At 42.8% G+C, this 72,089-nt stretch overlaps 1 protein-coding gene and 1 pseudogene across 1 annotated transcript; one reads left to right on the top strand and one right to left on the bottom strand.

Annotated features, from left to right (window-relative positions):
• Positions 1-23,284: 23,284 nt before the first annotated feature.
• Positions 23,285-26,424, top strand: LOC136393481 (protein S100-A15A-like). Its single transcript, XM_066366109.1, has 2 exons — positions 23,285-23,606; positions 25,527-26,424. Exons 1-2 carry the CDS (start codon positions 23,457-23,459, stop codon positions 25,701-25,703), a joined length of 327 nt encoding a protein of 108 aa, XP_066222206.1. The 5' UTR covers positions 23,285-23,456; the 3' UTR covers positions 25,704-26,424.
• Positions 26,425-55,145: 28,721 nt separating this feature from the next.
• Positions 55,146-56,225, bottom strand: LOC136393480 (cytosolic 5'-nucleotidase 3A-like; annotated as a pseudogene).
• Positions 56,226-72,089: the final 15,864 nt, after the last annotated feature.

The following is a 72,089-nucleotide window of genomic DNA, read 5'->3' as shown; positions in this document are numbered from 1 at the left end:
GCAGCCCAGCTTTCCAATTCCCAGTAATGTCCGCATTTCACCAGCACCAGACCGCTCTGGTTCACTCATTTTATTAATTCTCACCCACACTAAAAGCCTCCTGGGAAGGATACGTGGAAACCTGGAGTGGGGGTTGCCTTCGGGCAGGGAAACTGTGACTTCATGCTTACTTGAGCTCTGACGTAGCTTTTGAAATTTGAACATGTCAAAGTACTTAAAAGTACTTTTTAATTTTTACATTTAAGTTTTCCATTGTTCGGTCTCGGCCTATTTCAGAGCCTGACCTATTTATATTCCTCAGCTTCTGGAATCTCGACATCATCGATCTGTTACAAGGCCCTCTCTTACTTGATTTCTCACTAATTTTTCTTTAATCTCCATTATCATTCAGTTTCCAAGAAAAATAAGCAATAGCTGTTTTCCATTTATTTTTATTCACTCTCACAATGTAAATAATTTTTTTGTCTGTGTTCTGTCTATGTACTTCATGTGATATAGATCATACACAAAAGAACAAAGAACCACAACGTGCAGTCCGATGAATTGTCTCCAACCCCGTGAGCCTCTGGGGACCAGTGAATCAACATGGCCGGCACCCTGGTGAGCCTCTGGGGACCAGTGAATCAACATGGCCGGCACCCCTCCAGGCACTGCCCCCTCTACTCTGTGGAACCACCTTCTGAACTTTTATGATAAGGCTGTCTTTATTTTTTTATTTTGCCACCTAAACATACATTCTGAACACTGCCGTTTTCAAATTTTACCTGGCAGAAAAGATAATCTGTAGGTTCTTCTTGGTCTGCTTTCTTTTGCTCAGTATTAAATTTGTAAGCAATCTTCATGCAATACAGTGTTTGTTTATTGTTGTATAGCATTGCTTTGTCTAGAAGGAACATATTTTCTGTAATTCCTTTTCGAATACCACTTGCTCTTTGTTTTTGTTTTTTTGTTTTTTGTTGTTTTTTTTTTCTTCCTTTAGGTTGGTTTTCCAGCTCAGGTGACCAGAGGTTTGACCTCTTACCTCATGTCCCTCTGGTGGTGTGACACCCTGTCTGGTGAGGTATGTGGAAAGGGCCCAAAGTAGGCCCTACTTGTGTAAGTCCCGGGTGTTTACGGAATGTGAAGGGGATGTGCTTCAGAACACGAAGCCCTGGTCCTAGGGACCAACTTCAGAGCAGCCCTGCTTGCTGTCAAAGACATCAGTCTTTGCAACTGTTGTGACTAACAGCCAAGCCTCACCCCAGTATGTCTTTTATCACTCACCACCACCAGGAGGGCTACAGGAATCTTCTAAACACTCAGCCAAAGTCTGCGTTGACACCTTGGGCTACACATCCAGGTCAATCACCTGGAACCATCTCTCAAGTGGTTACTATTTACCCTGAGATGCTCTTTTACTTATCCCAATTGATCCTGGGCCCTGTTTTTTGCTTTTAGAGCTGGGAACTGGACCACTTGTTCAATTGACAACATTTGAAGAGAACCCACTGGGCACCACTCACTGTGCTTTATGATGAACATATGATAGAAATATCTTATTAAATATTTGTCTCCTCTCAATGCTCATATTTAAGAACCAAGAACAGCCTGACCAGGCAGTGGCACAGTGGATAGAGCGAGCAAGACATATATGAGAAAGCAATCAATGAACAACTAAGGCGCCACGACGAAGAATTGATGCTTCTCATCTCTCTCCCTTCCTGTCTGTCTGTCCCTATCAGTCCCTGCCTCTGAAACAAGGACAGAAAAGAATAAAATAGAAACTCTGGATGTTTGAGACATACAATGACTCACTGATAACCAAAGAGTAGAGGAGCAATGTTCCAAGGAGGGAGATGGACGGAGATAGAACCCTAGAGGTGACATTTGAATAGACATCTAGTGCCCATCAAGCAACCAAGCAAGAAAGGGTTTCCAGACCGTGACATGTGAGCTAACCTATAGCAGAGAAACCCATCACATCATGGGGACAGAAACAGGTTCGATTTTTATTTTAAATGTGGGGAGCAAAGAAACTTGGAAAGAAAAGCTTTGGAATAGGCACCCACTATGTCCAACCCAATAAGCAAACCCGTTCCTGAACTAACAGAGCCCAGCTTTGCTTGAGAATTAGCATGCCCAGTGCCAGCATGTGTGTTGAGCCTGGTCAAAGGAACTCTATAGGTCCTGTCTCTACTTTTCCTGTGTCCCTTGCAACCAATACGCATCATGTGTCCCGTAACACTCTGCCAGTTGAAACTCCGCTTATCTGATGGAAGGAGACAGGTAGCGCTGGCCCTGCCAAGCCTCAAACAATGCCTACTGAACACGGACAGTCATCGAAAGTGTCCCTACACTTAATGTTACTGTCAAACCCTGCATGTCACATGAACCACCTGCAACTCCTAAACATAAGTAACCGCACTCATCTGGCTTCTGTCTATCTTCTCTCTCTCATTTGTTTCATGGAAGTGGTTGGGTTTTGGTTTTTTGTCCCACCGGCATGAGGGCTCTATACCCAGCCTTAATATGAGAGTGTCGTTTCTCTCTTTAACCCGAGCTGAGCAGAAACAAGCACCAGGATGTGCTCAGGCAGTGTGAAGAGAACACAAAAGCAAATGCAAAAGATGCCAATCAGGGAGAAGTGACTTGACCAGCCCCTGTGGAACCTCATCGAAGACATAGCCTCAGAGCTAGAACATGGAGCAGAGCAATGGTGCTCAGGCCTCTGCCAACTTCTCACCCTCTAGAAGGAGAATGAACACAGGTGACCCTTAATCCCTGTATGAGGCGGACACCCTCTGCAAAGCTTGGCCTTGAGATCAAGAGCCTCCCTGTGGTGGATGAGCCCTGCCCCACTACCTTATGGTGTTGGAGACACCTGAGAGAGATGGTGTCGGAGCACACCTGCTCCATGAGGGATGTTTTAGACGGTGAGATTCCCAAGGTGAAGAAAAGCACAAGGAGCTGAAGGCAGGGTGGTACATTCTGTAATGCTTTATTGCTGCTTCATCTCTGCTGCTTCTGATGCTCCTATTGCTGCTGTTGCTACTTCTGCTTCTGATGCTCCCCCCATCCTCAGTGTTTAAGTCTCAAGTCTCCTAAATTCTAATATCTCCTATCTCTTGTCTCCTCTGCCTAGCAGTGCTGGTGTGGGTAAATATGGGGCTTAGGGACAATAGCGGAAGGGAGCCGGTATCCCATCAACAATTACATCAGAGTGGTGATGTCAACGTGCTGTGTTAGCTAGCCTGTGTCCTACCAGGCAGTCTTCCAGGGGCCACACATAGAAGCGCCTGGGAACCAAGGCTAATCAACCCAAATATGTGGGGGAGCTGGCACCTTGGTAAGTTGCCCAGAACAGACAGTGATTCGTCATCAGACACAAATGAGGACAAGCTAGTGGATGGGAGTTTTGACAGTGATAAGGAGTTGTATGAATTTTATGATGAATAAAACTTGAGTTTAATAACTTTATGTAATACATTTTCTTTCAAATTTCAGACCCCAAAATTAAGGTGTGTCTTATACCTGGTTGCGTCTTATATATGGGGAAATAGGGTAAAACGTGGCCAGATAGCTCTTTGGTTGGAGAGGCATTCTGATACACAAATACTGTGGGTTTGATCCCTGGTTAAGACACATACAGGAACAGTTCAATGTTCTTGTCTCTCTGTCTCTCTCCCTGCCTCTCTCTAAAAAAAAATAAAATTAACAAATTTAAAAAAAGAAGAATGTAGCAAAGCAATCAAAAACTTCACTTCAGATTAGTAATTTACTATGAAATTGAGGAGAGTGAGAAAGAAAAATGAAACTCTGAATGAAAAGTAGAAATCCTTTTATCCAATGATATTGAAACAAAGGGAAGGAAAAGACTGAAGTTTATAAGGCCCTGGTCATGAACCTTGTGAAATTCACGTTAGAGCAGCAATGAGATATTCCCTGATACTTAGTGACATACATATATTCTCTATCACCAGACATTAGTTTTCTGGGAAAGTATTCCACATATCTACAGGGGAACGCGCTCAAGGATGTCTCTCATGCTGTGTTTATGGTGCCGCGAAGTGGAAAACACAGGGGTGTGGGTCAAACACATCAGCTGTTTTAGGACGTTCATGTCTTCTCCATGTTGTTCCCTTTGCTCTCTTCCCACCTGCAAAAGTGAGCTTTCACTTCAAAACACCATTTGAAAGCCACCCGTTCTGTTAGGTTCTATGAATCTCCTAAATGGTTTTTATTTCTTCTCACTGGATCCCATAACAGTTTTTCATCACTATTTTTCAACTCCAACATTGTTCTGATCCTATTTAGGTATTCTACCCACAACTGGGCAAGGAATTCCCTGAGGACCCGGACAAGACTTGACATGATGGCCCGAATCCTGACACTTGACAAACTCTCATTCACTGGTTGAATGAAAAAGTAAATTATAAGAAAATGTGATTAGAAATAAACATCTTGACTCAGGGTCAGGAGTTCTGACTTCCAAACCCACCCCAGCACAACTCTCTGTGTGATCGGGGAAAAGACTCATTTCTTTATATCTTGGTTTTCCAGAGCACCAAATAGGAATTAAGAATCATTCTCCAGAGGATACTCAACATGATCTCACTAGATAACATCTGTAAATGTGGTCATCAATTGTAATGAGGTGATATTATTTATGAGATATATAAAGATGAGAAAATAAATGGAAGACAGTAGCAATTTTGAGTGCTGGAACGACACGCCTTATGGTGTTGGAGACACCTGAGAGAGCTGAGATGTAGAAGAGCCTCGGGAACCACGTCACATCAACTCTCTCCCTCTTCAAGTTCATTTCGGCAGTTATGAAAAGATCACAATATCTAGTTATCCTCTCTTTCCAGCGGAAGCGACATGTCGCTGTGAACGGGCCACCAACTTTTCCTGTCACAATTCAGGTTAGCTGAAAGAAGGGTAGTGAGCATAAGTAGACACCAAACCATATGATTCCAATTTAATGAGGGCCCTAGTGTTGTAAAATTCATGGAGAGAAAGTGGAACTGTGGTTGCCAGGGGCTGGGAGGAGCAAGCAAGGAGCAGTTATTGTCCAACAGATGTAGTTTCAGTTTACAAGATGAAATGTTTTAGACATGGATGGGGCTTACGGTTACACAACAACATGAATGCACCTAATGCAACAAACTGTACACATTAAAATATAGATAGTAAAGATGGTAAATTTCAAGTAATGTGATTTATGACAATTTTGAAAACTGAAAAGGAAAAAAATAAATCCTGATAGGCTTAACCCAGGCAGTGGAGAGTTGACTAGAGAGACAAGCAATAGGACTCTTTCATAAAATTACAGCCACAGGGCAAGAGGAAGACAGATCACTCCACTAACCAGTGTTCTGTATGCCAGAGCACCTGTCTCTGTGTGAACGGTACCCCGGGTGATACCGCCATCTGTATTTTTCTTAAAAGAGGACTCAAATCATCACCAGATGTCAAGGGTACAATGTGATGGAAGGTCATCCAACATGCCCCTGCATGGACATGGATAGATGCCTGAAGAGGAAAAGCAGTACAGATGGTTGAGGTCACCCAATGAGTGTCATTTCTCTTGGGGGCTTTGGGCTTGCAACCTTTGATTGATGTGGGGATTTGCTTGTCACTACAAAGAGAAGATTTACTAAATTGGATCCAGCTTTTCTGCATGTTCTAGTGGGGTCATTGGTCTGCTACAAAAATCTACACTAGCCTGACCTGTGGTGGCGCAGTGGATAAAGCGTCGACCTGGAAATGCTGAGGTCGCCGGTTCGAAACCCTGAGCTTACCCAGTCAAGGCACATATGGGAGTTGATGCTTCCAGCCCCTCCCCCCTTCTCTCTCTCTCTCCTCTCTAAAAATGAATAAATAAAATTTAAAAAAAAATCTACACTACTCAGAGCCTGCCTGCTGGCAGAAATGCAGAGTTGTAGGAACTCTGCTGTTGGTGAGAACGTATTAGCCCAACTAAGAACACATATAACCTGGACCCCAAATAATATGCTCTGGTATACAGACTCCAGGAAATTTTCACACTGATCAGTAAGGGAACATATGTAATTACGTTCGCAATTGTCGATCTCCTCATCATTTCTGGTGCTGGGGATTTGGAGGGGACATGGCGTGAAGGGTTTGCTGTTGTGGAGGAGATAAACCCAGTGTCGTGGCTGCACATGACACAGTAAAAGCAGCACTGAGGGAATAACCCTAAATGCACATGGATGTGAGGGGCAGTTGCTCTATAAAATGTTAAAGTTACACTTTGATTGCATGAGATAAGGGTTCACATACTCCGATACGTGATTTCCAAGAACCTGATTGGTTCACTTGAACAGCATTAATTTAGTTTTTAATAGCTCAGTATGACAATGGGTATTTGTATTTTGAGAAGTAAAAATGAAGCAAGAAATTAAAGACTTCACATCAGACTCGATAATTGACTATGAAGTTAAGGAAAATGGATAAAAGAAAGCAAGCTCTGAATAAAAAGTAACAATTCTTTTATCCAATAATAGTAAGACAAAGAAAAGGAAAGGACTGAAACTTGCAATGCCCTCCTCATAAACCTTGTGGAATTCAAGTTAGAGCAGCAATGAGATATTCCCTGACACTTAGTGACATACATGTATTCTCTATGACCCAACAATCCTTTCCTGGGCAAGACTGCCAAGGACGTATTTAACAGATTCCCAAGGAGACATGCTGAGGGATGTCGGTCCTGCTGTTTTTATGGTGCCACAGAGTGGAAAACACTTGGGTGTGGATCAAATACATCAGCTCTTTGAGGACATTTCGCTCTTCTCCATGTCGTTCCTTTTGCTCTCTTCCACATGCAAAATTGAGCTAACCATCAGGACACCGTTTGAATGCCATCTGTTCTGTTAGGCTCTTCAAATCTCCCAAATGGTTTTTCTTGCTTCTCACTATATGCCATTACTGTTTTATCATCACTATTTTCAACCCCCACAACATTGTTATCATGTTTATGTATTCTACCCACGACTGGGCAAGGAATTGCCTGAGGACCAGGAAAGAACTTGACATCATGGCCCCAATCTCGGCAGATGAAAAACTCTCACTCATTGGTTGAATAGGAAAATAAGTTACCTGCCCTGGCCAGTTGGCTAAATGGATAGAGCTTCCAACCGGTGTGCAGATGTCCCAGGTTCAATCCCCGGTCAGCGTACACATGGGAAGCGACCCTCTGCTTCTCTTTCCCTCCTCTTCCGCTTCTCTCTCTCTTCCCCTCCCACAGCCACTTGGCTTCATTGATTAGAGCATCAGTCCCAGATGGGGATTGCCGGGTGGATCCTGGTGGGGTGCATGTGGGAGTCGGCTTCTCTATCTCCCTCTATTCAAAAAAATAAAAATAAAATTAATAAAATAATAATGATCAATGACAAAAGAATGATCCTATGTCATTCCTTATGGCTGAGTGGTATTCCATGGCATATATGTACCACATCTTCTTTATCCAATCATCCATTGAAGGGCTTTGGGGTTGTTTCTATGTCTTGGCCACCGTGAACAATGCTGCAATGAACATGGGGCTGCATGTGTCTTTACGAACCAATGTTTTTGAGTTTTGGAGTTATATACCCAATAGAGGGATTGCTGGGTCATATGGTAGTTCTTAATTTTTTGAGGAACCACCATACTTTCTTCCATAATGGTTGTACTACTTTACATTCCCACCAACAGTGAATGAGGGTTGCTTTTTCTCCACAGTCTCTCCAGCACTTGTTACCTGTCTTATTGATAATAGCTAATCTAACAGGTGTGAGGTGGTACCTCATTGCAGTTTTGATTTGCATTTCTCTAATAGCTAGTGAAGATGAGCATCTTTTCATATATCTATTGGACATTTGTATTTCTTCTTGGGAGAAGAGTCTGTTCATGTCCTCTTCCCATTTTTTTATTGGATTGTTTGCTTGTTTGTTGTTGGGTTTTGTGAGTTCTTTATATATTTTGGATATTAGCCCCTTATCTGAGCTGTTGTTCAAAAATATCATCTCCCATTTAGTTGGCTGTTGGTTGGTTTTGTTGTCCATTTCTCTTGCTGAGCAAAAGCTTCTTAGTCTGATGTAGTCCCATTTATTTGTCTTTGCCTTCACTTCCCTTGCCTTTGGAGTCAAATTCATAAAATGTTCTCTATGACCACGGTCCATGAGTTTAGTACCTATGTTTTCTTCTATATATTTTATTGTTTCAGATTTTATATTTAAGTCTTTGATCCATTTAGAATAAATTTTGGTACAAGGAGACAAACCGTAGTCAAGTTTCATTCTTTTGCATGTGGCTTTCCAGTTTTCCCAGTACGATTTATTAAAGAGGCTTTCTTTTCTCCATTGTGTGTTTTTGGCTTCTTTATCAAAGATGTGGTTTTATTTCTGGGCTCTCTATTCTATTCCATTGGTCTGAGTGTCTATTTTTCTGCCAATACCATGCAATTTTGATTAGCATGGCTCTGTGGTATAATTAGAAGTCAGGTATTGTAATGCCCCAGCTTTATTTTTTTTCCTTAGGATTGCTTTGGCTATTCGGGGTTTTTTATGGTTTCAAATAAACCTGATGATTTTTTGTTCCCTTTCTTTAAAAAATGACATTGGAATTTTGATTGAAATTGCATTAAATTTGTATATTGCTTTGGGCAGTATGGTCATTTTAACTATATTTATTCTTCCTATCCAAGAACAAGGAATATTTTTCCATTTCATTGTGTCTTTTTCAATTGTCTTTAACAAGGTCCTTTCCATTCTTTGTTATGTTTATTTCTAGGTATTTTATTTTTTTGTTGTTGCAATCATAAAAGGGATTGGTTTTTTTTAGTTCATTTTCTGAAGTTTCATTGTTGGCTTATAAGAAAATTATTGACTTCTGTATGTTAATTTTGTATCCTGCTACCTTACTGTATTGGTTTATTGTTTCTAATAGTCTTTCTGTGGAGTCTTTGGGGTTTTCTATATACAGGATCATATCATCTGAATAAGTGAAACCTTAACTTCTTTTTTCCCAATATGAATGCCTTTTATTTTTTTCTCTTGTCTGATTGTTCTGGCTAGAACTTCCAGCACTATGTTGAATAGGAGTGGAGAGAGTGGGCAACCTTGTCTTGTTCCTGATTTTAGAGGGAAAGTTTTCAGTTTTTTGCCATTTAATATGATGTTAGCTGATGGTTTGTCATAAATGGCCATTACTATGTTGAGATATTTCCTTCTACATCCATTTTGTTGAGTGTTTTAAACATAAAATGAGGCTGTATTTTATTGAATGGCTTTTCTGCATCTATTGATAGGATCATATGGTTTTTGTTCTTGGTTTTGTTGATATGATGTATTACATTAATTGTTTACTTATGTTGAACCATTCTTGTGATTCTGGGATGAATCCCACTTGATCATGGTAAATTACTTTTTAAATGTGTTATTGTATTCAGTTTGCTAGTATTTTGTTTAGGATTTCTGCATCTGTATTCATTAGAGATATTGGTCTGTAGTTTTCTTTTGTTGTGTTGTCCTTGCCAGGTTTTGGTATGAGGGTTATGTTGGCCTCATAAAATGTGTTTGGAAGTGTTCCTTCTTCTTTAATTTTTTAGAAGACTTTGAGTAGGATAGAAACCAAATCTTTGAGTGTTTGATAGAATTCACTAGTATAGCCTTCTGGCCATGGACTTTGATTTTTTGGGGGGAGTTTTGATAGTCAGTTCTATTTCCTCCCTGCTTATGGGTCTGTTTAGGGACTCAGTCTAGGAAGATGGTTTTGTTCTAGAAATTTACCCATTTCTTCTAGATTGTTAAATTTGGTGGCATATAGTTTTTCATAGTATTCTACAATAATCCTTTGTATAACTATGATATCTGTAGTAATTTCTCCTCTTTCATTTTGGATTTTGTTTACATGAGTCCTTTCTCTTTTTTCCTTAGTGAGTCTTGCCAAGGGTTTTTCAATTTTGTTGATCTTTTCAAAAAACCAGCTCCTTGTTTGATTGATTCTTTCTATAGTTTTTCTGTTCTCTATTTCATTTATTTCAGATCTAATTTTTATTATTTCCTTTCTTCTGCTGGTTTTGGGTTCCCTTTGTTCTCTTTCTAGCTCTCCCCCACCACCAGCCTAGTGAGCATCTCCTCCCCACCTCCTGGGGTGACACAGTTCTTTCGACTCCACCAGAGCCTCACTTCCTTGGATCCTCAGCCCCCACCCCATGTCCTAACTTAGACCCCTCACCTGGAGCAAGGATAATACAGGTCCCTATCTTTCTATCTGGCAGACTCTTTGAAAGCCAAGATGAGCCACACTGAAGATGTAAATTCTGTAATGATGAGCATGATCGACCTGTTCCACGAATACACCCAAGCCAATGACACGATTGACAAGCCGGGCCTGCTGAAGATGCTGAAGGAGAATTTCCTCCACTTCCTCGAGGGCTGTGTGAGTTGGGGCCACTACCCTGCTTTGCTAGTCGTTGGCATGTCTGAGGACACTTTGCTGTGGGACCTTGGAAGAGTCACTTCCATGCTCTGATCCTCAATACTCTCTCTGAAAAGGGGCCTGATAGGACTTTATATCCTGGCTCATCATCAGAATGTAAAAGATAATACTTGTGCTTAAGTGTAAAGACATATGGATATCAAGGGTAGCTAGTAGGTGGTCAAACAGGAGAGTGCTGAAGGGGTCCCATCTCAGTGTCACAGTACATCCAAGAGATTGAAGTCCATATGTTCAAGGCCTGCCACTAGAAGCCTCCATTATGTTCTCTGAGAGCCAAGAGGAGGTGATAGAAAGTCCATCACTGACAAAATTTAACAGCTTTCTTTACAATAACTAAGCTCATTCCCAGACTGATTTGATCTGATATTTAGAATGTACTGATCTGATTAAATAAAGAGAAGTTAGACGGTGACACGGAGACTGTGTACAAGAAGAACTGAGCCTGGAGGATCTGGAGGCCACATAGACGACGGGAGAGGACAGGTAGCAGGGACGAGGACCAGCGTTGAACCTATTTTGCATTTCTGGGTAGAACTGGGTAGATCGTGTCCTGTAAGTGGCTGAGGGAGTGGGTCTGAGTCCGGAGACCCCCACTCCACCAGCTCATTGATCAGTGCGGCCCTGGGCAGAGCCCATTCACCACCCCCGGGTCTCTCTTGCACGCTGACCCTTGGGCCATGGAATCTCCCCCAGTGAACTGCAGGGTAAGGCCAGGTCCCCGCCACCCCCACATACCACCCACTGACCCACACCAGCTGCACCTGTGCGGCCCCAGGAGCTCCTCCCCCTGCTCTGCCTCCTCCTCCCCCTCCTACTCCGCCCACAGCACTTTTGGGACTGAACATGTCTTGTTTTGTGTCTTTCCCACAGTACAAACAGGGCAAAGACTACCTGTCCCATGTCTTCGAGAAAAAAGACCAGAATAAAGATGGAAAGATTGATTTTTCCGAGTTTCTCTCCTTGCTGGGGGTCATAGCGACGGACTACCACAATCAGAGCCACGGAGGAGAACCTGTTCTGAGGAAGACAGTAAGGCCAGCCCAGCACAGGGCCCTTAGTGCTGCCCCAATAAAACAAAGTGTTTTCTTTGTCCAAAATGGGCCTATTTCCTGGTTTGCTTTGCCTCTTAATGCTGTCAAATGTATGTAATTATGAACTTCCTATGGGAGGATTTACCAGGATGTGCCAGGAGTATTCTTTCCTTCTACTCTTCAGCTTAATTGACCACCTCTCCTGAAATGCTTTTATATAAATCTACTCCGTGTCCCTAGTAGAGCCGACATGCCAGGTCCCAGTGGTGGGCAGTACAAAGCACTCTCTTGGGCCAGCCATGTTTTTCTTTCTCAAGCACTGGTCAGCTCTGGGGATCAGGGACGTGCAGTGAACAGGAGTTGAGGTCTCACCACAGGACCCCATACTCATCTGTGTCTGTCTTAGTTTTAGCATGACCCTGAGGGCATAGAAAAAGTGGCACCCTTGATATAAGCACTCTGTGGAGGCATTGGGGCTCATGGGCACTTTTCACAGTGAACGGGAAGCTCAGCAGTACCTGAGGAGTGTATCCTGTCCCTGTGCGTCTGTGTGTGTGTCCCTGCTGAGTAAGAGAGGCCATCCTGTGTGCTGAGCTGATCCCTCATAATGGTTTGCTAAATGGGGGAAGTTGGGTATGCGGGGAGACCCATGTGGTATTGCAGGTATAAGGAGCTCAAGCGGGTCCTGGAGTCCAGACATCTGGGCACCAAGTGAGAAGACAGGGTTGAAGGGAGGACAGGGCACTAAGGGGTGAGTGGAGAGCTCACACCAGGCATCATTCACGACAGTTCACTTTATTTGTGATGGAAAGGGGCATGTCGTTACCCTTAGGCTCTTTGAGGCCAGGCAAGGTGGTCGGGCCGAGCATTTAGAAAGATGCAAGACACAGGACCTGCCTGAGCAGAGCACTGCCTCTCCCCACGGTAGGGGTCTCTCCACGGTGCTGCGAGGCCAGTCAGCACTCACCTCCGTATGTAGAACCACCTCTAAATGCATCTTGGCTGCTTTCGTAGCACCCCTCCCTGAGGCTCCTGTCAGTCATCGGCTGTGTGCCTCCCTACCTCCTACTCACAGTCTCTAACCCCTCAATCAGGCCAACATTCTTTAGGGAGAAATTATGCAAATGTATCCAAAACCTCTCTGCCACACCTGCAGGAAACTCAGAGGGTGAGTTTTTGTTTACGTGGATGAGTCCTCCCTCCACTCCTTACTATGCTGGTAGATACCTTTTCGCATAAGATTGAACTGTGCAAACCCTGGAGGTAGAAGATGTACAGATAGAGAGGAGGTTAGAAAGCAGGTCGGTGTGACTGGAGGTCTGTGCAGAGGGCAGGACCAAGGCCTGCTGTGGGGATGACTGTACTAGTGATCTATTGCTGTGTCCACATTATGTTCTACTTAGTGACATAACCAGTACACACTTACTACCCCACAGCTTCCTGGACAAGGAGTCCTGCATGGCTGAGCCCAGCCCTTCCACCAGGGACTCTCAGGGGTTGGGCCGTGGCCTCAACTGAGGCAGGATCCGTTCACTTAGGATCAGCACTCACTCAGGGGTTTTGGTGGATTCAGCTTGGACTGAAGGAAGCCTGGAGTTCCTCTCTGTCTGTGTCAGTCCCTTGGTGCTAGGGACTGACATGTGGGTTTCTCCAGAGAGCAGCTCCAAACACGGAGGTTGAGTCTCTGGAGTGCAGGTCATGAGAGAGACACTGAAATGCAGAGACAGAGAAATGGTGAGTCTGAGCGAGAACGTGTTAGGCACTGACTGACTTTTTACTAACAACTCTTGGTAGTGGCCTTGGGTCACTTGGCCATCTTCAGTGGAGTCACTAATGCAGTCCACACTTGAGGGGAAGGCACACAACCACAGCGCACAGAGCTGTGTCCACAGGAGGTGCGGGCGATGGGGAGCCACCGAGAGAAGAAGTGGAAGGGTCTCAGCTGTCCGTGTTTCGCCCAGACCCACAGAATGGTCAGCTGCAGAGCCAGGGATGAACCCAGCTCTGTGTCCTGGAAGTTGGGGTCCTGGCTGCGCCCAGACATTCTCAGGACTCTGGACTAGGCCGTGCAGTGTGACCATGTACAGACATGGGGTAGCACAGGGAAGAGCCAGAGCATTTATGTGGCAGCTTCAAGTGGCACTTGTCCAGTCCTTGTCTGAGAGGAGCCCAGGCTGGGGCACTAAACAACAACTCTGTCCACACTCCACTGTGGGAAAGAGGGTGCAAGCTGACAGAATCCCTGCAGTTTAGATTGTGGGGGACAGAGATGTGAGGACTGACAGTAAGCTAACAGGATCCTTACTGCCCATTCCCTCACCCCACTTGCTTGATTAAGTTGCTAGAGGCAATTTGCATGATCTTCTTCTCATCCTTTGTTTTGTGAAGATGCTGGTTGAGATGTGATGTTTGGCTCATAACACTCTTGGGAGGTGTCTTGGTGTTCTGCAGAAATGTGACTTTGCATCTGAGACCTTTTTGTTTTACAAAGAGCTTTGCTCTCTGCTGCTCTCCACCTATAAAAGAAAGCATGTTTGGAGGTGCTATTGCTCTTACAGGTCATCAGCTTACAGGAGGCCTCCCAATCTATTCCTTTTCTCTCTGTGTTTATTTCCTAATTTTGCACCGTTCCCACTCAAGATGTGCACAATTACGAGCCACACTGGTTCACGGTACCCCAACCAGGGTGGAGGGAACCCCAACTTCCTTTATGCTGAGGTTACACTTATGCAGCTCTGAATCTCACATTCTTGGGTAATGAGAAAAGTGAGGCCCACAGAGAGGCTGGAACAGGTCTGGGTGCATGACAGGCAAATCAGCAGTGTTCTGACCTTATAGTCAAATGCTCTGACTTGTCGTCCCATTGGTTGGTTTGAAAATTAGAAATTCTAATGTAAATGGAAGCTCTTGCTGTGTGGGATCGTTTCCTTCTGGGATGCTATATATAAGCACTGGCACACGTGCATACACACACACACACACACACACACACACACACACACACACATCCTAGATGTAATAATTACAGGAAGGATACTATGAGGATTAGACAAAGGAAGTGATAAAAGAAAGAAAATGAGGTTGGAGGCACTACTTCCCCAAGACAGCACTCCAGTCTTTACAGGTCTCATCCCACGTGAGCCTGATCATCTCTGAGAGGTCCGTGCTGGAATATTCCCACTGTGCAGGCAGGAGGGAGACACCCCCACAGCCACAGTGCCTTGTCCGGGATCAAGAAGAGGAAAGAAGAAGCTGAATCTGAACTCAGGTCTGTCTTCTCAAATCTGGGACCCTGCATGCCCCCAGGCCTTCTAGGGGGCTGTAGAAAAGGGTGTTGGTGTCACCGGGTTCAGAGATGGTATTCTACAGAGAAAGGGTGTGAACAGTCAGCAACCCCAAGGACTATTTGTATATCTGTCATTAGAGGAGGGGACTCAGGGAAGGGGACCCCAGAAAGTGAAGTCACTTCCTTATAGAACTTGGAACCCCATTACCAGTTACCCACATTCTAGCGACAGCACCAGAGCCAGCTCCCTAGGTTAGTGACTGTTGAGACTTAAGATGTTCTGCTGTTTTCCCACTTTTGGGGGCTCTCGCTTCCACAAATCCCACACTGAGTGTTTCTCCAAACTCATAGGACATTGGTTCAACCCTCGTCCATGACATCTATGGCCATTCTTCCAAGGTCCCCTCAGGTACCAGAAGGCAGCCTTGGTCAGGCCAAGGCAGGCCAGGCCACCTCTGCGAGCCACCCCTGGGCAGCTCCCATAAACCTCCTCTTCATGTGGGAGCATAGAGACGTGGAGAGAGGACCTGCTGGGCAGGAACATGTTGCTGGGAGCGGGATAACCTGTGATTCTGTCATGATCATAGCCCAGGACAGTGCTGGCAGGTGGAGAGGGGCATTTGAGTTTGTTTATTTGTCCCAGTGAGAATCCTAGGCCCTCAGGTTGTCACGTGCTTGCTGTCCTTGGTGGAGGTCCCTACAAAATGTAGTGGAGAGAGTCACAAGGGTCAGAGCAGCAACAGACAGGGCTCTGAGGTGTTCTGCCCGGTGGCTGGGCACCGTCTTCTTCACAGAGCTCCACAGAGGACGTCCAACAGCAGGAGGGACAGGTGGCCCACACATCTGCAGCGTGCAGTGTGGGCTCACGGGGAGTGCTGGTGCCCAGGGGACGCAATGTCCAGAAAAACATGTCAAATCAAGATGGTATCGGGTCCCAAAAGCCACTTGCTACTCCCCTGAGCTCTTCTAGAGTTCTGATCCAATGACATCTGGATCTCCCAACGCACCCTCATTGTCCAGCCCCTCACTGTCCAGATGCAAAGCCACTTTCTGCATACTTTTAGAAATATTGAAGGGAGATTTGTGTCATTTTGCCTCACATTCAGTGAAGAGGATCCTTTTATTTCTTTCTACCGATTTTCCTTTCTTAATGCCCATCCCTGAATGCCCGTGTGGAACTGACAGTCCTTGTACAATGGACACAGGGCTCATGGTACCGCGTCTGTTGCTCGGCCATCTTCTGCCCTGGAGTAATATCTGGGGTGTGAGCGGCATGGCTCTACAAACTACCCTGAGGGAGACCGGTTGCCGTGGTGATCCAGCCCTTCACCTCTGTGGGACCTGACCTTGATCCCCTTCTGTTCCCAAGTCAGTGGTGCTGTCTGGACGTCTCACATGTCCCAATATCCTGATGCCTCCCACCCCAGGAAGAGCCTCTGTATTCTCAGCTTAGAATAAGATGCATTGTCAGAAATCAGACAGATCGCTTTGTTCGTGCAGGGAGTTGCTGTCCATCCTCAGCTAACAAAAGATGACCTAAGATACTAGTGTGTCTCATCATTCCCCACCTCCAAGTCTAATTTTCATGCCAAGAACCGTTTTTCTCCTGTGGGCGCTCATGATTCGCCTCTTGCCACTAGTCACTGAGGCTTTGGGGATTCAATCTGAGCTGAAGGTGCCAAGCCACCTGGTGCCCAGGGCACTGCTTTTGACTGCATGTCCCTCCTCTGTCCCACCCCAGGGAGAAAAAGCATCAACCAGAAACACAAATAAGATCAGCACGGTGCGAAACACCCAGGCACAGCCACTGGACAAGCTGTGCACAGCCTTCCTGGGCAAGGACGCCATCTTTGTCCCCTCCTTTCCCTGTGTATATAGAACATTTGCTGCCACCGAACAGCTGTTGGAGCGAGTTTTAGCCAGGTGAGCTCCCTGCCTCTCTACAGCACAGTGGTCATTTTGGCCACCTGCTAGCTGTGTCTTGATAAGGTCAGTGCTCTCTGTGAGTTTGTGTGCTTCTCTGAAGAGCGGAGTGTACCCAGGATCAGCCTGTTGGGATTACTGTGGAAATTCGGTGGGGGGCCTGGCAGCTGGAGAGGTCTGTGGGAAGGACTGTTGTTGTGCTGATAGGTCATTTTCTCTTCTGCGTGGGATGAAGCCACTCCCTTGTTCTTCACTTTTCTTTGAGCCTTGGGCTATGCTGTTTTCTCTTTTCAAAAAGAAATCGGTGGCCCTGGCCAGGTGGCTCAGTGGGTTAGAGTGTTGTCTCAACATGCCAAGGTTGCAGGGTCAATCCCAGGTCAGAGCACATCCTACAATCAATGAATGAGTGCATCAATAGGTGGAAACAACAAACCAATGTTTCTCTTTCTCTCTCCATCTCCCTCTCTTGTTTGTTCTTTCTCTCCCTCTGGTCAATATTTAAAACTTTTAAATAAAAAAGGAGATTAGAGATTCTCTTAGGTGTCCCTGTCCTGTGTGAAGCCAGAGCTGGAACGCCTGGGCTGAGCAGTTTGCCCCAGGCTCACTCAGATAATCTGAGATGGGTAGTTGGGGCTCATTCATTCAGCAAAGACACTGGAATCCCAGCCAGGTTTGGGTGCAGGCTCGTCCGGAGGCGCTGAGCATGATCCATTGCACAGAGCAGACACCAAGCCTGCTATCCAGAACTTCCTTCTAGTCAGGAGGGAGACAGTCACACCGGACTCACAGGCAGGTAGTGTCCATGGGATAGTCGACGTGACAGTCTCCTGCCCTCCTCCAGGTATGGCTGCATCTTCACGTATGCCAGAGGGGACGGTGGACCTGAGAACCATGTGCAAAAGTGAGTGGGTTTTGGGTCAGATCCCTGAGGGGAATATGGGACTGTGAACTGGTGGTGCTGGCAGGAACCTGCATCCCACCCTTCACGGGATTTCTGGAAGAGGACAGAGGTCCGGGGCTTCTCCTGGTGAAAAGGAAAGGAGACAGTGAGAGCTGTGGATGTGGGTTAGGGTGGTGGGGAGAGCACTGCAGAGGTGAGTGGACAGAGCCCCTAAGAGCATCCACACCCACCCCTTCCTCATCCCAGCCCTGCCTCCACCTCCCCATCCTGGGATCTGGGACCTGGAACGGGGGGTGTGGGAGCATCCTGGTCACTAATCTGGTAAAACCTCAAGAGCGGGTGTTGGCTGGTGCTCCCACCCTTGTGAGTAGAGTGTCAATGGGAGGAGAGGAACCTCACAGCGCAGCTAGTGAGTTAGTAGCACACAGGGGCAGGAGTCAGAGTGTGAGCTGTTACACAGGCCTCTAGAGGCCAGGGCTGGAGACAGGGCCTGTTTGTGTGCTCATCGATCAGATATTCATGGAGCACCTACTGTGTGCCTCTGAGCACAATGAGCAGAGCAGACATCACCCCTCCTGCCCTCATGGAGCTGCCATTCCAGTGGGGAAGGGGCGGGGACACTTACAGAGCAGCCAGGCTTCCCTGAAGAAGGGGCCTGCTGGTCACACTGTTGTTCAAGCTCTGTTACAAAGACTTCTGCGAGCCCTTCTTCGGTGAACAGACATACCTCTGCCAGGACTGCCAAATTGAAGGGGGACAAGCATTAGGACTGGCTTCTGGGTGGGCAAGAGCTGGAGGCACAGGTCCCCGGGTTCCCACGGGGATGCTCTGGGCAAGCAGCGTGGAAGTCGAGGCCAGGCTGCAGACTCTCCTCCCCACGTCTCCCCCAGGGCCATCTCTTCCTTCCTGGGCCTCTGGATCCACCTGCATCTGGATGAGTTTTTTCAAACTCCCAGGATTTTGTTTCTGCTGACAGTGTTGGCTTACCTGGAGCTCTGACCTGGGGCACTAGCCCCACTGTCTCCTTTCACACCTTCAACACTTGAATCAAATGAGACCTAGATGGTGACTGAGACCAAGGGTAAGGAGGACTCAGGTGGCTTATGTGGCAGTGGGGAGCAGAGGGGAGGATGGTGGAAGGGAGGGGAGGGAAGGGGAGGGGAAGGGAGGGGAGGGGAGGGGAGGGGAGGGGAGGGGTGGGGAGGGGAGGGGAGGGGAGGGGAAGGCAGAGTAGGGGAGGGCATTGGACTGGGCAGGGCAGGAGAGGGGTGGGCAGAGGAGGGCAGGGGAGGAGAGGGGTGGGCAGGGGTGGGCAGGGGAGGGGAGGGGTGGGCAGGGGAGGGAAAGGGCCTGCCCACCCGGAGAAGAACTTCCAGAGACTGGGGTTCGGCCAGGAGCAAGGATTCAGCTCAGCTCACTCTTCCACCAGCTGGCCTGCCTTTCTAGAAGACTTCCTAGAGTGGATTCTTGAACTTCACCGTGGGTAGGAGAGATTTTCTATCTGTAGAAGGCATTCATGGTGATGATATGTTCTGTTTTGGACCTACAGAATCAGCTCTAGAGGAAGATGAAGAAACACCTGAAGAGGTGACATCAGCTCAAGTGTCCTCTCCAGAGCCAGAGCAGGCTCTGGGCACAGCTGTCACTGAACTGGAGGAGGCAGGGGACCCGCCCTCAGCCCCTGAGCAACTCCCTGGGGCTCCCATGTGGCCCTCAGTCCCAGGTCCTGAGCCTGAGCCTCGGCTGTGTCAGCTGCCAGGGCTGAGGGGGCTCCCCCATTCAGTTGTAGTTGTAAGGCTTCTGTGTTCATCTTATGTATACTAAAGTTGCACTGTAGTTTTTGTAGCATTTAGTTAAAAGAAAGTGTATTTTTAGTAAAATGTAATGACATGTTACTTAAAATAAAATTCAGTTTAATGAAATAGAATTGGACCCTGTGATCCTTCAAAATGTGCATTCTGGGGGCATTCAGGGCATTCGAACTTTTCCACGTGACATCACAACCACTCTCTAGTTCCAGCACGTTCTGTGTGGTTGTGGGCGGTGGTGGCAGCCTTCGTTAGCTGGGAGATCATTTCCGAGGTTGGCAGTGCATGGCTGTGGCTCAGGCAGGGGAGGTGGCATCCATTCATTCCTGTTTTTATTCCCCCCAGCATGTAGCACTCATGGCACATTTAAAAGCCATGTCAATATTAGGAAAGAGTTGGTGGTAAATGGTATGAACCTAAAATATTTCAAATGACTAATAGTAATGCACTAATAAAACAAGTTTTCATATATGTAAATAGATGATTTATCTGAGCTGGAGGTGGCGCAGTGGATATAGCATTGGACTGGGATGCAGAGGACCCAGGGTCAAAACCCCAAGTTTGCTGACTTGAGCACGAGCTCACCAGCTTGAGCATGGGGTCGCTGGTTTGAGTGTGGGATCATAGACATGATCCCATGCCTGCTGGCTTGAGCAAGGCATCACTCGCTCTGCTGTAGCCCCCACCTCCCTCTGTCAAGGCACATATGAGAATGCAGTCAATGAACAACTAAGGATCTGCAACAAAGAATTGATGCTTCTCATCTCTCTCCCTTCCTGTCTGTATGTCCCTATCTCTCCTTCTCTCTGTCTTTCTCTCTCTGTCTCTGTCACACACACAAAAAAAATAGGTGATCACTATTTACTCATTAAGGTCAGGCTAGCATTGACTTAGTGTGTGAGCAGATGTGCACAGCATAGTATTCATGAAAAGAGTAGCAGTTCTGGTCAAGATGGTAGTGTACGTAAACATGGTAGACAGCTCCTCCCAGAACCACATCAAAATTATAGCAAAACTACAAAACAACCATCACCCAGAACTGTTTAAAGTCTGGCCTGCACCAACACATCATAATTAAACTGTAAAAGGTTAAAATGGAGAGACAATCTTAAAAGCAGCAAGAGAAAAATGGACAGTTACCTATATAGGAGTCCCATAAGACTGTCAGCTAATTTCTTAACAGAAACTTTGCAGACCAGTAGGGAATATCGAGAAACATTTAAAGTGATAAAAAAAAAAACAATGACTTACAGTCAAGTTTACTCTCCCCAGCAAAGCTATCATTTATCTTCAAAGAACGGATAAAGAGATTCCCAGACAAGAAAAAGCTAGTTTATCACCACCAAGCAAGTATTACATGAAATGTTACATGGTTTTCTTTAAGAAGGAGGAGGCAGATGGCTCAGTGGTAGAGCATTGGCCTAGCATGCAGAAGTCCCGGGTTCGATTCCCGGCCAGGGCACACAGGAGAAGTGCCCATCTGCTTCTCCACCCCTCCCCCTCTCCTTCCTCTCTGTCTCTCTTCCCCTCCCGCAGCCAAGGCTCCACTGGAGCAAAGTTGGCCTGGGCGCTGAGGATGGCTCTGTGGCCTCTGCCTCAGGTGCTAGAATGGCTCTGGTTGCAACAAAGCAACGCCCCAGATGGGCAGAGCATCGCCCCCTGGTGGGCATGCCGGGTGGATCCCGGTTGGGCAAATGCGGGAGTCTGTCTGACTGCCTCTCAGTTTCCAGCTTCAGAAAAATACAAAAAAAAAAAAAAAGAAGGAGGAGGCAGAGAAATAGAAAGAAGAAGATGGAAAATATGAACAATAACAGGGCAATAAACACATATCTATCAACAATTGAATACAAAAAACAAAATAAACAAACAAATAAACAAACAAGCAGGATAGAAAGAGACTCATAGATACAGAGAACATTTTGATGGTTCCTAGATGGGAGGGGTGTTAGGGGGGTGGTGAAAAAGGCGAAAGGATTAAGAAGTACAAATTGGTTATTACAGAATTGTCATGGAGATGTAAAGTACAGCATAAAGAATACAGTCAATAATATTCTAATATAATTGTGTATAGTGTCAAGTTACATAAAGTTTAATCACTGAGATGTACACCTGAAACTAATATAGTAACATTCAACAATATACACACTTATTTTTTTTAAAAGACACTGGTTCTGAAGGAAAGAAACAAAGTGTAGTTATACCACAGTTGTAGAAGGAATTCATCCCTGTGTATTGTGGTGGTGTGCTGGGGGGGGGGGGGGTACAGTCATTTTTCTCCCAGATTAATCATAAATCAGGGTAAAGGGGGTGCAATACGAACCCCTCACTCAAAAAGATATGCATCAAAAATGAATTTTTTTTTGAGTGACAAATTATCATCTAGCAATTGTCCAAGGTCAAGTTGGCACACCAAATTCCTTAATTAGGTGGTTTCTAGGTGTTTATTTTTGTTATTTGCCTGTAGATAGTCCTGTGGTAAACATTTACCTGTTTATTGCTTTTTACCAATTACTTTCTTGGGATAAATTCCCAGGGGAATGATGGCTGAATCTGAGGTATTCAAAAATTCTCTGTGACTAGCTTGGCATTGCCAAATTGTTTTACTGTTTAGAAACTTGAGCCATTTGTTTTCATTTTAGTGTATTGATGAATCACTGCAGAAATAATTATGTTAAATAGTTGAAGGTTCACCCAGCAAACTGGAAAACGTTTGGCTTGGTATTTATCTATTTCTCTCAAACCTTCAGGGATGGGGAGATTTAATCACTGGTTCAATTTCCAGTCCTCTGGCGCCATCATGTGGGAGATTTACTCACCAGCCTGTGTGGCCCCTCCCAGTGGAGGTGCCTGGAAGGAGGTAGAAGGGAAAGGCCCATAGAAGCTTGAGATGGGGGGAGGCAGTGCACTGCCACCCAGAGGCCCACGTGGTCCCTGCATGGAGGCCTCTATTACAAAAGAGTCATCACCATATTGCACTCGAGTTTTTCCTTATAGTAAAGCTGTCTCTACCACTCGTCTCTCATCTCCCACCCAACACCCAACACATTTTAAATCCTGTGCACAGGAGAAAGTTGAAGCTCTAACCTGGCCCACAGGACCCTTCGCATTTGTCTCCATCCTCCTCTCGAGGCTGCTTCTCCTAACTTCTCCTCGTGAACCTTGTGGACACCGTCCTCCTAGCAGGCCACTCTCTTTCATACCAACAAGCCTTTGGCCATGACCTTCCCTCTGTCTGGAGTGCTTCTCCTTCATGCTTCTTGCAACAAAACCTTTTCTTCATGTCCCACCAAAAATATCACCTTCTAAGGAAGTCTTCCTCAACTCTCCAGGTGGACAGTGTTCTTTCCTGGGTGCCCAGGGTACCCTGTTCATGCTGCTAAGTTAGTCATGTTAACAGTGTGTGACTGTCCCCACACTGTGAGTCGGCCTCATGGCTTACTCATATTCCCCTGAGTCCTGGCACACTGTAGGTCCTGGAGAAATATTTGTTAGATGAATAAATGTGCTTCATGACTATGGAGTTTGGGTTCACTAATTGAAGGAGGAGATCCAAGGTTGATATAGCTAAGTGTGTGCCTGCCCCACCCAAGCCCAGGAGCAGGGTGGATGAGCTGTTAGGCAGGGAGATGGACAACCCTGTGCTCCCGGCTGATTCGAGATGCTTCAGATCAGCTGAGAGGGAAGGTGGGTCTCTGAACTGGGTTGTTAATCTTTGGAAGCAAGTGCCATGTGATGTCATCTTAGGAATGCAGTTAAGGCTCAGCTGTGCTGCTGAAGAACCCCTGTGGAGTCACAACACTGGCTGCCCGTGACTGAAGGCACTGAGGATGGGAAGGGAGGGGCCCTGAGACAAAGTGGGCAGGAAGAAAGGGGCAGAAGATGCTTAAAGGGAGGGCCCTCTGCTAGGGGCCAGCCCAGAGGAAGTGCTGCTCTCTCCACCCAGATTCTCCCCTGTCCCCAGCTGCTCTGCCCCCACATTCCAGAGTTGGCTTCTGTCCCTCTGCCACCAGAGAAGCCCAGCTGCCATGATGGACACACCAGTAGAGGAATCCCTCTTCCAAATCATCCACAGCTTTCACCAGTACGCAGCCCAGGAGGGGGACGTGGAGACCCTGTCCCTGGAGGAGCTGAAGGCCCTGCTCATGGACAATGTGCCCCGCTTCATGGAGAGCTTGGTGCGTGGGGCCTAGGGTCAGGTGGGGATGAAGTTGAGGTTGGTAGTTGGGTGGAAGTGAGGGCTTTGGTACAGGGAGCCATTTCCCAGGAGGATCTGAACTTGGGGGTGGGGGGTGCCGAAGGCAGGAGCTGCAGGAAGATAGGCCTTGGCCGGTTTTATCTCCTCAAACTCCCTGCCTGGCCCCACTGCAGTCCAAGCATCACTAATCCCTGAAACTCCATCCCAAACCCAAACTTGTTTGTTCCTTTGCTTGTTTTGCTTCCTGTGAAAACAAATCCTAAACCATCCCTTTGCCCATACGCCTTTCAGTCATGACTCTGCCCCAAGTGGCCCTTTGAATCCAGCCTCTTCTTCTGAGGTCTAGCATAAGTCTGCCCACACCCAAGTGTGGGGAAGATAGTTGGGTTAAGTGGAAGGAGGAGGGAGGAGGGTAGTCCTCCCCTTTCTCCCCCTCCACGCTGAGTCTCAGACCAGCCTGGGGCCCTGCTGGGAATCCAGGCTGCTCAGACACCCTCCCTGCTCAGGCCTGCGAATCTTCTCTGCCTCAGGCCCAGCCATGTGATTCCCGGGCTCCCTAGGGACTGCAAAACCAGCCCTACCCTCATTGCTGTGCCCTGGGCGTCTCTGAACCATCAACTCTAGAGGACTTCACATCCATGCCCTGACTCAGGGCCACTGCATGTCTCCCTTGCCCACCTTTGGGGACATCAGAGGACAGTCTTCTCCTGGGCTTATTAGTGGGTAGCCATGAGGGTCACAGAAGGAGGGCTGGGATAACTGTGTTCAGTCCCTTATTTCTAGGGAGACCTTTTCCCTTCCAGGGCCATTTGCCTATATCACAGGGTTGTGCTAAGACTGCCAGGCCCTTCCACTCCCCTGGGTATGGGGATTCAGTGATGGACACCTGGGCACGGAGCTCACAGATGGCTGCCTGAGCCAGGTGGGCTGGTGAGGGAAGCCTGGGAGAGCCTGCCCAAAGCAGGAAGCTTCCGTGTCCTCAGGTCAGCCAGCTGTGTGCAGACAATATGAAGTGGCTTTTGGTGGGTGGTAGCGGGAACCAGAGGGTGCCTACCTGCCCTTGGGGTGAGGGCCATTCTCCAGGCCCACAGCTGCTTACAGGGACTTCCTCCCTGAGGCTCTCAGGGCTGCACAGTGGGTTCCCTGCCACCAGCCAGTCCTGCTGAAACCTGCTTCACTGCCCTGCCCTGGGGCTCTCACCATCTCCGCCTACCCTGTCTCCAAGCTGCGTCTGACCCCTGACTTCCTGCTGTCCCTTCCACCTCAAAAGCTCCTTTCCTCTCCTGTGCCACCCCCAGCCCTTAGCCCTCAGGGTCACCTGCTCCGGGACATCCTGAACAGTCCCAGGGCCCATGACATTGTACTCATGCTGCACCTTCCGTAGGACAGAGGCCAATTGTCATGAACATTTCCTAGACAGATGTCACACCATGCAGAAATCTAACAGCACTGAGTGCTGGCCTTGCAATGGTGCTAGACATGCAGACATGAGGGACAGGGGGGCTCTGCCTTGGACAACTAGCCCTGTGAAGCCCCCAGGCTGGACTGTCCCTGCAGGGCAGCTCCTAGTTCAGCAGGGAAGACAGACTCAAAGAGCCACCAGCAGAGGGCCCGGCACTCAGACCTGCTCAGCCACTGCAGTCAGTCAGCCCGCGAGCAGTGCCCAGTCTGGACCATCTGTCTGCCCCACACAGCCCAGGTCAGGTGCCCAGCACCCTCTGCCTCTTCTGCCTGATGGTGCAGCACACGGTGTCCTGTCCCCTGAGTGAGCCAGAAGCTGTTTCCTGCAAGCCCCTGACAGGGAGGGCCACGCACAACTCCTCTGTCCTGTTTCCTCACCAGCGGGAGGTGGAGAGCTCCCAGTGCCTGGGAAGTGGCTGACCCTCTGCCCACTCCTCAGGGCCGGAAGGAACCATACTTCATCACCGAGCTGTTTCGGGCAGCTGACAAGGACAAAGACAACCAGATCGGCTTTGATGAGTTCCTATACGTCCTGGGCAAGCTGCTGAGGGAGTACCACCTGCAGTACCACCGGCAGCTGTGCGCCCACCACTGCACCCAGCACAGCCTCTACTAGAGGGAGCATAGCAACTTTGGTGACTGTCAATTAAGGGAGTCTTCCTGGAGGAAAGAAGGGTGGGTCTGGTTTTACTAATAAAAAATGATGATAGATGTGGGTGTTACTGACTCAGAGTTACTTGTGACTAACTGATCCAAGTCCTCCTGTGGTCCCGGGCCCCTCCCAGCTGGACCTACCCTGCCCAGTCACTGTGTTGTCTATTTTTCTCTCTCTCTCCCCCTGGGAGCCCAGGAATCTATGGCAGAATGTCTCTGGGAAAGCCTCCCTTGCCTCAGGCCCGGCGAGGGCCCATCTTGGTGGGTGTCTTCTTTCAAGATGATCTGAGAACCCATGTCCTGTAATCACTGTAGTGGAAACAATATGTTTTAAAAGAATGATGCATGACTACCTTCATTGCTGTCCTGTGCAAATGTTTGATGGGGGTGATTTAAGAGACTTGGTTTGACTGTTTTCCCCAACTGGGCCTGTGTGCCACAGAAGGCAGCAGCGCCTTGTGGGCCGAGCAGGAAACTTTTTCTCTGATCAGTCAAACTCTGACGCAGGATTTTCCCTGCTGCTCCCTGGGTGGGACCCCATCCAACCCCTTCCACACTTGCCAGTCTGCCAACACTTGCCTTTTGGGGCTCAGCTGTGCCCCACCACCTTCCCTCTGGTCCTTCCTGCCCTCCATGGGGCCTGAACTCCCTGGTGGAGGGGCATGAAGTGACTGAGTGGATGAATGCCAAGGGGTCTGTGTCCAATGGTGTGCAGGGTCGGAGACATGGCTGGGCACTGTGGGACAACCCTCACATTGGGAATCAGACAACTTGTGTGTGCTGGTCCTGTTCACCCACTGAGCCTCAGTGTCCTCATCTGTGAAATGGGGATGTTATTTTCTCAGAGGGTTACTCTGAAGGCTGGCCTAGAACATTCGTGTGCTTATTGAGCATAGGGAGCCACACTGAGCAAGCTCCCGCTAAACTTGGCTGTTATTTTATTATATTGTATATGAAAATGTAAAATGCTGTGTAGTCACATACAAACTGGATCTTATTTAAGTGGGGGACTGTATGTTTGAGGCCCATCAGCAAGTGTGTAATTTGTGTCTGACCTTGATTAAATGGGTTTCTAAGTGGTTGTTTCTAAGTCCCATCCATTATTTCCAAAACAAATCCAAGGTGCCCTGAGAGCTGTGGTGAACTCCCCTGGGCCTTGGGGCTGTGGTCCCCAGTGCAATGCTTATAGCTGTGTGTCACTGCGGCTATCGGCCACCTCCTCACATGGCTGTGACCCGGGCCGGCCACGAAGCCCTGCCCAGCACAGAGCCTGCAGGCGCTCGGTAGGCTCTGTGGGTGAAGTAAGGCCTGTGTCAGAGCACTGAGCATGGCCCCTGGCACACTGGGAGTGCGAAACAAATGTTTTTTGAATGAGTTGTGCAAAACACAGTATAAAATATAGCAAATTTGGATAAAATCATAACAGAGCCTCTAAATGGAGAAGAGGGGAAGACATCATCAGCCATCTGTGAGGCCGAATTGCTCCACAGAGTACACATTTGAAGGTGAGATAGAGATATCCTGGCATTCCCGTGTGATGAGAACACACCTCCTTCAGCTTCAGGGACACATCTTTTAGGCTGGAGGGCAGGGTGGTTCAGTGGGAACTCTTGACTTGGGTGATCCATCTCTAATACTCACTAATAGATGCCCTTGAACTAATCTTTTAACTTCTCTACTCCTCACTTTTATCATCTCTAAAATGGAATAATATTGTATAATAATGCCTACTCTACTTCCCCTCTGAGGGGGTGGGTAGCATAAGGAGGGAGGGATGGAAAGAGAAATAGATTAGAGTAAAAGGACTTTAAAAAGTTGTAAAAAGTGGTCCTGGCCAAGTGGTTCAGTGGATAAAGCGCCATATGGTGCAACAGAGGTCATGGGTTTGACCCCTGGCCAGGGCACAAACAAGACCCAATGAATGAGTACACAACTAAATACAACTACTAAGTGGAACAACGAGTTGATGCTTCTCTCTCTCCCCTTTTCTTCCTCTCTCTCTGAAATCAACAGAAAAACTAAAAAAAGAAAAAGAAAAAGTTACAGATATAAGACACCCCTGAAACTAAGCATAAAGAGTAACTAATTCTGGGCTGTTTGCTCAGGGCCTTTGGATGTTTCCAGTAACATCTTTATAAAAGACACAGAGATGTTCTGGTAGAGAATACAGGCATGAGGGAAGGTGGTGGGTGTGGTTTCCATGCCAGGGCCCCAGGGCTTGATCTGTCCTGAATTTTTTCAGTCCTCAGTAGGGGTGGCTACTAAGAGTCTGGTGGGTATCACCTCTGAAACCCAGAGATTTGGTTTGCCCACAGTCTGGACAGTTTCTACTGAATTTCCCATGAGGTAGAAGCACCAGTCATATTCTTAGGAAAGTGCAGGGATCGGGGGGAGTTCTGGCCTCAACACCAGACAACTGAGTCCCTGTCAACCACTGAGTCGTTTCAGCCCCCTGCTTCCTGGCCAAGGCTGCTTACTTCTTAGCAGGGCCCAATTTCCATAGGATAGAGGGTAAGAGAGGTGCCCAAAGGTGAGGCAGTTGCTTTCCCTCAGGCTGATGCCACACAGAGGAGATTGTTCCACCCAAGAAAGATGGTGACTGCAGTATTGGATAATGATTCAGCACAGGGGTTCCAGTGGCTGTCCCCCATAGTGTCCCCCCTCCCTGGGCCACCAATCTCACACTTTCCTCATGCAACTCTAGTCTTCTCAGCCCTCCCTCCATCAGACCCCAGGGTAAGTTGTTGTTAACCAGGTTTTCAGAGTTGGCCTTTTAATAGGTTGCCTGCATCACTGAGATTTCCCATCTCTTTCTCACAGACAGAAACCTTGGCTCTTTCACTGCCAAGTCTATGTGGGTACCTCTTCTAGGCCAGATGCCTGAGGTTTAGGACCCACATCTCTAGGGGCATACCTCCCCACAACTGAGATGTCCCTCGGGATCCTCAGCCACTGCTCCATCCTGGGAGCAAGAGCAGCCCTTTCACATCTCTACCCTGACTACCAGTCTCAGGGTGGCTTCTTCTGTGAATCCTTGGTTATAGGCTCCTCTTCCTTTGGTCCTGAATTGGTTTTTCAGGATGATTGTTCTTAAATTTAGTTAAAACTCCAGTTTGTTCCTGGAAGCAGGTAAGTGGAACATCTGTCCACCTACTCTGCCACCATCTTGGATCAGTTTCTCTTTATTTTCTTTGTGTTTTGCCACCTAAGCACATACCCTTAAACATTGCTATTTTGCCAGATTTTGAAATTTTCCATGAACGGAAACATCTTCTATATATTCTTGTGTTAGTACAGTATTTAATTTATAAGCTCCCTCCATGCTATAGTATGTACTATGTTTTTATTGTTGTATAGTATTCCCTCACATGAGTGTAACATGATTTCCTATAACTCTGCCTCAGATACCACATGCTTTTTGTTTTTCGTTTTGTTTTCCTTTTGGATGTTTTTCAGCTCAGGTGACCCTGGATTTTGACCTCTGGCCTCATGGTCCCCTAAGATTCTACCACCTTATCTGATGAGATATATGGAAAGGGCCCGGGGTAGGCCCTAGTTGTGTTAGTCTGAAGGTGTTAGGAAATAAGAAGGGGATGAGCCTCATGACACAAAACCCAGGTCCCAGGGACCAACTTCAGAATAGCCTTGTTGGCTGTCAAAAACTTTAGTTTTTGCAACTATTGTGACTAACAACCAAGTCACACTTCCACTATCACTCACCACCACGAGAAGGGCTATAAGAATCTTCCATTCCCTTAGCCAAAAAAAGGCCTTTGGCACATTGAGCTACACATCAGGTCATATTGACTTGGAACCATCTCTAAAGCTTTGGTTATCTGGAAAGGATAACCAAAGATTGTTCTGATCACCCAACCAGGCTTTGAAGAATAACAGCTAATAATAATTAAAGAAAACCACCCTTTATGATCAGCACTGTGTTAGTGATTTAGGTTCCTAAAGTAGAAGTTTAGATTATTGTTCCCCTGTCTGAGAGTACGGCAGAGCAGGCTGGAGCACTGAGCATTGCACTGGAAGAAGCAGAGAGACAGACACAATCACTAGCCTGACACAGAATCAGAGGAAGTGAAAGATCCATAGAAAGTGTGGTCTGGGCAAAAGAACAGGTTTTTCTTTGAGGAGCAGAGCTGGTCTGGTGCTTCTGGCCAGGAACTTTGGCTGTGTTTTACCAGCTTCCAGGACATGGAGCCCTGCCCAGATTTTCCACCAGAATCCCAGTGCCGGCTGCCAGTACCCACTCCACCCAGGCCAACTCACCCTGAACTTTTGTTTCATCACAAGCCCATGTATATATTCAATGCTAAAATTTATCTTTTAAGTACTGTTTTTGTTGCATCCCAAAAAGATGTTTTGATAAGTTGTATTTTCATTTTCATTGAGACATCTTCTTTGATCCATGTACTATTTAGAAGTGTTGTTGTTTTATTTGTAAAAATTTGAAAATTTTCCATCTATATTTCTATTATTGATTTCTATTTTATTTCCACTGGGATCTGAGAGCATACATTCTATAATTTCTATTGTTTTAAATTGACTACAATGTGTTTTAATGGCTTAGAACCGGGGTCGGGAACCTATAGCTCGTAAGCCAGATGTTGCTCTTTTGATGGCTGCATCTGGCTCGCAGACAAATCTTTAATAAAAAATAATAATGTTAAAAATATAAAACAGCCCTGGCCAGTTGGCTCAGTGGTAGAGCGTCGGCCTGGCGTGCAGAAGTCCCAGATTCAATTCCGGCCAAGGCACACAGGAGAAGCGCCCATCTGCTTCTCCACCCCTCCCCCTCTCCTTCCTCTCTGTCTCTCTCTTCCCCTCCCACAGCCAAGGCTCCACTGGAGCAAAGATGGCCCCGGCGCTGGGGATGGCTCCTCGGCCTCTGCCCCAGGCACTAGAGTGGCTCTGGTCGCAACAGAGCGAAGCCCCGGAGGGGCAGAGCATCGCCCCCTGGTGGGCAGAGCGTCACCCCCTGGTGGGTGTGCTGGGTGGATCCCGGTCGGGCGCATGCGGGAGTCTGTCTGACTGTCTCTCCCCGTTTCCAGCTTCAGAAAAATACAGAAGGAAAAAAAATATATATATATATATAAAACATTCTCATGTATTATAATCCATTCATTTCCTACCACTCATGTTCATGGTTGCGGGTGGCTGGAGCCAATCACAGCTGTCCTCCGAGACAATACCAAATTTTTATTGGATAATGCCTAATGTACACAGGTTGTTTTATGGCTCTCATGGAATTACATTTTAAAATATGTGGTGTTCATGGCTCTCTCTGTCAAAAAGATTCCCAACCCCTGGCTTAGAATGTGTTTCTAGTCATTGCCCATGTTTCTTGCAGTGTTTTTCTGTTTTTTCATCTTTTATTCCTTTTTCTGCCTTCTCTGGTTTTAAGTTGAACATTTTATATGGTTTTATTTTCTCTCTTCTCTTAGCATATTAATTATACTTTTTATTTCTTTAGTGGTTGCCCTAGAATGTACAATATATATTTACAACTAATCTGACAAGATCGGGCATGTTCAGGGTGGTATGGCCATAGACAATTTACAACTAATCTAAGTCCATTTTCAAATAGTAATATTCCACTTCACAGGTAGTGCAGTTACCTTGTAATAGAGTATTTTCAATTCCTCCCACTTCCCCCTTATTGCATTGCTCTCATTCATTTCACTTACCCATAATCACCTATGTTATAATACTTAGTAATTTTGAACATATTGTTATGCTGTCAATTAAGAGTAAAAAAAAAGATGTATGTCAATTATACCTCAAAAAATGTTTTAATTTATAAATAAAAAGATTTTATTTTATATTCACTTATTCCTTCTCTAACACTCTTTTCTTATGTAGATCTGAGGTTCTGACCTACATATTTTACTTCCCTCTGAAGAACTTCTTTGAACATTTATTTTAAGGCAGGTCTACTAGAGACAAATTTATCTGAGAAAGTTTTTATTTCTCCTTCACTTTTGGAGAATAGTTTCACTGAATACAAAATTCTATGGTGCTGAGTTTAAAAAAAGAAAAACTCTTTAAACACTTCACTCTATTCTCACTTGCACGGTCTCCGAAGATAGAAGTCCAAGATAATTCTCATTCTTGTTCCTCTATAGATAAGGTGGAAATTCTCCACCCTCTAATTTCTTTCAATATTTTTTCTTTGTGTTTGATTTTCTGAAATTTAAATATGATATGCCTAGGTGGGGGGTGATATTTATCCAGCTTGGCTTAATGAGCTTCCTGGGTCTGTATTTATCATTAATTTTGGAAAATTCTCAGCAATTATTTTATCAAATAATTATTTATTCTGTGCCTTTCTCTCTTTCTTCTCTGTCCGATATTCCCATTACATGTTATGTTATACCTTTTTGTAATTGTCCCACAGTTCTTGTATATTCTGGGCCTTCTTTTTTTTTTTTTTTTTTTTTTATTCTTTTGTCTCTTTGCTTTTCTATTTGAGATATTTCTATTGACATATCTCCAAGTTCACTGATTCTTTCCCCAATTATATCCAATCTGTTGATGAACCCATTAAAGGCATTCTTCATTTTTATTACAATGTTTTTTACTTCTACCATTTTCTTTTGTTTTTTTCTTACAGTTTCCATCTCTCCAGTTACATTACCTTTCTGGTTATGCATGTTGCCTGCTTTTTTCATTATAGCCCTTAGAATATTAATCATAGTTATTTTAAATTTCCAGTCTGATCATTCCAAAATTTCTGTCATATCTAAGTCTTTCTGGTTCTGAAGCTTGCTTTATCTCTTCAGGTCACATTTTTCAACACACTTCATAATATTTTTGTTGAAAACTAAACATGATATATTAGGTAAAAGGAACTGAGGTAAATAGGCTTTAAATGTGAGGCTTTATATTTGTCTGGTTAAGAGTTAGCCTCTAGCCTGACCAGGCGGTAGAACAGTGGAGAGAGTGTTGGCCTGGGACACTGAGGACCCAGGTTTGAAACACTGAGGTCAACAGCTTGAGCATGGGCTCATCCAGCTTGAGCACAGGCTCACCAGCTTGAGTGTGGGGTTGACAGTTTGATCATGGGATCATAGACATGACTCCATGGTATCTGGCTTGAAGCCCAGTGTCACTGGTTTGTAGCCCAACGTCACTGGTTTGAGCAAGGGGTCACTGGCTCTGCTGGAGCCCTCTGGTCAAGGCATGTATGAGAGGCAATGTATGTATGAGAGGCAATGTATGAGGCAATGTATGTATGAGAGGCAATCAATGAACAACTGAAGTGACACAACTTCAGGAAGTTGTGCTTCTCATCTCTCTCCCTTCCTGTCTGTCTGTCCCTACCTGTCTCCTCCTCTCTTTCCTCTTAAAAAATAAATTAGACTATGAACTATAAAAACAGTAAAGAAACATTTCTTTTCTCTATCTCTGTCTCTCTCGCCCTCTCTCCCTCCCTCTCATTCTATTTTGTCTTTGTATCATTATAAACTCATGGTTCACATATTTAATGTGTCTTAATAAATAGCTGGTTCTTTTCCTTTATTACATGACCTCATTAATCTTTGATTTATGGTCCACCAACATGTCCAAACTCATTTTGTCTATCTTCTGACCCAGTTTCATGAAACTTATTTGTATTAATTTAGTTAATATATCTACTATTTTTTCTAACTTTAATGAACTAGAGGTCAAGAAAACTTCTGTTAGCAATGTCAATTGGTTAACTATCCTAGAGGAAGATCTCATATACCAATTAATTACCAGTGAATCTCTGGGGAATTGAAGATCAGTAATGAAATTGTCAGGAATAAAAAGAACAATGTTAAAGAAAAGTGAATTTTGAATGGAGATTTTTTTCTAAGTTGCTCAGTTTGCTCTCTGCCCCTCAGAGGGTGGGAAAAACCCTCCAGGTCTCAAGCCAACTCTCATCTCTGACTTGGTTTCACTTCCAGACTTCCTCTGATTTGTACTCTCTCACAATCATTTGCCCTGGACCATCTGACATCTTTTCCATTCCACCTTTTCCTTAGCATTCCCAAGCTCTTCCAAGGACCTGCCAATCTTCCCCAACATTACCCTAATGCTTACCACCTTAGTCCTGTCACACCTGCCAACCCCCATTGACTCCAATAATTTACTTGCTTATTCCTCTATTGTTTGCATTCAAAAACAAAACTAGATTTTGCATTACTTGTTTTTAAAGTAATACATACTCATCGAAATGCAATCAGTGCCTCACCAGGTGATGGTGCAGTAGATGGAGTGTCAGACTGGGATGTGGAGGATCCAGGTTTGAAACTCTAAGGTTGCCGACTTGAGTGCAGGCTCATCTGGTTTGAGTGCAGGGTCACTGGCTTCAGCATGAGATCATAGACATGATCCCATGGTCACCCAAAGGTCAATGGCTTGGAGCCCAAGGTTGCTGGCTTAAGCAAGAGGTCAGCACTCTGCTGTAGCTCCCCAGTCAAGGCACATATGAGAAAGCAATCAATGAACAACTAAGAAGCTGCAACAAAGAATTGATGCCTCTCATCTCTCTCCCTTCCTGTCTGTCTGTCCCTATCTGTCCCTCTCTCTGTCTCTCTCTCTCTGTCAGAAAGAAAGAAAGAAAGAAAGAAAGAAAGAAAGAAAGAAAGAAAGAAAGAAAGAAGACAATAAGGAATCACAGAAGCTAGTCCAACACAATTTGATCATTCAAAGGTGTATCCTTGCCAAATATTTTCTGTATATTTTCACATGAGAAGTAATTTAACAAAAGAAGTCAATATACATGCATGCTGCACCCACATTCTTCACTTGTCATTATTTTATTCATTCAAAAATATTTTTAGGCCCTGGCCGGTTGGCTCAGTGGTAGAGTGTCGGCCTGGCATGCAGAGGTCCCGGGTTCAATTCCCGGCCAGGGCACACAGGAGAGGCACCCATCTGCTTCTCCACCCCTCCCCCTTCCTCTCTGTCTCTCTCTTCCCCTCCCACAGTGAGGCTCCATTGGAGCAAAGATGGCCCGGGTACTGGGGATGGCTCCTTGGCCTCTGCCCCAGGCGCTAAAGTGGCTCTGGTTGCGACAGAGCGACGCCCCAGAGGGGCAGAGCATAGCCCCCTGGTGGGCAGAGCGTCGCCCCCTGGTGGGCGTGCTGGGTGGATCCTGCTCAGGCGCATGCGGGAGTCTCTCTGACTGTCTCTCCCCATTTCCAGCTTCGGAAAAATACAAAAAATATATATATATATTTTTAATTGTGTCAAGCATATTTCTAGATGCTGACCATTTCCAAACAATAAGCATAGATTTACATCATTATTTTTAATGATACAAAGTATTCCAACAGCATAGTTGTCCATAATTTGTTTAACCAATACTTTCTGATTAGACTGCCATTGAGTTTCGAATATTTTATTAGAATTTTTTAAACACTGCACTGGGACAGTGATGGATTTATAAAAAGAGAATATACCATAAGCAAGAAAGAAATTCAAGTCTCACTGTCTCAAAGCAAGAAGAAAAGACTCCTATAGAGGACAGTAAAAAATTCGAGTCAAGAGAGTGCAAGGAGGCAGGTGATATGAAAAAGCCATGTGATCCAATACATCAAACAAGATATGCCCAACAGCCTAACCAGGTGGTAGTATAGTGTATAGAGCAACCACCTGGGACACTAAGGACCCAGGTTTGAAACCTCAAGGTCATCAGTTTGAGCTTGGGCTTATCTGCTTGAGTGTAAACTCACCAACTTGAGGATGGAGTTGCTGGCTTGAGCATGGGATCATAGACATGATGCCATGGTCACTGACTTGAGCCAAAAGGTCGCTGGCTTGAGCCCAAGGTCAGTGGTTTGAGCAAGGGGTCACTAGAATGGCTAGAGCCCTCAGGTCAAATACATATGAGAAACAATCAATGAACAACTAAAAAAAGTGCCACAACTATGATTTGATGCTTCTCATCTCCCTTTCTGTCTGTCTCTCTCTCCTCTCTATAACACAGACACAAAAAAGATATGCCCAACAGTTCATGTTGATATCTCTGGGCAGGATGAACTCAGGTTCTTTAGTACCTCTCAAAATTACAAGATATTTTTGAAAAAAGTCATGACTTTAGTTTGAAGAATGAATTTAAGAGGACCTCCACCTTGAGACCAGGAAAATGGCGACAGAGTAGGCAGACGTTACAACTCCCATCTCCCAAAACCAAAGTGGATTACAACTTAACTTAGAAACAATCACCTTGAAAAACCAACTTTGGACTAAACTAAGAGGAATCTATAACCAAGTATCACCAAAGAAGCCACACCAAGACTGGCAGGAAGTGCAGAAATGCAGAAAGGGCTGCCCTGCTCCCAGGAGTGAGAGGTGGCCTGGAAGGTCTCTCACGGCAGGGTCGACTGCCCCCAGAGCTGTGGACCCTCAGCCCTAGACCAAAACTCCAGCCTGGAGCCCAGAGACTAGAGGAGGCATACAGACAATATTTAGCTGAAAGAAGAGCCACATTACTGTTTGCGAGAGGGAGACAGAACTCTCAGTCCCAGGCTCCGTCTTAAAGGGACCATGTGAAAAACTTCATTCACAGACACTTATCCAGGGCTCTGGGAGTAGGAAGCAACGAGAGGACTGGAGTTATGAGAGGAGAGTATAGTCTCCAGAGCACAGGGAGAGACTGTGGGGGACAGTCACCCTGATGCCTGCACTGGGCCATGCCTCAAAGCTAAAATGGCCATTTTTCCTAGAAGAACCAAGCCAGCAAAGGGAAACAATTACCTCTCCCACCATAGTCTCTCCTGCTCTAGTCAGTGCAAAGAGATGCTTAGAAGCAGGGGACACATCAGGGACACAGGTATTGAGTGCTGAGTTCTGGGATACACCCCCCCAAACTGCTGAGTACCCTCCAAAGGGTGGGAGGGCCCAGCTGTGACAGGTCAAGGTGTTCGACCCACTCAGTGGCGGGGGATGGAGCCCAGCAGCCCATGCAGCAAAGGTGAGGGGTGGATCCTGGAGAGGCTTCTGGCACACCCATGCCCATGGGAGACAGAACCGAGTGGGCAAGGTGTCCTGCATGCCTGCAGGGGACAGAGCCCAGAGAGGGGTCTTGCGTGCCCATGGGGGGTGGAGCCCGGAGAGGCACCCCACATGCCTGTGAGGGGCAAAGCCCGGTGAGGGAATGAGTCCCCCACCCTGTGAGGCAGCCCCATGGGGCAGCCCAAGCTGCAGCCCGTGAGCCAGTGCACCTGGCAGTGTCAGTGCCCGAGTACCTGAGGAGGCAGCAGCAGCAGGGTGTTGGCAGAAAGAACACACCTCACCTCAGGAATAGAGAGGCCACACACACTGGCCAATAGTAGATACAAGCCAGCCTAGAAGTGCACCTGATATTTAAATGGCATCAGGGCCCAGCAGAGGCAGCAAAAAATTGTGGATCACTTATAGCTCCAAGAAGGTTGCTAAGGGCCAGTCATCACCAGTGACCCCGATTAGTCTGCACCAGGTTCTGGCTAGGAAGGTCCAGGACTGGTACATCCAGCGGCCAGATACGGAGAGCATCAGCTCAGGACCTAACAACCCTAGGTAGAATGATATCTTCAGGAAAGGTTCCTCACACCTGACCCAGCTAAGACATAGAAAATGCTGACACAAATAGCAAAGAGAGCAGTAGCAGCAGACAAGAAGCCCACAGTGAATTACAAATAACAGCTGAAGCCAACCCAAGAAGATCTAGAAACAATACAACTGAAAGCTGGAGGCAGACAACACCAACCCTATACTCAGCTAGTTACAAAAACAACACATCCAAAGGAGCAGTCTATACAGAGACAAAATGGAAAGACAGAGAAATGCAATTCAAATGAATCAACAAAAGAAATCCCCAGGAAAAAAAAAACTGAATGAGATGAAAATATCCAAGATACCAGATGCAGAGTTTAGAATAATGATTGTTAGAATACTCAAAGATCTTAGAGCAACAATAGATGGACAAAAGGAACACCTAAACAAAGAGATAGCTGGCATCAAAAAGGACACTGAGAAAAAGACCTAGAAGATGACGTCAGAGTAATGGCGGGGTAAGAGGCGATGCCGATGAATCTCCCCCAAAACTCAACAAGATCTTCAACCAGAAACAGAAAAACCTATGCTTGGAGCCTCCAGATGCTTCACAATACACCCGAAGGTATGGTTGAGTGAAAAATTGGCTAAATATATAACCAACCTCGAAGGAATTAGGGAGTAAGAAATGCTCCGCCTTCCTCACTAACCTAAACAGGGTGGCTTTCTCTGGTAACTGTGAATATACAAACTGAGGCGGGCAAAGGGGGTGAATAGATCAAGGCCGTGGCACAAACGGCCGAACCAGGCTGTGGCACGGAGATCCAAGCCGAGGAAAAACTGATCCTGTGGCAACCCGGGCAATACAAGCTAACACTCGCGCCAAACCCAAACAAAGAAAGACAAGCGGGGCAGCCATTTTACCCGATCTCCTGGTCCGTGCGCACAGCTACTGAGCGAGAGATTTCTTCCTAAGCCCCGGGAGTGGGTGCCTGTGTTACCCCACAGAGAGGCAGAGTCAGGGGCCTTTCTGTGGGCCGAGAGCAGAGTCTCTGGGTGGCCCCAGCGCCCTGGGAGAGCCGCGCATGGGAGGGAGCGAGAACTAATTCCAATGGTGGAAATTTTCCGTGCTGGTGGGGGTTTCACTCAGAGGGAAACGCGGCCGGCCTCATATCCTGGTTTGCGCACGCAGATAGTGAGTGAGAGATTCTTCCGAGTACCTCGGCAGTGCACGCCCGTGTTATCGCACAGAGGGGCAGAGTCAGGGGCCTTTGTGTGGGCCAAAGCGAAATCTCGGGCCGCCCCAGCACCTTGCAAAAGCCGCGCACGGGGACAGAGCGAAAGCCAATTCCAACGCTACAACTTTTCCATGCGGTTGGGGGTTTCACTCAGAGCGTGAGACTGCTGGCCGGATATCCTGGTCTGCGCACGCAGATACTGAGCGAGAGTTTCCTCCAAGCACCCCAGAAGTGGGCGCCCACCTGTGTTACCGGACAGAGTGGCAGACAGAGCCAGAGGTCTTTGAGTGGGCGGAAAGCCCGCCTGATTATGCTAGCAGCTCTGACTGACTGAGCCTTACCCAGAGCCCTGTGCTGAGTGGGAATAGAGTGGGGAGTGGCCAGCTCTTTGAGCCTCTTACTATCCAGGTAGAGGCAGCAGCAACCCCATAGCTGGATTATCAGGCTACTAATTGAGGAAGGAAAGACTAGGAGAAAGCTCCAGGAACACGGACTCTCTCACTGTCGGAGCCTATAAATGCTAATGAGCCTCGACTGCCAACGAGACTAAAGCACAATACATGACATTGCCATAGAGACTTATCAACTGCAAACCTCTACCTAAGCGTGCTAAAGGGGCAGAACCCGGGGTACAGAGTCACCGACCAGGAAGAGGGAGAGAAAAGAAAAAGCAAGAAGATAACCTCTCAAAATCAAGAATAATCTGCAGACTTTATAACCTATCCCATTTTATTATATTTCTTCGTCTGTTTCTCTTATCTTCATTCTTGATACTTTTTTTCCTCCTCCAATTTGGCCGATTAACTCTCTGCCGGTCTTACTCTCTCCTCTCCTTGAACTACACTACCCATAAGTGTTACATCTCCCATTATCTTTTCTCTCCTCTTCCTTTCTCTCTAGGAGGGTTGCACTCCAAAACCCTTAACTCTCTCTCTCTCTCTCTCTCCTTTCTTTTTTCTTCTTTTAGTGGTTCCCTCTTTTTTTCTCTCTCTCTCTTTCTTTTCTCCCTCTATATTAGTTTCTTCCTTTCTCCTTTACATCTCCTCTCATTCAAACCTCAATTACAAACAAATTATCTTATCTGGGACTCAAACTTATGTTTGTGGCATTTTGGGGGGTTTTTTCTTCACCTTTTTAACTCACTAGCAGTGCTCCCAATCCCTGGCTCTCCATTTTATCGAGTTCTTGTTCCACTAAATACAATAGTAATTTTTTAATTTGTCCCCCCATTTTTCTGTTTTCCTCTTATTCCTCTCATCATAACTCTTAGACAACCAAAACCTAAAAGCAAATCATTTTATACTTGACCCAAATTTTTTGCTTATTTGCTTTTTGTGGGTCCATTACCCCTTTTTTTTTTCTTTTTTTTTCTTTTTTCTTTTTCTTTTTTTTTTCTTTTTTTTTTTGCCCCTTTATTACTTTTCCTCAATTCAGGCCCTCCATCACAGGCATTGTTTGTTATAATTCACAGTTCACCACAAGATTTTCTCAAGAAAGAGGGGAGAGGAGAGGAGAGGAAAAAAGAAGGGGGAGAATAATTTCCTTTTTTTAAAATTTTTATGTTATTTTATTTTTCTTTATTTCATTATTAATTTTTTTAAAAAAAAACAACTCTTTTCGATTGTTTATTTTTTTATTTTTTTTAACTTTTTATTCTTTATTAAATCTCATTAATACTATCAACAAAACCACCCTCAGATGCCATTAAGGAAGAGAAAATTGAATATCATGGATACAAAAGAAAGAGAGGTAACACAGCTAGATGAGAAAAAATCTATGGAGAAAAAATTTAATATATTGGAAACCTTGGAGCTAAATGACAGAGAATTTAAAATAGAAATCCTAAAATTCCTCCGAGATATACAAGAAAACACAGAAAGGCAATTTAGGGAGCTCAGAAAACAACTCAATGAACACAAAGACTATATGTCCAAGGGAATTGAAACTATAAAAACAAATCAAACAGAGATGAAAAACTCAATTCACGAGCTGAAAAATGAAGTAACAAGCTTAGCTAATAGAACAGGTCAGATAGAAGAGAGGATTAGTGAAATAGAAGACAAGCAACTTGAGGCACAACAGAGAGAAGAAGAAACAGACTCAAAAATTAAAAAAAAATGAGGTAGCCCTACAAGAATTATCTGACTCCATCAAAAAGAATAACATAAGAATAATAGGTATATCAGAGGGAGAAGAGAGAGAAAATGGAATGGAGAACATACTCAAACAAATAATAGATGAGAACTTCCCAAGCCTGTGGAAAGAACTAAAGCCTCAAGTTCAAGAAGCAAACAGAACTCCGAGTTTTCTTAACCCCAACAAACCTACTCCAAGGCATATCATAATGAAATTGACACAAACCAACATCAAAGAAAAAATTCTGAAGGCAGCCAGGGAAAAGAAGAATACAACATATAAAGGAAGGCCCATTAGATTATCATCAGATTTCTCAACAGAAACTCTACAAGCTAGAAGAGAGTGGACCCCAATATTTAAAGTCCTGAAAGAGAGAAACTTTCAGCCATGAATACTATACCCATCAAAGCTATCCTTCAAATATGAAGGAGAAATAAAAACATTCACAGATACAGAAAAGATGAGGGAATTTATCATCAGAAAACCTCTACTCCAGGAATTACTAAAGGGGGTTCTCCAATCAGATACAAAGAACAAAAAAAAACAGAGCCACAAGTAAAAGCTCCAAGAAGAACACAATAAAACCAAATTTAAACTGTGACAACAACAAAAAGAAAGAGGGGGAGAAGATGGAGATTAACAGTAGCAAAGGACGATGGAGTGCAAAAGTACTCACAAAATAGTTCACTACAATGAACAGGGTAGGGACCCTTTTCATTACTCAAAGGTAACCACCATTGAAAAAACCACCACAGAAGCACATGAGATAAAAAAGATAGCAACAGAGGAAAGATGTATGGAATACAACCAAATAAAAACAAAAGATAGAAAAACGAAAGAGAAGGATCAAACAAGACACAAAACTAACAGAAAGCAAGATATAAAATGGCAATAGGGAACTCACAAGTATCAATAATTACACTAAATGTAAACGGATTAAACTCACCAATAAAAAGGCACAGAGTAGCAGAATGGATTAAAAAAGAAAATCCAACTGTATGCTGCCTACAGGAAACTCATCTAAGTAACAAGGATAAAAACAAATTCAAAGCGAAAGGCTGGAAAACAATACTCCAAGCAAATAACATCCAAAAAAAAGCAGGTGTAGCAATACTCATATCTGACAATGCTGACTACAAGACAGCAAAAGTACTCAGAGACAAAAATGGCCATTTCATAATGGCTAAGGGGACACTGAATCAAGAAGACATAACAATTCTTAATATATATGCACCAAACCAAGGAGCACCAAAATATATAAGACAGCTACTTATTGATCTTAAAACAAAAACTGACAAAAATACAATCATACTTGGAGACCTCAATACACTGCTGACGGCTCTAGATTGGTCATCCAAACAGAGAATCAACAAAGACATAGTGGCCTTAAACAAAACACTAGAGAACCTGGATATGATAGACATCTACAGGACATTTCATCCCAAATTGACTGAGTATACATTTTTCTCCAGTGTACATGGATCATTCTCAAGAATTGACCATATGTTGGGCCACAAAAACAACATCAGCAAATTCAGAAAAATTGAAGTTGTACCAAGCATATTTTCTGATCATAAAGCCTTGAAACTAGAATTCAACTGCAAAAAAGAGGGAAAAAATCCCACAAAAATGTGGAAACTAAACAACATACTTTTAAAAAATGAATGGGTCAAAGAAGAAATAAGTGCAGAGATCAAAAGATATATACAGACTAATGAAAATGACAATACGACATATCAGAATCTATGGGATGCAGCAAAAGCAGTGATAAGAAGGAAGTTCATATCACTTCAGGCCTATATGAACAAACAAGAGAGAGCCCAAGTGAACCACTTAACTTCCCACCTTAAGGAACTAGAAAAAGAAGAACAAAGACAACCCAAAACCAGCCGAAGAAAGGAGATAATAAAAATCAGAGCAGAAATAAATGAATTAGAGTACAGAAAAACTATAGAAAAAATTAATAGAACAAGGAGCTGGTTCTTTGAAAAGATCAACAAAATTGACAAACCCTTGGCAAGACTTACCAAGGAAAAAAGAGAAAGAACTCATATAAACAAAATCCAAAATGAAAGAGGAGAAATCACCACAGACACCGTAGATATACAAAGAATTATTGTAGAATACTATGAAAAACTTTATGCAACTAAAATCAACAACCTAGAAGAAATGGATAAATTCCTAGAACAATACAACCTTCCTAGACTGAGTCAAGAAGAAGCAGAAAGCCTAAACAGACCTATCAGTAGAGAAGAAATAGAAAAAACCATTAAAAACCTCCCCAAAAATAAAAGTCCAGGCCCTGGCGGCTATACCAGCGATTTTATCAAACATTCAAAGAAGACTTGGTTCCTATTCTACTGAAAGTCATCCAAAAAATTGAAGAAGAAGCAATACTTCCAAACACATTTTATGAGGCCAACATAACCCTCATACCAAAACCAGGCAAGGATGGCACAAAAAAAGAAAACTACAGACCAATATCTCTAATGAATACAGATGCTAAAATACTAAACAAAATACTAGCAAATTGAATACAACAACATATTAAAAAAATAATACATCATGATCAAGTGGGATTCATCCCAGAATCTCAAGGATGGTTCAACATACGTAAAACGGTTAACGTAATACACCATATCAACAAAACAAAAAAACAAAAACCACATGATCTTATCAATAGACGCAGAAAAGGCTTTCGATAAAATACAACACAATTTTATGTTTAAGACTCTCAACAAAATGGGTATAGAAGGAAAATATCTCAACATGATAAAGGCCATATATGATAAACCATCAGCTAACATCATATTAAATGGCACAAAACTGAAGGCTTTTCCCCTTAAATCAGGAACAAGACAGGGTTGTCCACTCTCTCCACTCTTATTTAATGTGGTACTAGAGTGTTCTAGCCAGAGCAATCAGACAAGACAAAGAAATAAAAGGCATCCATATCGGAAAAGAAGAAGTAAAGGTATCACTTTTTGCAGATGATACGATCCTATACATCGAAAACCCCAAAGAATCCACAAAAAGACTACTAGAAACAATAAGTCAATACAGTAAGGTCGCAGGATACAAAATTAACATACAGAAGTCAATAGCCTTTCTATATGCCAACAATGAAACAATTGAGAACGAACTCAAAAGAATAATCCTCTTCACGATTGCAACAAAAAAAATAAAATACTTAGGAATAAACATAACAAAGAATGTAAAGGACTTATATAATGAAAACTATAAACCATTGTTAAGGGAAATTGAAAAAGATATAATGAGATGGAAGAATATACCTTGTTCTTGGCTAGGAAGAATAAATATAATCAAGATGGCTATATTACCCAAAGCAATATACAAATTTAATGCAATTCCCATCAAACTTCCAATGACGTTTTTTAAAGAAATAGAGCAAAAAATCATCAGATTTATATGGAACTATAAAAAACCCAGAATAGCCAAAGCAATCCTAAAGAAAAAGAATGAAGCTGGGGGCATTACAATACCTGACTTCAAACTATATTATAGGGCCACGACAATCAAAACAGCATGGTGTTGGCAGAAAAATAGACACTCAGAGCAATGGAACAGAATAGAAAGTCCAGAAATAAAACCACATAGATATAGTCAAATAATTTTTGATAAAGGGGCCAACAACACACAATGGAGAAAAGAAAGCCTCTTCAATAAATGGTGCTGGGAAAACTGGAAAGCCACATGCAAAAGAATGAAACTGGACTACAATCTCTCCCCCTGTACAAAAATTAACTCAAAATGGATCAAAGATCTAAACATAAGACCTGAAACAATTAAGTACATAGAAGAAGACATAGGTACTCAACTCATGGACCTGGGTTTTAAAGAGCATTTTATGAATTTGACTCCACAGGCAAGAGAAGTGAAGGCAAAAATTAATGAATGGGACTACATCAGACTAAGAAGTTTTTGCTCAGCAAGAGAAACTGATAACAAAATAAACAGAAAGCCAACTAAATGGGAAATGATATTTTCAAATAACAGTTCAGATAAGGGCCTAATATCCAAAATATACAAAGAACTCATAAAACTCAACAACAAACAAACAACCAATCCAATAAAAAAATGGGAAGAGGATATGAACAGACACTTCTCCCAGGAAGAAATCCAAATGGCCAACAGATATATGAAAAGATGCTCATCTTCTTTAGCTATTAGAGAAATGCAAATCAAAACGGCAATGAGATACCACCTCACACCTGTTCGATTAGCCATTATTAGCAAGACAGGTAATAGCAAATGTTGGAGAGGCTGTGGAGAAAAAGGAACCCTCATCCACTGTTGGTGGGAATGTAAAGTAGTACAACCATTATGGAAGAAAGTATGGTGGTTCCTCAAAAAACTGAAAATAGAACTACCTTATGACCCAGCAATCCCTCTACTGGGTATATACCCCAAAAACTCAGAAACATTGATACGTAAAGACACATGCAGCCCCATGTTTATTGCAGCATTATTCACAGTGGCCAGGACATGGAAACAACCAAAAAGCCCATCAATAGATGACAGGATAAAGAAGATGTGGCACATTTACACTATGGAATACTACTCAGCCATAAGAAATGATGACATCGGATCATTTACAGCAAAATGGTGGGATCTTGATAACATGATACGAAGTGAAATAAGTAAATCAGAAAAAACCAGGAACTGCATTATTCCATACGTAGGTGGGACATAAAAGTGAAACTAAGAGACATTGATAAGAGTGTGGTGGTTACGGGGGGGAGGGGAGAATGGGAGAGGGAAAGGGGGAGGGGGAGGGGCACAAAGAAAACAAGATAGAAGGTGACAGAGGACAATCTGACTTTGGGTGATGGGTATGCAACATAATTGAACAACAAGATAACCTGGACTTGTTATCTTTGAATATATGTATCCTGATTTATTGATGTCACCCCATTAAAAAATAAAATTATTTAAAAAAAAGGACACTGAAATCATAAAAAATAATTAGACAGAAACGACAAACACAATATCAGAAATGAACACTACACTAGAAGGAATTAAAAGTAGGCTGGATGAAGCAGAGGATCAAATCAGTAAGTTAGAGGACAAGATAAGCAAAAGCACAGAAGCAGAACATCAAAAAGAAAAGAGGATCAAAAAGTCTGAGGAAACTCTAAGAGAACTCTGTGACAACATGAAGAGAAACAACATCCATATCAAAGAGGTTTCTGAAGAAGAAGAGAAAGAACAAGGGATAGAGAACCTGATTGAAGAAATCATAGCTGAAAACTTCCCTAAATTGATGAAGGAAAAAGTCACACAAGTTCAAGAAGCACAGAGAATCCCTTTAAAGAGGAACCCAAAGAGATCTACACCAAGACACATCATAATTAAAATACCAAAGCTAAGAGATAAAGAAAAAATACTAAAAGCTGCAAGGAAAAAGCAGTCAATTCCTACAAAGGAGCCCCCATAAAGATAACATCTGACATTTCAACAGAAACACTTGAGGCCAGAAAAGAATGGCAAGAAATATTCAAAGTAATGCAAAACAAGAGCCAACAACCAAGACTTCTTTATCTAGCAAGGCTATCATTTAAACTTGAAGAAGAAATAAAAGGCTTCCCAGACAAAAAAAATAGGAAAAAAAAACCTCAAGGAATTCATTACAACCAAACCAATGCTGCAAGAAATGTTAAGGAGCCTGTTGTAAACAGAAAAAGAGGGGGAGGAAATCTAGTAAAAGAGGAATGTAAATTTAAAGAACAAAATGGCAATAAACAACAACTACATATCAATAATAATCTTAAATGTAAATGGATTAAATGCCCCAATCAAAAGACACAGGTTATCTGCATGGATAAGAAAACAGGGCCCATACATATGCTGTCTATAAGAGACCCACCTCAAAACAAAAGATACACATAGACTGAAAGTAAAGGGATGGAAAAAAATATTTCATACAAATGGAAATTTAAAAAAAGCTGAGGTAGCAATACTTATATCTGACAAAATAGACTTTAAAACAAAGGATATAGTAAGTGATAAAGAAGGTCACAACATAATGATAAAGGGAGCAATACAACAGGAAGATATAACCTTTATAAACATCTATGCACCTAATATAGAAGCACCTAAATATATAAAGTGGACTTTGATGGACATAAAGAGTGAGATCAACAGCAATACTATAATAGTAGGGGATTTCAATACCTCACTAACATCACTGGATAGATCCTCAAGAAAGAAAATTAACAAAGAAACAGCAGCCTTAAAGGACACACTAGATCGACTGGATTTAATAGATATCTTCAGAACCTTTCACCCCAAAGCAGCAGAATATACATTCTTTTCAAGTGCTCATGATCACATTCTCTAAGATAGACCACATGTTAGGACACAAAATGAGTCTTAATAAATTTAAGAAGATTGAAATCATATCAAGCATCTTCTCTGATCACAATGGCATGACACTAGAAAGCAACCACAATAGAAAAACTGAAAAACATTCAAACACTTGGAAACTAAATAGCATATTTTTAAATAACAAATGGGTTAACAATGGGATCAAGGAAGAAATCAAAAATTTCCTTGAAACAAATGAAAATGAATATAAACAACTCAAAATTTATGGGACACAGCAAAAGCAGTCCTGAGAGAGAAGTTCATAGCATTACGGGCATACCTTAAGAAGCAAGAAAAAGCTCAAATAAACAACTTAACCCTGCAACTAAAAGAACTAGAAAAAGAACAACAAGAAAAACCCAGAGGATGTAGAAGAAAGAAAATAATAAAGATTCGAGCAGAAATAAATGACATAGAGGCTAAAAAACAATAAAGAAGATCTATGAAACCAAGAGCTGGTTCTTTGAAAAGGTAAACAAGATCGATAAACCTTTAACCAGACTCACCAAGAAAAAAGGAGAGAGGACTCAAATAAATAAAATTAGAAATGAGAGTGGAGAAGTAACAACTGACACAGCAGAAATACAAAGGATTGTAAGAAAATACTATGAAGAACTGTATGCCAAAAATTAGACAACCTAGGTGAAAGGGACAAATACCTTGAAACATATAATCTTTCAAAAATCAATCTGGAAGAATTAGAAAACCTAAACAAGCTGATTACAGCAATTGAGATTGAAACACTTATCAACAAACTCCCAGCAAACAAAAGCCCTGGGCCAGATGGCTTCACAGGAAAATTCTACCAAACATTCAAACAAGAACTAACTCCTATTCTTCTCAAGCTATTTCAAAAAATTCAAGAGGAGAGAAGACTTCCAACCTCCTTTTATGAGACAAGTATAATCCTCATTCCAAAAGCAGGCAAACACAATACAAAGAAAGAAAACTATAGGCCAATGTCCCTGATGAATTTAGATGCTAAAATTCTCAACAAAATATTAGCAAACCAGATCCAGTAATACATAAAAAAAATCATACATGATCAAGCGGGATTTATTCCAAGGAGGCAAGGCTGGTACAATATTCACTAATCAATCAGTGTGAATCATCACATAAACAAAAGGAAGGACAAAAAACAAATGATAATATCAATAGATGCAGAAAAAGCATTTGATAAAATCCAGCACCCATTTATGATCAAAACTCACAGCAAAGTGGGAATACAGGCAACATACCTCAACATGATAAAGTCCATCTATAACAAACCCACAGCCAACATCATACACAATGGGCAAAAATTAAAAGCAATCCCCTTAAGATCTTAGGATACAATATTTAAAATAATAATTGCAGCATATTATATGTTTTTCCCCCAGAAAAAAAAAAGCAAAGTATAAAATGGTGGTATCAAGTTGGCTTTTAGGAATATCCAGATCCTCCTGAGAGTCACTTATAATACAAAGTTTAATAGATTAAGCATACTTCTCTCAAAGAGGTTAGCAACCTAAGTGTATGACTTGAAATTTGGACAAGGCTTTGCAAGGACCTCATGCTACCCACCATTGTGCCTTAGATTTTAGCCCACAAGTGTTGGCTCAGTAATAAACTCAAGATTGGAAAGAAAATTTGCCTAAAATGTTTAAACTAGACTTAATAAAAAAAAAAAAACAGTGATTCATTTAAAAAAAAGAAAAATAAAAAAAAAGAAAGTTGTCTGTAGAAAAACTTCCCTCATCTTCAAAGAGCAGTCAGTCTTTTGTTCTATTTCAGGCCTAACTGATTGGATGCAGCTCACCCATCTTGTGAGGGTCAGTCTGCTAACTCAAAGTCCATCTATTTAAATTTTCAGCTCAGCCAAAACACTCTCACAGAAACATCCAGAATAATGGTCGCATATATTTAGGCAGCATGGCCCAGCCTAATTAACACATAAAATAAACTGCCAAGCCCAGGTGGGTGGCTCAATGGATAAGTCATCAGAGGTCACGGGCTTGACCCCTGGTCAGGGCACATAAAAGAAGCAGTGAGTACACACCTAAATAGAACAACTAAGTGGAAAAATGAATTGATGCTTTTCTCTCCTTCTTTTCTCTCCCTCTCTCTCTCTCTAAAATCAATGGAAAAAATTTTTTTAAATTAACTGACATACTGGCCCTGGCTGGTTGGCTCAGTGCCTAGAGAATCAGCTCAGCATGTGGACATCCCGGGTTCTATTTCCAGTCAGGGCACACATGAGAAGCAACCATCTGCTTCCCTTCTCCTCCTTCTCCCGCTTCTCTGTCTTCACCTCACAGCCAATGGCTCGATTGGTCTGAGCATCAGCCTCAGGTGCTTAGGATAACTCAGTTGATTCAAGCATTGGCCCTAGAGAGGGGTTTCTAGGTGGATGCCCTCCTCTCACTTAAAATAATAATAATAAAAAAATTAACTGACATACTGTGCTGCAAGAGCTGGGCACGGGACAAGCCACATGTCTTCCAAGAGCAAGTTACTGTGAAAGTGCCCACACCGCAGGAGCTGGGCTCTGAGGAAGATGAGTATGCTACAGGAGCCACAGGTGCTTGCCACAACCAGTGCGGGGAAGTGGAGACCAGAGTGGGGGCGACGAGGGATGAAGGAAAACACAGAGACATAGATCAAGTTTGGGCCAGGTGGGACATTGTGCTCTGACAGAGACACAATGACTCCAAGCCTGTTTTCAGGCTGGCAATCTCTTGGGGCTTCGAACCTGGGTCCTTCGTTATCCTAGTCCGACACTCACCCATTGGGTCACCACTGGTCCTGCTTTTGGTGTCAATGCCACAAACAGCCTTCAAGTTGTTTCAGTGAGCGACCTTGCTTTGCCAGGTCACTCAAGGCCGAGGAGGGCCCTTCCTCTGCTCTCAGCTGCAGGTAGGCTGGACACATTCAGATGCAGTGGCTCTCTACAGATGCTGACGACCAAGGCACTGGAGTATTGTGTGTGCACTCACCCCTCTACTCCAATGCTCTTCCCCATGGAACCTCCGCCTAAGGTGCCAAAAGTAGCTTCATTGCCATGCCAGCATCCCCAGATGGGCCCCAGACAGGGGTTGCTGGGTGGATCCAGTTGGGGCACATGTGAGAGTCTGTCTCTCTACTTCACTTTTATCTTTGTCCATGAGACTCAGTTTTATATTCTACCTATGTGTGAAATCATAGTTCTTAGCTTTTTCTGATTTACTTATTTCACTCAATATAATGTTCTCAAAGTCTACCCATGTTATCATTAATGGTAATATGTTATCATTTCTTATGGCTGAATAACATTCCATTGTACATATGTACCACATCTTCTTTATCCAATTTTCTATTGAGGGATATTTTGGTAGTTTTCATGTCTTGGCCACTGTGAATAGTGCTACAATAAACATGGGGGTGCATTGTGTCTTTATATACCAATGTTTTCAAGTTTTGGGGTACATACCCAGTAGAGGAATTGCTGGGTCATATGGTAGCTCTATTCTTTTTTTTTTTTTTTTTTTTCTGAAGCTGGAAACGGGGAGAGACAGTCAGACTCCCACATGCGCCCGACCGGGATCCACCCGGCACGCCCACCAGGGGCGAAGCTCTGCCCACCAGGGGGCGATGCTCTGCCCCTCCGGGGCGTCGCTCTGCCGCGACCAGAGCCACTCTAGCACCTGGGGCAGAGGCCAAGGAGCCATCCCCAGCGCCCGGGCCATCTTTGCTCCAATGGAGCCTTGGCTGCAGGAGGGGAAGAGAGAGGACAGAGATGAAGGAGGGGGAGGGATTGGAGAAGCAAATGGGCGCTTCTCCTATGTGCCCTGGCCGGGAATCGAACCCGGGTCCCCCGCACGCCAGGCCAACACTCTACCACTGAGCCAACCGGCCAGGGCAGTAGCTCTATTCTTAGTTTTTTGAGGAACCATCATATTTTCTTTCATAATGGATGTACCAGTTTACATTCCCACCAGCAGTGAATGAGTGTTCCTTTTTCTCTACAACTTCTCCAACACTTGTTATTACCTGTCTTATTGATAATATTCGAAGTAACGTGTGTGAGGTAGTATCTAATTGTGGTTTTGATTTGCATTTCTCTAAGAGCTAGTAAAGATGAGCATCTTTTCATATATCTGTTGGCTACTTGTATGTCTTCTTGGGAGAAGTGTCTATTCAGGATCTCTCCCCATTTTTTAATTGGATTGTTTGCTTGTTGCTGAGTTTTGTGAGTTCTTTATATATTTTGGATAGTAACCCCTTATTGGATCTGTTATTTTCAAATCTCCCATTTGGTTGGCTGCCTATTTGTTTTGTTGTCAGTTTCTTTTGCTGTGAAGAAGGTTTTTAGTTTGATATAGTCCCATTCATTTATTTTTGCCTTTACTTTCCTTGTCTCTGGGGTCAAATTCATAAATTGTTCTCTATGGCCAAGGTCCATGAGCTTAGTTTAGTACCTATGTTTTCTCCTATGTAATTTATTGTTTCAGATCTTATATTTCGGTCCTTGATCCATTTTGAATTAATTGTTGTGCAGGGAACAAACTATAGTCAAGTTTCATTCTTTTATGGCTTTCATTTTCCCAGCACCATTTATTGAAGAGGCTTTTTTTTTCTCCATTGTGTGATTTTAGCTACTCTGTTGAAGATCATTTGTCCATATAGTATATATGTGGTTTTATTTCTAGGCTGTCGATTCTGTTCCATCGGTCTGTATGTCTGCTTTTCTGTTTTGATTATCATGGTTCTATAGTATAATTTAAAGTCAGGTTCATTCTTTTTTCTCAGGATTGCTTTGGCTCTTCAGGGTTTTTTATGGTTCCATACAAACCTGGTGATTTTTTGTTCTATTTCTTTAAAAAATGACATTGGGATTTTAATGGGAATTGCATTAAATTTGTATGTTGCTTTGGGTAATATGGCCATTTTAACTATGTTGACCCTTCCAATCCATGAATATGGAATATTTTTCCATTTCATTGTGTCTGTTTCAATTTCTTGCCTTGATGCTTTGTAGTTTTCAGTATATAGGTCTTTCACATCCGTTGTTAAGTTTATTCCTAGGCACTTTTTTCTTATTGCAATTGTAAAAGAAATTGGGTTTTTTTTAGTTCATTTTCTGATGTTTCATTGTTGGCATATAGGAAAGCAGTGGACCTTTGTATATTGATTTTGTATCCTGCAAATTTACTGTATTGGTTTATTGTTTCTAATAGTTTTTTGGTGGTCTTTGGGATTTTCTATATACAGGATCATGTCATCTGCAAAAAATGATACCTTTACTTCTTCTTTCCTTTTATTTCTTTCTCTTGCCTGATCGCTCTGGCTAAAACTTCCAGAAGTATGTTGAATAAAAGTGGAGAGAGTGGGCAGCCTTATCTTGTTCCTGATTTTAGAGGAAAAACCTTCATTTTTTCACTATTTAGTGTGATGTTAGCTGTTGGTTTGTCATATATGGCCTTTATTATGTTGAGGTACTTTCTTTCTATACCCATTTTATTGAGTGTTTTAAACATAAAGGGATATTGTATCTTATCAAATGCCTTTTTCACATCTATTGATGAGATCATATAATTTTTGTTCTTTGTCTTGTTGATGTGGTGTATTACATTGATCGATGTGCATATGTTGAATAACCTTTGTGCCTGGAATGAATCCCACTTGATCATGGTAAATTATTTTTTAATGTGTTGTTGTATTTGATTTGCTAGTATTTTATATAGGATATTTGCATCTGTATTCATTAGAGATATTAGTCTACAGTTTTCTTTTTTTGTGTTGTCCTTGCCAGGTTTTGGTATGAGGGCTATGTTGGTCGGCCTCATAAAATATGTTAGAGAGTATGGCCTCTTCTTCTATTTTTTGGAAGACTTTGAGAAGGCTAGGTACCAAATCTTCTTCAAATGTTTGGTAGAATTCACTAGTGTAGCCATCTGGTCCTGGACTTTTATTTTGGGGGAAGTTTTGATAGTTTTTTCTATTTCCTCCCTGCTTATGGGTCTATTTAGGTTTTCCACTTCTTAAAACCAATAAAAAAGAGAGAAACAATAAGTATACATTGTTCTGATATTGAAAATTATATTGTAAAAAAAATTCAGATTCTATCAAAAGCAGTAATTCAATAAAAAAAAAAAAAAGATAAGCCTGACCATATTGGCACAGTGGAAAGTGTGTCAATCTGCAATGCTGAAGTTGCCAGTAAGAAATTCTAGGTTTGCTTGATCAAGTCACATGTGACAAGAAATCAATAAACAACTAAAGTAAAGCAACTATTAGTTGATACTTCTTGCTCCTCGACCCCCACCCCTCTTCTCTCTGTAAAATCAATAAATAAAAAATCTTTTTTTATTTAAAATATCTTTTTTTTGAAAAACTAAATTTCAAATAGAAGCAATAATGAAGGTCTTAGATGAAATAAGTCACTGCCACAAAACCATAGACAATAAACCAATAATAAGTTGTCTTCAATTTAAAAACTATTTAAGGCCCTGGCTGGTTGGCTCAATGGATAGAGTGTTGGCCCATTGTTCAGATATCCTGGGTTCAATCCCAGTCAGGGCACGCATGAGAAGCAACCATTTGCTTCTCTCCTCCTCCCTCTCCTCCTTTTCTCTCACTTCTTCTCTCCTAGCCAGTGGCTCAATTGGTTTGAGCATTGGCCCCTGGCACTGAGGATAGCTCAGTTGATTCAAGTATCGGCCCCAAATGGGGGTTGCCATGTGGATCCCAGTCAGGGTGCATGCGGGAGTCTGTCTCTCTGTTACCTCTACTCTCACTTAAAATAATTAATTAATTAATTAAAAATAAAAGCTATTTAAGATTATATTTTATGAAAATTAGAGATGTCTTGAAATCTTACAAATCATATGTGAAAAAAACTTGATAGATTTTTTTCTCAACTCGGCAATAATCCTAGGAATTTATGTGGTATTATCAGAAACAAGTTGTAAAAGCTGAAGACAAAAACTTTTCTGAACTATTAATAGCAAAAACTAATTTAATTAACAATATCAGCAGAAAGACAGAATTCTCTTTCCAGTTTGTCTATAGAAAATTATTTTAGCCTGACCAGTGGTGACTCAGTGGATAGAGCATCAACCTGGAACACTGAGGTCCCTTGGTTTGAAACCCCCAACGTTCCTAGCTTAACCACAGGATCATCAACATGAACCCAATGTCACTGGCTTGAACAAGGGGCACTGGCTCAGTTTAGCCCCCTGCCTCAGACAAGGCACATATGAGAAACAATCAATGAATAACTAAAGTGAAGCAACTATGAGTTGATGCTTCTTATCTCTCTCCTCTTGCTCTCTCATCCCCTCAACCCCCTTTAAAAAAGTCAATAAAAAGAAAGAAAATTTTTATACAAAATAGTTGTCATAGAAGTAACCAAGATCGCAGATCTAAGAAAACAAAGAAATATAATTAAGCATACAATTGAATCATCCAGCTAATAAAAATGTTGTCATTTTTCTGATTTGTGGTAGTTGCCAATATTTTTTGGCTTTTCTTTTTGTGTTTATTATCAGTGCATCAATATAGAATATTTTATAATGATTATAGACGTGGATACCAAGTTTTTTAAAACACCAAGTGCCAGTATTTTCCGGTAAATTTCAATTTTCTCAAAACAAAATAATGAATATAACACAAAATATTAAACATAACACAATTTCGGGAGATGGTAACACTATCAGCATAATTTTCCCAAATTACAAAAATGGCAATACTTAAAATCATGCACATAGAACTTTCCCAATGTAAAAAAAGATTCCTCAAAAACATCATAGTATTAAACTATAAATTCACACTGGAAATGAAGGAGGTTATTTTTCAAGTTTTGACTTTAAAAAATTTTTAATGTTAAAAATATAATGAGGAGGCGTGTGTTGAGGGAAGAGGTAGAGAAAAAGGAGCTTCCGGTTGATGTATTCAACATGTCTGAAAATAAGAATATATTATAAATTCTTATAATATGTTTATATTATAAATTCTTATAATTTATAAGATATATTTATAATATATCTTATAATTTATCAGAATATATTATAAATTCTTATAATATATTATATTCTTATAATATAAAAAAAGAACACATAAGCAGTTCTTATATCAGTTGCACTCACAGGAGAAATATCTTGAAGAATGCTGGTTTACAGAATCTTCTGCAAGATAGAGTTGGCTACCTCCAATGATTCCTCTTTTACCAAAATAATATTCTGAGTCCATGTACTTTTCAAAAAGCTCACCCACTCTACCATTTAGATATCAAATTTTCAGAATGTGTTGAACATTAGCTATTCCATCTGCCATTCTATAGTCTCCTTGGGAGTCTTCCAGCAGAAATATGTTGCTATTGTCTTTTAGTTGATTGAAATACTCTGTGTTCTTCAATGCACCATGATGTTTGTTAAACACATGAATTATGCCTCCTTTAAATCCTTTGAGCACCTCATTGTCATATAAATCCATGAAGTTGGACTCTACTTTGACATTTGGATTATAAACAAAAGCTTGATGGATAATACCAGCTGAAAATATGAACACAAAAATACTGTGTTGGAGATTATCAAAGAAATTCTCTTATCCTTCTTTGAGCATAACATCAAATTCTGTCACAATTTCTTTGTGTTTAGCTTTTGGTAAAGCCTGTAAAACAAGCAGACCATATGATTGAGTATACTATTTTACTATATAAGGATACTTCTCTTCTACAGTAAAAACAAGATCAATTTCAATAGCTTAATATTTTTCCTTTTGTTGCAATAACTTTTCTCAGCATTCATCTGAAACCAGCTTACAGTTGTCAACGACCTTTTAAAATGTTGGGCATCTTTTCCCTTTGTAAGAAAATCTACTCAGTGCATATTAAAGTCTGCTTTTATCTGAACCTTGACAGCTCCTCCTTTGATAAGACCATAGATAATCTCTTCTACTCTTGTAGGGCTCTTGATGAGAACCAAACTTTTCTGGAATTCTGGCATTATTTTCACATGTACAGCAGAATCTTATTTAGTCATTTCTTAGTTATCCAATTCTCCTTAAGGCACTCTGAGTTCTTTTGTTCTTGAATTTGCCTAAAACAACAGCATAGGTAGTAAGCAATATCCATAGATGCAGGCTTTAGATATAGGCATCTCAATGATCTTGGTCTTTCAACCCTGCTTCCCCTTCAAGGTGTATATGTACTGGGCAAGCACCCTCCACGCCACCAAGATGCCCTCACTGGCTGACGCTCCTTAGAGCACCCACCATCACAGCACTGTCCATGGACAGAGCCTGTGCACCTCGCGGGACAAAAAGCATCTGCCAACTTTTTGAAATTTCTGATTTGCTATATTCTTTTTCTCATTCTATATAAATAAAATTTTACATTTTTGTTTAATTTTGAATTTGTAATTTCATAACCTATTTCTGAAAGGAGTGTTCCCATAAAGTTTTGGGCCCACAAACTCTATATCTAACCTGACACTCTCACCCATTTTGTTCATGACTTTGCCTATACCATAGCTTCTGCCTGGTGTCCCCTCTACCTTTTCTCTGCCTAGATAGTTCTTAACCCTCCTTCAAGGCCTGATCAAAAGGCATGTCCTCTGTGAAGACTTCCCTCTCTAACTATTTCAAGAAGATACATTCTTGCCACTCTCTGGCTTTCCCTGCTGGCCCTACAATTGCCTCTATGCAGGAACCTCCTCTCACTCGGAAGCAAGCTCCCTGAACATGCACTGGGTCTGACCCATGTTGACAGCATCCTCCCATCCCACAACAGGAGACCACAGAGAACGTGTCTGTGGGATGCAGGCAATGAAGGGATGGGACTGGTGCTAACACAATGGCCCTGGGACCAACAGTACAGGATTCTTCTGTTTGTGTGACACCAGGCAAAATCCTTATGTCTTTTGTCTTTGTCTTCTCATCTATCAAATAACAAAATGAATCAATAACTCTACAGAGAAAATGAATGTGAAAGTCCCTAGCATATACATATAGGGGGTTATATCATTATTGCCAACAGATTCAGGTTTGCTTAGAGGAGACACTGAGAGAAATCCTATGACTCCCAGCCTCCTCCCTTCACCAGCCACACCCCAGTTGACAGAAGTGGGTGTGGCAGTGCAATTTCAGCTTCTATAGGGTGTAACAGCAGCTAAATGGAAAGATTAATGTCAACCACACAATGGGAAGGAGGAGTTCAGCCCCCAACAGTTCCTGAGGCCAGAACCCAGCCCTGAAGTGCACTTGATTTCCTGGATCATTCTCAGCACAGGGGCCATGTCCTTAATCCAGCCCCCTCCCCAAAAAAGTACTTGTTTGAATCAGCTGGAGGTAAACACAATGAAAATTATGAACTGCGTTTCTCTCTGCACCAACTCTGCCTTTAAAATACTGTCAGCACCAACATCTACCCATTGAATTCACATCCTCACCCAAATTCTATCCATACAAATCATGTATAAGAGTTGCTTTTCTTTTCCTGATGCATGTACCCATTTCCCCAAACACTGTTGAGAAGCATGAATAAAGATCAGGATTTGATTTGTAGCAAGAAGACTGTGCATGGCTGTTGGGCAGATAAAATATATTATGCTCACTTTGTTAAAGATAACACGAGGAGGCCATCGCCCAGGTGATATTAATGTGTGTTGGGGTGGGCTAAAGGCAGGCAGAATCCTTGTAGCCTGGGGCTTGGTTTTGGGATTAAGCCTTTCCTACCCTTTTTGATGTGGGGTGGTACAATCCATTCATGCCTCAGAAAGTGACTTTGTATTAGAGACTTCCCTATTTTGTATATTGGATTAAGGGTTTGGATTTCCACACTATAAAATGGGGGCAGAACGAGAGCTTGCCCTCTTGGTTCCTGGGATGACTAGCATGAGAGAGCAGAGGGAGCAGAGCAGAGAGCAGAAAGAGGCCATGTGGCCAGGAGAAGCAGCCAAGATGGCGGAGTGCTGAGTGAGATGCCAGTTTGTGCAGTTTGACGCTGGAGAAGGAAGGAGATGGGGAACTGAGGAGAATAAGTCTGGTGAGCTAGAAACCTTTGATTCTAGGAAACTCGGATAAATCAGTAGCTTTGTGAGCACTGAATGTGATTGGGTTTTGGAGCCCAGTGTGTGTTTTTACTTGCCCGTCGGGTGCAAGCTAGGATTAAAGATGAAGGCCCATCAGTTCTTGGCTCCGTTGTTTCTTTACCGACTGTCCGAATCCAACACGAACCTGCATGGGCTGGGCTGCTCTGATGGTGGTCCTGGCCGTGGCTTCTGGCTTTACAATGGCTCTACTCCCAGAGACTCTGGAGTAACCAGCTGCTGGGTTTAGCAATTCTGCTCCCTGCCTAACTCTTCTCCCCATTCCATTGACCGATGGACAGGCCTTATCTCCCTTGCAAGTCATTGCAGTACAGACTCTATGGCTGATTTGTCTTTAGAAACTATCCTCCCTTCTCCCCTCAGGAAAAGGAGTGAGATTGCAAAGGTATATAGCATGGTCTCAGGAAAGCCTCAACCCTGGAGCCCAAGCAAATATCCACGTTCAAAACTCAAGAATGTGCTTATTAGCTGCATGATCTTGGCCAAATTATCTAACCTCTCTTTGCCTCGGTTTCATAATCTGTAAAACAGGGAAATTACATTATCTCCTCCATAATGTTGTGAGGATTAAGTAAATTAATGCTATAAAGCATTTAGAACAGTGCCAAATATTAGTATACACCCTTTAATTATTGGCTACTTCCTCTAAGATATAGTACCATGCTGGCAGGGATTTCTACCTGTTTTGTTTACTGCTGTACCCCCAATATCCAGAATGGTCCCTGGAATATAGTGAGTTTTAAATAACTATTATATCAATAACATTTAGTGAATGACTCTTCTCTCTAGGCAAGTATTGAGGAGACAGGGCCGCTGGTCTAACTGGAGAACACCACTGCAGCAATCTGAGAACACAGTCATTTGTTTACTTATTCAACAAATATTCACTGAGCGCCCATCTCGTACTAGACACTGTGTAAGACCCTTTCTGACATGTTTATGTGAATTAGCCAACTATTGCAAACCAAAGTTCTCCACCTCTCCTCATTTAGTTCCCCTGCATCTTTTAACTCCAGCCCAGGCCCAGCCTTATCAGTGTCTCCTCGGCATACAGCACGCCTACCCTGGGACCGCACCTGCCTCCTTCTCAGCTGCCACCCCTCCATGCCATCCCACCCAATGGGTCTGAGGCCCTTCATCTCAATGTTATGCACAGGTTGGAATATAGAACCAACTTGGTTTAGTCCCACAACGCACCACCCAAACTACAAAACTGTTTCTTCCCTGTCTTTTCTGACCTCTGACTCCGGTTACCAACCCAGCTCCTCCCTCAAAGCAAGAGGCCACAGCCGAGCTCTGCAAACCTCTAAATACTGCCCTCTGACTCAGGAAACTCAGGTCTTGCTCTTTTTGCTAGGTCCCAGACCATTCCATGAGCTCACTCCTCTGTACTCCACCCCTCACTCCCACCTTCCTCCATCCCCCTTCTCCCATCTCACAGACCTTCAGCAGGGACAACATAAACCTGTGTCCCACTTCACTCCCATCCTTCCTGTTCTGCTTTCTGATGTTATTATTGTATCCTCCATCTAAAACCCATTTTTTTCCCAGACCCAAAGGTTCTTCTAGATATTTTTATATCTAACTGTTCAAGTCAAACAGTTCTACAAGGCTAATATCAGCACTCTCTGCCTCCCCTCTTCACTTTCAGGTCCCTACTCCTCAGGCAACCACTTTAAATTTTCATAGCTATTTCTCCCTTTATTTGCTTATATATTTCTAAATAATAGTCTTCTAGTTCTATTTGATGTTTTTTAGGGTTTTTTGATAGCTAATGCCTTTCTATACTGGAAAATCAGTATTTGGTTCTTTTATAATGTACACACACACACACACACACACACACATACATGCATGCAAATACACTTCCCCTCCCCCACAATTTCTCCAGTATAATAATAGCATAATTTTTGGATTAGAAAAGAATTCATGCCATATCATATTATGACTGTGTAACTACTATTCACAGGTAAACTTTATCATCTACTTTAAGTACATTTTCCTTTTTTGTACAACTTTTTGTTTTGGGGAGGAGTTAATAGCTGCTCTATTTTTTTTTATTTGTTTAGTTTTCTCTTTTCTTACCACTAACCTTCCCCCAGAACTCTCCATCAAACTATAAATCTCCTCTCGATTTAGTTAAGTACATTAGATGATTTTTAATTTTCCTTTTATTACTTGAAGACATTTCTCCTGGAGTCCCTGGTGATCCTACTCCAGTCTAGACTTTCTCTCTAGATCTGCTGCAAGGCCATCTTCTTGGATCTTACCTACACCTTTATCCTAGAGTTTCCTTTTGCCTTTCTCTTGTATGGCATCACCTAGTTCCCAGATTTCATGCCTTCCTCTTTCTTGGTTTACTCCCTTGTTTTGGTAGAGCACATCCTTCACTAACTTCCCAAGAATGGGTTCTTAAGAGGTAACATTAAGACCTTAAATATCTGAAAATATTTTTCTGCATTGATTGATGGTTTTTCTAGGCACAGAAATCTGAACTATAAATTACTTTCCTTCAGAAGATTGAAAACATTGCATGATTTTCTAATACTTTTCAGAATTGTATTCTTTCATTCCACTAGAAAGTTTAAAAATCTTTGTCACAGTTTTCTATAATTCTATGATGATATGCCCGGCTAAGAATCTTTTTCTCTTAATCCATTGAGCTGGGCAATCAAGGGTTTCTTTTAATGTGAAAATGAACATGCCTTTCAGATTCAGCAGGTTTCTTTCATCATATCTTTGATCATTTCCTTCCCTCCATTGTCTTGGTTCACTTTTCTCTCTTGGACTTCTAAAACTGATCCTCTACTATTCATTTCTTTTCTTTTGTTTTTTATATTTTTGTTGTTTTTTTCAATTCTACTTTCTGTTCAACTTCATCTTCTAACACTTACATTGAATTTTTACTTCTGCCATCAATGAAGGAAAACTAGAAGCAAGCTTATTGTAATTTCTACGGTCTTTTTCTTCTCTGAATGTTATTTCTAAATTTTCTCCTGTCATTGTATCACAGATTCAATATCTTCCCTTAGATCTGAAAAAAATATAGAGAGAGAAACAGACAGACAGAAAGAGAGAGAGATGAGAAGCATCAACTCGTAGTTGTGGCACTTTAGTTGTTCACTGATTGCTTCTCATACAGGCCTTGACCCAGGGGTCCAGCCAAGCCAGTGACCCCTGGTTCAAGCCAGCAACCTTTGGGCTCAAGCCAGCGACCGTGGGGTCATATCTGTGATCCCACACTCAAGTCAGTGACCCTGCACTCAAGCTAGTGAACCCACACTCAAGCCAGATGAGTCCATGCTCAAGCCGGCGATGTTGGAGTTTTGAACCCAGGTCTTCAGCATCCCAGATTGACACTCTATCCACTGCACCACCACCTGGTCAGACTGAAAATATTTTTCTTTTAAATTTTCTTCTATTACCTGCACTGATTTTTTTCCAAGTTTCTTTGCTTGTTTATTTATCTGAGGTTTTTGTGTGTTTTTTTCCTTAGTCCTTCATATATAAGGCTTTCCTTAAACACCTGGTGATTTTTGTTTATCCATTTCTGTTCAAGGATGATGTACAAAAACAATGGAAGCTCTAAAAGGTCAGGGTTTGTCAATTAGTCATTTTTATCATAGAGTGATATGACTGAGTTGTTTTATGGAGGGCCATCTGAGGACAGTCAGTTTCCCCCAAAATAATTTTTCAATCTCCAATCTGAGGGGAATAAGCTTGGCAGCTAATGTTCAGAAAGGTGAGTGGAAGAAGGAACTGAGATGGTCCCACAATTTCATGTATACAGTCTTACCTAGTGTCCTGGTCTCAATGAAGTACCTCTGCCCTACACTGTGTTTAGGGTCCTTAGGGTTTTCTGGGGTAGGGTAGGAGTGAGAGTTATCTGTCATCAGAGGTAAGAAAAGAGATTGGAGTCCACCAGCTTTTTATACAGACTTTCAATCAGTCTTTTCTTCATCAGCACAGACATGACACTTGCCCTCATGGCTGTTCATTGTAGTGTTAGACACTAAAGTCAAATCCAGGTTCAAATCCTGTGTCACTTCTCACAAGATGTTTGACCTTGGACAAATTACCTAACTTCCCTCAGCCTTTTTTTTATAAAAATTAAAATGAAAATAGTATCTAAGTTAAAACATTGTTTTGAAGATTAAATAGCATGACTGTAAAGAACTTGCAGGAGTGGCTGACACATGGTAAACTTTCAATAAATATTAGATGCTTTTTTAACTACTTCTAGAACATAAAAACACAACTCAGCCACAGCAAAAGGAAAAGGAAATAAATGTACTATACTGTAGTAACAAAAAAAAATGACAAAAAATGAATGTAAAAAAGTTTCTTACCTTTGTTCCTGTGGTTGGCTTGCACACTGGAAGGAGCATTGCAAGGTGGAAGAGAGTGACCTGTTGGGAGGAGGAAGCTGGAGAGGCGGGAGAACCTGTAGAAGGTGCTGGAGATACTGGGTCAGGTGAATCAGGATTGCCTGAGGAACATGCAGGAGACGCTGGTGATGATTTTACCTGTACTAGTACCAGGAGTTTCATCTCGAGAAGCAGCTGAAGCAGAGGGTACAGGATCTGTTGCAGACCTTTTTACCTTCTTAAGCCTTTCAGTAGTGAGGGGTTTTTTTATGCTCATTGATCCCTGGGAGTGAGTTGTTTTTTGTGGGGGTTTTTTCAAAAAATTAAATTAGTTACAGTTACAGTTTTATTAACTTAAAATCATGTTTGTTTGATAATCAATTTATGGAAACAAGAAGAACATACATTTGCCTTTTTTTAAATGTTGCCTTACACATTTTTAAAATAAATTGACTATACTCTGGATGGTCAGGAGCCACAAGGACGTACATAAGTGTTCTACTACCCAAAAGGTTAAAGAATTATTCCAGGCTAGTCTGGAAGGTTGATAACTTCTGCTCTTCCAAAATCTGCCTATAGCATTACAGGATATCCATAACAGCTCTGTAGACCTTACTGAATCTGTCATCACTGGGGTCCTCAGACTGATATTTTGCCAACCCATCCTCTATCATAGAAAAACCATCTGCCAAACCCTTGGTAGAAAATTTCTTGGGTTCTGGGGTTTCTATCCCTTCCTCTTCAATCAATTGCTCCTCCAGCTGAATGAGGTCCTCAGCAGACAGCTTCACTTCATGTGATGCCAGTAGCTCTGTGACATCCATCATGATGGCTTTCCTCTTCCATCTCAAGCACTAAAATCTCAAGCCTCTGACTTTCATTTAGGAGCCATAATAAGGGCCAAAATGTCGCCAAACAAAGCAACAAAAACAGAACACTTGCACTTTTAACAGTCCAAAATGGCATAGGTAAGCGTAATGAGGGACGCCAACACCCTAACTCATATACCATGTTACTGTGTATTCTTCTGCTGCATGCAACCAAACTAGTTTGTCCACGTAGTCCATAAGTATGATGCTAACAACTTAAGCCAAAACACTCACGTCTCAATTTTTTTAAGTTTTTATGTTAGTGAGCATTGTAAACTCGAAACATTGTATGTGGAGACTGTCAAAACCCAAGAACCACCTGTATTCACTCTACAGTTGGTATGACCTTTTTAAAACATAAATCTAACCAATCAAATCCATCCTAATTCACTTGGGACTTTCATTGCTAAACATCAATGTCCCCAGCAAACCAGAATGAGTCAGCCATCCTAAGTCAATCCTCTACAGAAAAAGATGTACAAGCTTCCCATTTCTCTTTGGGTAAAATATAAGCTCCCTACAATTCAAAGCCCTGGGTGACCAGGTCCCTGTCCTCCAGGTTCATGTCTCTCCCCATGAAGCTCCCTATGTCCCATCTTCTCTGGCCTCCTTCCAGCTCCTTCATCTCAGGCCATGTTCCTTCCCACTGAAGGGGTTTCCCCCCTGCTAGTCCATGTGCCCAGAGCGCTCTTCCACCTTCATTCTACCTGTCTAATTTGTGCTTTAAGTATCCATCATGAAGACGTGTCCTGACCCCCTAGATGGTCATGTGCCCATATGAAGGACTCCTTGGGAGGATGAGAGGATGAAATGTCTCTTGTGTGTCTCTTGTGTGATTCTTGCTGTATCACCGGGAGTCAGCACAGGGCTTGCTGCACGGTAAGATCAAAGTTGCCCTCTGCTAAATTAATTAAATCTTTAAAATGTAAACACTTCTTTATTATCTGCTGTCACTTGGTGGTGAGTAATTAGCATCCAGCTGAGAGCAAGACCCTGGGAAAGACACTTGAGATTTGAAGAGGAATCGAATGGAGGACCTGAAGGGAGAGATGGAAGAAGTCCTAGAGAGATTCTGCCTCCTCCTCATCTCTGCTGCAGGAAGGAAGCTTCCAGAGAAACCATTGCCAACCTTAAGCATTTCTCAAAACCACTCCTCACCCTGGGAATCAGAAACCTTGCCTTCCATACCCCTGCCCTCAGCCCAGGACCTTAGCTACACCTGCCAGATTGTAGGCACTGCCCTCCTTGGAAAGGGTTCCTGTGAAAGGTTAGCACTTGGATGTTGGCACCAACCAAAGTTCTATGATCTCACTGCCTAAATTTGTTTTGGCAGAATCTGCCACTGTGGGCCCAGCCTCAGCCCCTCATTTTTTCATATCCCTTCTTCCACCCAGGCCTTTCCCAAGCCTTTCCCCCCCTCAAATTCTGCCTCCTCCAGGAGCTCTACCCCTGATGTCCCCCAACCCCACCACCATCTCAGAACCCTGCCAACCAGGACATCATCCCGGATCTGTTACCCAGACTGTTTCATTTCTTGCAGAGGCTAATCCTCCCTCAGACTAGATTATTTCTGAGGGTAAGAGCACTCTTTCCTCCCTGGGTGGTCCTTGGGAGAAGGTACACTACCTCTACAGCTGGCAGCGTATTCAGGACAGGGCTCAGGCTTCCCCCTCAGACTGGAGACTCCCGGAGGGCTTCGTCTGCCTCTGACTCTCTACCCTGCTTCAGCCCGCTAGGCACAGAATGCAGAGGAAAGGAGACCTGCACCTTCATCCTAGTTCCTCAGGGATTAAAGCAGGTAGTCAACCTTTTTATACCTACCACCCACTTTTGTATTTCTGTTAGTAGTAAAATTTTCTAACCACCCACCGGTTCCACAGTAATGGTGATTTATAAAGTAGGGAAGTAACTTTATGTTATAAAATTTATAAAGCAGAGTTACAGCAAGTTAAAGCATATAATAATAATTACTTACCAAGTACTTTATGTCAGATTTTCACTAAATTTGGCAGAATAAATCTTTATAAAACAACTTATTATAGTTAAATCTATCTTTTTATTTATACTTTGGTTGCTCCACTACCACCCACCAGGAAAGCTGGAACACCCACTATTGGGCTGTAGGGACCAGGTTGACTACCACTGGATTAAAGGTTGGGGACAATCCCATCAAGTCAGCAATGAAAGAAGATGAGCAGGGCCAGCTTTCAGGTACTGCCAAAAGCAGAAGTGATGTGATCATTCAATCAGTAAACTTATTGGTAAGCCACTTTGTGCCAGATCTAATCCGATTAATACTGACTCTCCCACCACCTCACCTCACCAACTTAACTGGCTTTTGCAACAGTCAAAGGAGGTACAAATCTGATTACAATGGCATCTATAAGGTTTCTTAAAGGCTCAACCTCAAGATTGAATCAAAGCACCGTAAAGAAATCTCCAGAAATGTTTACCAGAAGCCACTTTCTCTCTCCTAAAACTCACTCTCTCAACACAAAAATCTCTAGGTCTCTCATCCAGTTCCCTCACGGCCACAGCACTGTCCCCACCATCTTGTCCTTCACCACATTCCTAGCCAAAAGTAGCCTCTAGGACTTCTGTTCTTCCAGCTATTGCTGGGTTCCCCTAAAGAGCAGAGGCTCAAAACTCCGATACCTGCCTCCCTCACTCTGCACATACAAGTGCAGCACACCCTGCAAGGTATAGGTCTATCAAAAGTCAGTTGTGTTCCTAAAGACTAGAAGTTGTTGGGGAATACTTCATTCTATTGTCACAGAACAAAAAGTTTAAATATTTAGGGATCAGCCCAATACACCAATTCTGAAGTGTATATAGAATAGGCTAGGTACTTTATTTCCCCATGTATAAGACACACCGTTTTTCAAAATATTTGGGGTCTAAAAACTGGGTGCGTCTTATACAGTGGTTGTAGGTTTTTTTTATTTGCATTTACTTTTTTGCACAGATGAGTTGTATGAATCTTATGATGAATAAAACTTGAGTTCAGTAACTTTATGCAATACATTTATTTTTCAAATTTCGGGTCCCAAAATTAAAGTGCATCTTATATATTAGAGCATCTTATACATGGGGAAATATGGTAATTTTGAAGAAGATGAACAATATAGTAGACTTCCCTACCAGATAGAAGGTGTATTATAACCAGTGATCATTAAGATATTGAAGTAGTGGTACCGAGGTAGAGAAACAACACAAAACAGAGATCCCAGAAATGAACCCCAACATAAATGAAAAGTGATCATGAGAGACGAGGGTACTTAGGCGGACGTTGTAAATCATTCTGACTAGTCAGTGAATGATGCTGAGATAATTAATTATCCATGTAGAGGAAAACATAGAAATGGATTCTGTTCTACATCACATAATATACAAAAATAAATTCCAGCTGGGTTAAAAACTTAAATGTAAAAATGGGCACTTTAAAACTTTTAGAAAAAAATATGGCAAAAGATTTTTATGACCTTGGGGTAATAAAGTTTTCTTAAGCAAAGAAAAAAAAGAACAGAACCCAGAAAAAGCATCTAAAAGCATTTAAATTTAAATTTTATGCTCATCAAAAGACACCATTGAAAAAATCCAGCCTGGCCTGTAGTGGCGCAGTGGATGGAGCGATGACCTGGAATGCTGAGGTCACTGGTTCGAAGCCCCAGGTTTGCTTGGTTGGGGCACATGCAAAAGGCAACTGCTGTGAGATGATACTTCCTGTTCCTCCTCCCCTTTCTCTGTCTATTTGTCTGTCTGTCTGTCTATTTCTCTCTCTCTCTCTCTTTTCTCTAAGGTCAATAAAATAAAAACCTTTTTTAAAAAAAGAAAAAATATAATATGTAGACTAGGAGGAAATATTTATTACACAGATAACTGACAAAGGTATAATATCTAATACATAGGAGTAACTACTACAAATTAACATGAAAAAAAGACAATGCAATAGAAAAAATGTTTACAGGATAAGAACAAGCAGTTCACAAAAGAGGAATGATGGAAAAGCAGTTTTGAGTCTATCACTGAGATATTAGAGTAGGAAAAAAATATTTAATCTAACAATTAGGATTTTGAGCAACAGAAACTCGCATACTGCTGGTGGGAGTATAAATTTGCATTAACTCTTTGGAAAATAATTAGCAATATCAAATATATGTTTAAATCAAAATATACACATTCCTGTGACTCAGTGATTTTATTTTAGGTTTATTTCCTTAAGAATCCTGTGCAAAAAGAAATATGTATAAGAATATTTATGGGGTTATTGTTTGTAACAGAAAAAAAAAAACAGAAGTAGCCTACCTGTCAAGAGATATGAATAAATAGGAGAATTCAGAGGAGTTTAAGTAAATAAATTAAAGAATCCATAAAATGAAATACAATATACAATACTGTACTATGTAATAGTGAAAACTAATGAACTAGCACTATACATGTCAACATGGTGAATTTCACAAAGATAACACTAAAGATAAGTCAAGTTTCAGAAAGTTTTAAAATAATACTCAATACAAAAGAGAATAATAAACACCAAATTTAAGATGTCAGTTTCTTTGAGTGTGGGGGAATAGGAAGGCAATGGGACTAAAGAAGATTCACCAGGCCCTGGCTAGTTGGCTCAGCGGTAGAGCGTCGGCCTGGCGTGCGGGGGACCCGGGTTCGATTCCTGGCCAGGGCACATAGGAGAAGCGCCCATTTGCTTCTCCACCCCCCTCCCCTCCTTCCTCTCTGTCTCTCTCTTCCCCTCCCGCAGCCAAGGCTCCATTGGAGCAAAGATGGCCCGGGTGCTGGGGATGGCTCCTTGGCCTCTGCCCCAGGCGCTAGAATGGCTCTGGTCACGGTAGAGCAACGCCCCAGAGGGGCAGAGCATCGCCCCCTGGTGGGCGTGCCAGGTGGGCGCATGCAGGAGTCTGTCTGACTATCTCTCCCCATTTCCAGCTTCAGAAAAATACAAAAACAAAAAAATTAAAAAAAAAAAGAAGATTCACCTGTATTAGTAAGGTTTATATGTTTTTTTAATTGTGGTAAAATACACATAATGTAAAGTTTACCATTTTACATGCACAATTCAGTACATTCATACTGTTGTACAACCATCAACACCAACTATCTCCATAACTCTTTTCTTCTTGCAAAACTGAAACTCTGTACCCATTAAGTACTAATTCCCCATCCTCCCTTCCCTGAGCCCCTGATAGTCACCATTCTGCTTTCTGTTTCTATGAATTTGACCACACTAGGCACCTCATGTAAGTGAAATTATATAGCATTTTGCTCTTTGTGACTGGCTTCTTTCATTAGAATAATGTCCTCAAAGTTTATCCATGTTGTAGCATGTATCCAAATTTTCTTCTTTTTTAAGGCTGAATAATATTTCATCATATGTAAGTGCCTTGCTTTGTTTATCCCTCCATTGATAGACACTCGGTTGCCTCTACCTTTTGACTATTGTGAATAATGGTGCTATAAACATGGGTGTACAAATACCTTTTTGAAACACTGCTTTTAATTATTTTGGATATTGGAATTGCTTGATAACATGGTAATTCTGTTTTTAAGTTTTTTGAGAAAACTCCATACTGTTTATATAGTGATTGTATCATTTTACATTCCCACTAGTAGTGCACAGGGGTTCCAATTTCTTCACATCCTTCCCAGCACTTGTTATTTTCTGTTACAGAATCATATGGTCATTACATGTTTAATATTTTGAGGAACTGTCATATTGTTTTAAAGACTTCATTTATTCAATTTTCAGAGAGGATAGAGGGAGAGAGAGAAAGAGAGAGAGAGAGGAGGAGGAGCAGGAAGCATCAACTCCCATATATGCCTTGACCACGCAAGCCCAGGGTTTCGAACCGGCGACCTCAGTGTTTCAGATCGACGCTTTATCCCACTGCGCCACCACAGGTCAGGCCTGTCATATTGTTTTGGACAGTAGCTATACCATTTGACATTCTTACCAACAGAGCACAAAGGTTCCAATTTCTCCATATCTTTATCAACACTTGTTTTGTTTTGTTTTTTCGTTTTTTTTTTTTATTAGCCATCCTAAGATGTGAGGTGATATCTTGTGGTTTTGATTTGCATTTGTATTTCCCTAAATATTAGTGATGTAGAGTGTCTTTTCATGTGCTTATTGTCTATTTGTATGTCTTCTTTGGAGAATTATCTAGTCAAATCCTTCACTCATTTCTTTGTTGTTTTTTCTTTTTTTCTTTTTTGAGAGAGATGAAGGGAGAGAGAGAAACATCAACTTGTTCTTCTACTTAGTTAAGCCATTGTTTCTCATATGTACCTTGACCAGGGCTCAAACTGGCGACCTCTGGGATTTAGTCTGCACCCTTGGGATCAAGTTGGTGACCCAGGATCAAGCCAGCAACCTCAGTGCTTCAGCCAAGACCCTTCTCTTATTTTTGAATTGCATTATTTACTTTGTTGTTGTTCAATTATAGGAGCTCTTTCTTTTCTTTTCTTTTCTTTTCTTTTAATTTTTCTGAAGTGAGAAGCGGGGAAGAAGAGAGACAGACTCCCGCATGCACCCAACTGGGATCCACCCAACAAGCCCACCAGGGAGTGATACTCTGCCCATCTGGGGCCATTGCTCCATTGCAACTGGAGTCATTCTAGTGCCTGAGGTGGAAGCCATGGAGTCATCCTCAGCACCCAGGCCAACTTTGCTCCAATGGAGCCTTGGCTGCAGGAGGGGAAGAGAGAGATAGAGAGAAAGGAGAAGAGTGGAGAAGCTGATGGGCGCTTCTGTGCACCCTGACCAGGAATCAAACCCGGGACATCCACATGCCAAGATGATGCTCTACTGCTGAGCCAAATGGCTAGGATGGAGTTCTTTATATATTGTGCATATTAACCCCTTATCAGGTATATAATTTGCAAATATTTTCTCCTGTTTCATGGGTTGCCTTTTCACTCTCTTGTATCTGTTGATGCAGTTTCATTTTAATGTAGTCCAATTTATCTATTTCTCTAGTTGCATGACCTTTTGATGTCATATTCAAGAAATCATTGCCAAATCCAATGTCATGAAGATTTTCCCCCTTCTTTTTATGAGTTTCATAGTTTCAGCTCTTACATTTAGGTCTTTAGTAATTGTTTTTATCTTAAGCTAGTGGGTAATTGAGCATTTCTTGCATTATTTGTTATATTGTACGATGGGTGTGTGCACAGGTCTTCCTTTGCTCCTCCTGCTTTTCCAGGACCATATGAGATAGGTCTGCTCAAGCTGTCCTTGTCAATGTCTCTGGTGCTGCTACCTAGAAATCAACTTGTGTATATCTTATGAAAGATATTGCCTTCTTTTCTGTCTCTGGAGTAAACACAAGTATCAGGAAAATCTCATCTAAAGAATGGGTTATATGCCCCATCCAAGTGCTAATCACCTGGAATACCAACACTGAGCTAGAAGCCCTTCCCATATCACTGAAAGCAAGAAAGGCATTCTTCATCTGTGTGCATGGAATGACACTTCCCTCTACCAACTTCTCCCTTGAGACTCTTGCACTACTACTTGTTCTAGAGTCACCAGGAAAGAAAAAACCCAGAATTGGGACTCCTTCTACAAGGGCTTGAACATATTATAGACATTATAAGTAGAAAATTCTGAAATGTAGGCATACCCTAGAAGGAAGCTCAGATGTGCCAATGTTATCACTGTATTAAAATTTTATGTGTCAAGTGTCAGGCTCATGATGCAAGGGCTTTGTGTAATGAAAAGACATGGGAGACACTGTCCCTGTGCTGAAGAAAGAACATAGTAAAGGAGGTTGATGTGTGTAATCTAATGGTGAATAGCACTATCCTGGGGACCAAATAAATACAGATATGAGTTCCAGTTTCTTTACTTCCTAGCTATATGACCTTGCCAAGTCACTTCTCTGAACATCAGTAGAGATAGCCTGACTCGTGGTGGCACAGTGGATAAGAGCATCAACCTCAGCAGCTGAGGTCTCAGGTTCAAAACCCTGAAATCACCGGTTTGAGTGCAGGTTCGTCTGTGTTGGGCACAGGCTCACCAGCTTGAGTGTGGAATCATTGACATGGTCTCTGGCTTGAGCCCAAGGTTGTTGGTTTGTGCAAGGGGTCACTGGCTCAGCTGGAACCTCACAATCAAGGCACATATGAGAATGAACAACTAAAGTGATATAACTATGAGTTCATGCTTCTCATCTCTCTCCCTTCCTGTCTTTTTACCTCCCTCCCTCCCTCTCTCTCTCTCTTTCTTTCTCTTGATAAAAAATAAAAATAAATAAATAAAACAGAGATAACAATATTCACCTTACAGAGTTGTTAAGCATTAAATAAGACAACACTTATAAAGTGGTTAGTAAATAATTTTATGTGTGGTGGAAGTGATAGCAACAGTAGCAGCAGAATGGTGTGATGGCATCAGGCTTACATGCAACTCTATCTACATTTAAGCAGCAGAGGAAAAGAGCCCATTAAAATAGTGCTAGAGATTCTGCCCTGCATGAAATGGGAGATAGAAAACCCCAGCTCTTTGTGTTGGCAGTAAAAAGTCATTAAGTGTTAGACTGGTGGAGTCAGACTGGATCTCGGTTCAGTAACGTTGATTCTTGAACTCTGGTTAAGAAAGAATTCAGAGCCAAAACTCAAACTATAAGCAAAAGTTTATTTAGAAAGTCACAGAGGTGGAAGAAGTGAGTCATAGAAGAAATGGGGTCAGGAAACATGTTACAGAGAAAAAAGAAGGGCCCTTGGATCATAGGAGAAAGAGAGAAAGGTAAAGGTAATGT

Source organism: Saccopteryx leptura, chromosome 2 (assembly GCF_036850995.1).
Source record: "Saccopteryx leptura isolate mSacLep1 chromosome 2, mSacLep1_pri_phased_curated, whole genome shotgun sequence".
Taxonomy (NCBI): domain Eukaryota; kingdom Metazoa; phylum Chordata; class Mammalia; order Chiroptera; family Emballonuridae; genus Saccopteryx; species Saccopteryx leptura.
Note: the sequence above shows the minus strand (reverse complement) of the source record. Positions and strands in the feature narration are given on the sequence as shown.

Excerpts from the sequence above, each read along its gene's own strand:
- LOC136393481 (XM_066366109.1), top strand. The coding sequence starts at position 23,457 with ATGATGGACACACCAGTAGAGGAATCCCTCTTCCAAATCATCCACAGC. Across the intron at positions 23,607-25,526 it reads CCCGCTTCATGGAGAGCTTG|GGCCGGAAGGAACCATACTT; the intron begins GTGCGTGGGGCC and ends CCCACTCCTCAG.